We start from the raw sequence: 72,089 nt of genomic DNA, 5'->3' as shown, positions 1-72,089 counted from the left end.
GGGCTGTATTGACATCTTGATTTCTGATCTCAGACTTCTAGCCTGCAGAACTGTGAGAGAATAAATCTCTATTGTTTCAAGCCACCTGTCTGTGGTACCTTGTTAGAGCAGACACAGGAACCGTACAAACCTCTAGGAAAAAGATGTGATGATCTCACGTTTCCCAGATTGATCTGATCATACAACCTTCTGCCCTTTCCATGGCATATCTTGAGAGTGTTTGGCCAGCCCAGTGTGGTAATCCCTGCCTACTGGGACAGCCTTTCCTTCCACTCTTCATGTTATTCTTGCTTACCTTAAAAGCAGTGTGGTAGGCAGAATGATGGCCCCCAAAGATGTCCACATCCTAGTCCTGGAACGTGGGAATATGGGAGCTACATGGCAAAGAGGAATTAAGGGAGCAATGGAGTTATGTTTGCTGATCAGCGGACTTTAAAATACGGAGGCTATCCAGGTGGATCTAGTGTAATCATGAGGGTTCTTAAAAGTAGAAGAGGGTAGTTAAAGAGATTGACAGGGTACTTAAATCAGAAGACAGAATTGGAGATGGAGGAAGGGTCTGCCAACCAAAGATGGTGGGTGACCTCTAGAAGCTGGAAAAGGAAGGCATGGATTCTCCTCTCCAGCAGACAAAGAAACACACCTGCCTACACATTGATCTTAGCTCAGGGAGACCCATGTTTGATTTCTGACCCACGGTACAGCAAGATGATAGCTTTATGCTGTTTCCAGTCTGTAAGTTTGTGGTAATTTTTTATAGTGGCAATAGAAAGCCAACATAAGCAGTAAGTGAAATAATTATTTCTTCATTTTTTTAGAAAATTTGACTTTAGATGTCAAAAACTAGAATTTTAAATTTTTTAGAATCTTGTTCCAGTATATTGTCCATATTGCATCAAGTTGTGTCATTTCCTACTCAAACAAAGACTGTCTACATGAATGCTTGCAAACATGACAAGAATAATAACATGTAAAACCATATTTCCCCTGGTGGCTTCTTTTCTTTTCCTGGAAAATATTTCATATATCTGTGGTATGCTTGTAATCTTCCTGTTTTAGATCAACACTTGTGTTTGTGCTGCTATTTTCAGAAGTTTGAGATCATCTAAATCATTTAATGTGATTGGAAGTGTGGTGATGAAGACATGGTGTTGGCTTCCTCTAACTCATCCTGAATTTGCAGCATGATCGTGTTAGAGCTCTTGCTCCAGTAGTCTCCCGTTTCCACCCTCCCCTCCCTCTGCTCCAGGTTCCTTGTGATTTGAGCTCCTGGGTTTCCTGGTCTATACAAAATTCAGCATCTCTGTCTACCAATCATAGGACATAATGGCCCCTGTCTTAGTCCATTTGGGCTGCTATAACAAAAGGCCATAGACTGTGTGGCTTATAACCTACAGAAATTAATTTCTCACAATTCTGGAGGCTGGGTACAATGCCTGGTGATGCCCTGCTTCCTCACTGTGTCTTCACATGGCAAAAGGGGCGAGGGGGCTCTCTGGTGTCTTTTTATAAGGACAGGAATTCCAATTATGAGGGCTTCACCTTCATGACCTAATCACCTCGCAAACGTCCCACCTCCTAATAAGATCACATTAGGGTTAGGATTTCAACACATGAATTTTGGGGGGACACATTCAGGCCTTTATAGGAATTTGATAGTCCTCATGGTTAGTATCTTACCTAATCAATACCCATAGATGCAAGATACCAAGGCATTTAAATATATTTCACAGAGTTGGGTTTGATAGTCAAATAAAACCATTAGATTCGTAAGGTAAGTGTTAGAAAATTGTAACAACTATTCCCCACCTTCCTTCATGAAGGTAGTGGAAAACAGAAGGAAGTCACCTTGTCCTAAATGCAAATGAATTTCTCAGAAAATTGAAGAGGGTGAGAATAATGCTATGAACTGACATGCTTCTCAACCTTCCCTCCCTCCCTCCCTCCTTTCTTCCCACCTTCCTCATGGCAAAGGAGAGAGTAACTTCCCAGCATATGCAAGCAAAGTCCATGGCAGCCCGGAAAATGAAGATTTTTTTTTTGTTTTTTTGGCAGAAAATTCATAGCGATTTGACATCAGGATTCCAACGTGTCTAGCTGTATGTTAACAAAAAAATAAAGATTCAAGTAACATTAGCTAACTGGCCTGCCCTCCTAGCCTTTCATCATATTATCTGTATGGCTTGGTTTTCCAGCCTGCAGGTGAGGCTCACCACGTGGCAGCTCCTCTCAGATAAACTATCAACCAGGCACCCAATAAGCATGCAATTGAGGTCATTGAGAAAGTGTAGAGAACATGGACACATGCACACATATGCAACCATCCACACATGCACACATATGCAACAATCCACACATGCACACATATGCAACAACCTATACATGCACACGATACACAGGCAATGCATACGTGGCCTATGCATGCACACATAGATGCCCTTGGCTCCACTGGATGGAGGAGTAGCTACATTGTGAAAGGCAGAAGAAAAACATTTAGTTGCCCTCAGGTGGGGGAGCAGAGTTAACTTGGATGGAGCTCCCCTCTACCTGAGACTCTGGGGAAGAAGGTCAGATACACACACCCATGTTTACTGTGCAGATCCATCGTCACTTTTCCCATTGAGGGTGATGCCAGTGGGTCCGTGTTGTTGTTCTTCATTGTTTTTCCACACTTCGTTGGTAGATGGGGTGGAGCCGCCCCTCTTGGGAAGCCCAGTGTGCTTAGACATGGCGGGAGTCATCTCTTCCTGGGCAAGAGGGTGCAGTGACTGTGGGATTAGCCTGTCTATTATTTTTGGGTGTGCACAGGGTGACAAGTTAGGAAGGGTGTGCTCAAAGGTTATTCAAATATTTCAAATAAAGCATATTTGAGCATGGAAAGGCCAGGGAACATTAATCAAATGTCAGCACCAAGACACTTTGTAGGCTATTTCTGGTATGTGTTTGCTGAGCGGCAGTCTGGCTTAGGCTCCCTGGGACATGTGATCACCCCAGTGTGAAGAAACGTGGAGCATTATGCATGGGAGGCTCTGGAAGTGCTGGGAATTTGCAGATGGAGTGCAGTGGACAGGATGTGTTCCAAAACAGCCCAGAGTCATTCCTCTGCAGGGGATACAAAGGGATGCACAATTGTGTTGACTGACAAGGCCGGAGTCTATTTCCATTCCTGCCCCTCTTGGGAAGTTAGATTAAAGGGGGAAATATTTTGCATAAAAGTGATTTTCACAGAATAATGACTGAAATGATAATAAGCTGGTGATGGGCATCCATCACAGTAATGAAATAGCCTCCTACAGGAGTCCTGCAACTGGCTGTTTCCCCCCAGAAGCAGTGTTCCCTCTCAACATCACCCTCTTGGATCCTTTCTGATCTGCCTCACTGAGGCTTCCTTCAGAAAGCCAAGCGAGCAAGCGATATTGCCTTTCTCTCCTTCAGCTCCTATCAAAACAGTGCAGCAGCCCCAGTCACAAACTCAAGAGTCTTTTGACAGCAGCAATTAAGCAACTTAATTAATGAGTGAATAAAAACGATAATATTTACTGAATGGGAGCATCCTGTTTTGCATTTTTATTCAAACTCTGCACCTGAAGAACACCACTAAGGAAAGCTCCCCATCCCGCTGTTGTGGAGACACCTCTCTCTCTCTCTTGCTTCTCTCTCACTTCTCTCTCTCTCTCTCTCTCTGTCTTCTCTCTGTTCCCTTGCCCTGTCTCTTTCTCTTTCTCTTGCTTCCTTTGGTTCTGGCCTCATGAACACCCCAAGGATAACATACGCAGTGTAAGATAGACACAAGGCTAATCCCTGCCCTCCTTCCAGGGGGAATACACTTCTTCTATCTTTGTCATGGTCTTTGTTCACCCCTAAAAATCCTCATTCATACATGAAGGACAATTTCATGATACTTTTCTGAGGCTGAACTTTACATCAAAGTGGGTGATTAATTACTGATAAGGGTATAATAAAACATTAATGCATTTTGTAATTAACCAGCTTAGGAATGACATCTCCCATCTCTTCATGAGTGACATGTTCACACGCACACACACACGTACACACAGAACTTTTTTTAAAAAAATTCTTTATTTGGCTATTAATCTCAGCAGTGCCCTCAATACATTACATTCTTTTTAAAAGCCACATATATTTTCCTCAATGAAATATCTAATCCATCTTGAGTGTAAGGAAAGCCCATACATAATTATTCCGTCGTGACAGACAGTGAGCTTTCTCGCTATTATTTTTGACGGTGCTGTCATGGATGCCAAATATATGTTGTGGTGGGAGCCAGCCAGAGTCGGGAACCCACCTGGAGAGCGGCTCCTTTCTTCTCTCGGGAAAGGTTCCCCACGCCTGACAGCCCCACCATTCTGGTTAAGCTTAATTAGTCAAGAGAGAAAAAGAACTGACTTCAGAGTGTTGTGTTACGTTTGGGGCTCCCCCCTTTTTTCCCCTTTCCACTCAAAATTTGACATTCTTTGGAGAAGATGAAGTTCCAAGTGGGATCTGTGTTGGCACTTCCCACCCTCTTGTCATCCTCACGTGGGACCCACTTCTCACCGCCCATCTTTTGTCTCCCAGGGGACTTGCAGGACTCTGCCCAGCCCACACAAAGGACTCTGCACTGGCAGAACTGGATGTATTGTTGCCTTGAGAGACGTTCATTTATTTCAGTGTGAAACCCGTTAAAATGGAAGTGTGTAGGATTTGGGTTGGCTGGATGCAAGCTTCCTCTGCAGTGGGATGAGGTACACTGGGCCCCCGACATTCAGAGTCCCCCACTTTCATGCCCCTTGGCCTCTCAGGCCTGTGCCTTTCCATATGAATACTGGCCTTGGACTTGTCCTGGCCAAGGGGACAGGAGTCACATCCATACTTGCCGGCTTTAAAAATGTGCTTTTGTGTTTCCACTTGCTGTCCTGGAGGCTGCCACTACCAGGAGCATGCTGGCCTGCCTGTGGGAGGAACAGATACCAGAGGAGACCTGAGTGTGTCCTCAAGGCCATGCCCCATCAGCCATCCCAGCAGAGCCCACAGCCGCCTGCAGAGGAATGAGGCCCCCCACCCAGGATCGCCAGAACCGCACAACTCGCAACTGTGTGAGGAGTAATGGACAAAATTTTGAACTGTGAGCCTTTGGGCCTGGGGAGGTTTGTGATGCAGCAGTAGCTCCCAGACCCTTGAAGCTCTTCCGCACGAAGGTGCTGAGCCGTGCACCTAGGCAATGCCAGACTCTGCACTAGGCCCGCCGGGGTGTGCAGAGAGAGAGAGCTGAACAAACTGCGGTTCCACCCAGAAGACCCAGAAGAACATTCACTGAGCAGCCAGTGCAAGAGGTGAGAGCGCATGCGTGGAGACGCTCACGCTTGTGGTGTAGAAAAGGAGGCCAGAGGCTCCCAGACCATGATTCCTTTCCTTTAGGTGTTTCTTGCGCATTTTCAATCCTAAATCTCTTCACATATTATGGAGATTTCTGATTGAATGTCCCCGTTTCCCCTTAGACAGCAGGCCCTGTGTGAGTCACCACCTCCATCTTCCTATGTCCTGGGTGTGGGCTCAGTGAAGGACAGTTGTGGAAATTTAGAGAGAAGAGGTCGCCGGGGTGGTGGGGACGGCGAAGCTTCAGAGGAGAAAAGAAGCGTGGTGGAGAGGGTAGACTCTGGAAGCCACTGCAGAGCTCTCCCCCAGGCTATGAGCAGGGCATGATGGTCCCAATAGCCTGCATCTGTGTTCATTTCAACTGGCTGTCTTGTGACAAGGAAGACGGGCCAGGTTCCCAGTGGGAAATCTACGGTGATCATTAAGAGTGCAGGGCCTGAGATGAACCCTGGCAGGTGAAAGACACCTGGTTTTGTGCAAGCTGGTTTTGCAGAAGCCTGTGGGAGGGGCCCCAGGGGGAAGGGAGCAGAGGGCAGTGTTGGCTCTGGTTCCCCGACCAGGCAGGTGGGCTAGCACCTGGGTGAGGAGCTTTGCATCTGGAGCCCGACATGCCTCAGTCCGGATCCTGCCTTTATCAGCTTATGATCTGTTACCTGCCAGTGGATATGACGAGGACTAAATTAAGGAAAGTGATCAAGTCATCTTCGTTCATTGCCCACCACAGAGCAGGCACTCAGTGGAGAGCACTCACCACCATCTATGCTACTAATGCTGTGTCTGCGGCCCTTGGTTTTCTGGAAAGACTTGAGAGTACAGGGGCAGGTTAGGGACCACAACCAGGAAGCAAGACATATCTGAGAGAATGCATGGGAGCTTATGGAAGGATGTACAAGGCCAGTTGTGGGGATCCTGGCATTTCGGGAGGCTAAGATGAAAGGATCACTTGCATCCAGGAGTTCAAGCCTAGCCTGGCAACATAGTGAGACCCCCGGCTCTATGAAAAATCAAAAATCAACTGGGCATGGTGGCATGTGCCTGTAATCCAAGCTACCCAGGAAGCAGAGATGGGAGGATCGCTTGAGCCCGGGAGGTTGAGGCTGCAGTGAGCTGAGATCATATCACTGCACTCTTTCTGTGCAACAGAGTGAAACCCTGTCTCAAAAAAACCAAACCAAAACAAAACAAAAACCAAGAATTTACAAGAGGACAGTTTTAGTGGTTGAAAAATCATTCACTCATTCCAGGAGCAAGAGCCTTGTGAGTTTTCTTCCTGTTCTTGCCTGGGTTATCTCTACTGAATCAAAGACTCCTTGTTAGGAATGCTCTGGTGGCATCAATCAATGTGTTTATAAATCATTTGATTTTACAATGGAAAAAGATACCACAAAACAACACAGCTGTAGTGCACGTACAGATGACCATGGAACGGCAGCCTGGCGTTTTCAGTAGAGCATTGGGCAGTAGAGTCCCTGGGCGTTGGAACCCCGGCCCATTACCACCCAACACCATCCCTGGGCAAAACGCCCAACTTCCATCAGATCCATGAATGGAAAATGGGCATAATTATAACTGTGCCGTACTCTCTATCTCTCAGCTAAGGTGAGAAACAAATATGAGGATGCTCAGTGAAAATGCTTTGAAGTCTGTGAAATGTGAAGCAAAGGTGAAGCGCGAGGAATAATAAGGCTCTAAGGACTCACACTTGGGCGTTTGCTCTGAGCTGGCCCCTGTCCTCCACACTGAACCTACAGCCTCTCTTCTCACCTAATCTGCACAAAAATGTTATGAAGCAGACACACTTACCATGCTGGCCTTTCCGGGAAATTTCAGGTCTTAGTGTCGCCCATTACCAGTGGCATTTCATGCCACAAGTTAGGCCATCTGCACCTCCAAGCACAGGGTCACAGAAGACTTAATCCAGTCCCTTGGGCTGACTCAGTGGCTGGTTTGGGTGAACCCCTGTTGTCCCCTTGAGCAACTCGGGGGCAATGGTTATGGGTAAGGCTGAAAAATCCGTCTGGCTGCAAACCTGGTACTGATACAAACAAGGCCTAGACAGGCACTAAGTGTTCTGTGTTCCCCAAAGAGATCTTAATGAAATCCCAGCATACCTCTCACTCCTACACTTAAAATACCTTGGGCAAGAGCATGCTTTTGACCCCACCCCAGCCATTTGGATTGAGAAATTCCATTGAAGATGCACAGCTTTCCTCCAGTGCAGGAGCTGGGTATCCAAATGCAGAGCCTTCTCCAGACTCTTTGGGCTTAGCCTGGCTTGGTAGGCTCAGGAGGGATTCAAGATTATTTCATCCTTTATGTCTGTTCAATGGCAGTTTATCATCATTGCCACCTCATCCTCTATTGTAGCCAAACCTCACAACCAGTACCATGTGAACTTCGTCACTGATGCCACGTTCTTTTTCTCGGCTGTCACTAAGCTCAGGTCAGGATGGCCCTCCCGGCTGACTTCCCTGATACTTTCTGTATCTCCTTTTCAGTGTGCCCTAAAATGACAGCTGGACTTCCAACAGTGGTTTCTTCTGTGGGACACATGGCTCTTATACTCAGGGCGGCACTGATTCCTTTATTACCAGTGGCTTGATTTTCCCGGATCTATCTCCATGCAGACAGTGTGAGGTTGGACTTCATGCCTCACGTTCCTGGTTGGGGCTCGGAGGTCTACCCCAGCTTGCTGCTGTGCCGCCCCCAGTTTACTCAATGCCCAGCCTGCAGCTCCTAAGTTGAACCGGCACACTGCACGCTCACCTGGTCTGTGCTTCCAGCTGCATTGGAAATGGAAGCATTAAACACAATTCTCCACTGCCAGCCACCTGCTAGCTAATGAGTGACATCATTTAACGCTGTTTTGAAAAGAGAGATTTAAAGTTGTTTTGAAAACTGAAGGAAAAATACAAATGTTTGAGTGTTAAACATTTTGCCCAAATACTAAAATGTGAATGTCTTTTTATTGTGACAGTTCTACAGGAAAGCGGGCTACAGCATGCCTGTGCTTGTCAATGAAAATCTTAGCACTGAGTTTGGTAAACATTATGGCAGTCAGGAAGCCACTTAAAAATAAAGTTTAAAGAAAAGAAAGAGAATTATTCACTTTCCTTCTAATTTCCCCAGATACACTCAATATTCTGCTTTATTTTTTAGTATTTTAACTAAAATAAGAAAACTCGGATTCGACTTCTATGTGTTCTATGATTGTTGTTGTTTTCTCTGATTATATAAAATACATGTTTGCAGCAGAAAACTTGGCAAAACAGAGATATGAAGAATAAAACAAAAATCACCTATAGTTCTAAGCCATGGGAATAATCCTATATATATTTCCGAGGTATTCTGAAGCATGTGTATTATAGTCCAAATATTTAAAAACAAAATTTGGATAATACTTTAGATAGAGAGTTGTATTCTGATTTCTTCTATTAATATTATAACTTTCAAACGAGGGACTTACATGGCTTTTATTTTTCTTTACTATGTAAGTACTTATGTTCTTTATGAGAAAAATAAAAAATATAGAAAAGAAAGATAAGAAAATAAAATCAGTAATAATCCCCTCACTTAGAAATGACTGCTGTTAACATTTTAGTTTTTTGGTTTCTATCTATTTATATTCAATTTGAATGAAAACAGTATAATTTCACTGTGTCTATATTGCTTGGTAACATAATGATTTAACTGTATAATAAATAGTATATTACATGAATGTTTTGAGTAATAGTCTGTGTGATAATTTTTATTAGGTGTATGGTGTTCCACTACATAAATGTATCATAGTTTACTTCACAAATAAACTCGTATCAAATACTTATGTTGTTGTTAATCTGTGATTTATAATGAAGCTGTAAACATAACTTTTAGCTAAATATTTATGGATACCCTTCATTATTTATTTCCTACATAGTAGAAGTAGAATTTTATGGTCAAAGGATGAAGACATGATTTTCTTACATTCAGGAGATATTCAATTATATGGCTCTACCATAATTTATTTATTATTTTTATTTATTTTAATTGAGACAGAGTCTTGCTCTGTCGCCCAGGCTGGAGTGCAGTAGTGTGATCTCAGCTCACTGCAACCTCCACCCACCAGGTTCAAGCAATTCTCCTGCCTCAGCCTCCCGAGTAGCTGGGACCACAGGCTCACACCACCACACCCAGCTAATTTTTGTATTTTTAGTAGAGATGGGGTTTCTCCATGTTGACCAGGCTGGTCTTGAATTCCTGACCTCAAGTGATCCACCTGCCTCAGCCTCCCAAAGTGAGCGGCATGAACCGCCATGCTTGGCCTTACCATAATTTATTTAACCATCTTTCCTCTTCTGACATTTAATATATTGCAGTGAACATCCTTGTGCCAAATTTTGGTACTGATTATAGATTGTAAGTGTAATTTTCTTAAGGGAATTATAGGGCAAAGAAGAATAAATGAAAAGTTAAAGTGGAAATTCCCAGGTTGCCTCCCTGTAGAATGGGAGTAATCATACAACTTATGGTAGCGTTGCTGTCCAGACATGGGCCTGGCACACAGTGTGTTCCTGTAAACGCTGCACTCAGGTTCTCATCCTCACAGCTGCACCTGGAGCCCCGGTTCATGCAATGCTAAGTTGCTGTTTTACTGTGACTTTGAAGTACCAAGAGAATAAATGAAAGAAAATAGCTGGTATCTCAAAACAAAGTCAGACTATGCACAGAAGTCGCACTTGCAACAAGGAACCACCGGAGTTCTGAATCACGGCCCTGGAGCTGCCACTCCTCAGCTCACTGAGCCATTTTCCCCTTCTATAAAATAAAGGGCTTGTGCTAAAGAATTTGAGGTGCCCTTTGGCTCAGGAATTCTATCTTCCCATGAGTTGTGAATGCTTTTTAAAGACCTCCTGAGTGTCCAGGCATCTCAGTAAACACAGTGATCATCTGGGTCTGCTGAAATAAAAATAAGTTATTTCAGTATTTTTACCTTTGTTTCTGTTTCAGTGAGAAGTACGAGCTATCAAAGACTCCATCCTACTGATTGTATGAAACAGAATGAATGGCTTGGAGGGTACCTGATTAAACAATAGGTGTGTGGGCTGGTGATGAAGATCAACAGAAGGGAGAAGAGAAATAAAAAAGGGTGTTCCATGGAGAAAGGTGAGGTGATAAAAGAAGCTGCTTGACACAAAGAGACTTCTGTTGGTTGCCATGGTCATCGGTCTTCATTTGAGCTCCAGCGTTAGTGAGTTTTACTCATAGCACTTTTAGGTCACACGCTCATCAGAACCATACACAAGTTGACTTGTGGAATTTAAAGTAAACATTTAGGTGCAAAAGAAGCAGAAGCAAAGTGCAAGTTTCTGCACTGACATAGAGTGTCCACACCATCGATGCTGCGGCTTGGGCATCTGATGACCTCCTTCACCCAGGCCATCCGATTCTGTGGCCTACTGGGACTGGGAACTTGGGAACTTAAAGGAATGCTCTGGGGACTTTGCAGGACAGTGATGCTATCAATGATGAGAGTTTGGCATCTTCACAAAAGAAAAGGTCTCACAAGAAGTCATCAGGTACTGAAAAACCATGCCAATAACACTACGGTGTGGCATATTCTGGCTCTTTGGCATTCCTCTTCCTCAGATGTAGCTTCCTCTGCACAGCTTAACCAAGTGCAAGAACGGGTTGTGTGGCAGGCTCTGCTGTCAGATGCCGCCCAGGTTTTAGAGACAGAGAGAATTGTGACCTCAAGAAGCTCCATGCTTAGTAGGGAGGTAGACACATCAACTGATAATTGCACAATCACATTTCATCTAGTGGATGCACATAGATAGGATTATAGATACTCTTTTGACTTGATCCTCTCATGGTAACTTCGATGCTTGAAAACATGATCTGCAAGGTCAAACAATGACAGCTCTCTGGAGAATTTGGGATTTGCCGAAGTCCCTTCTGTGGGTTTTCTCTGAAGGGTGACATCATCTCCCTGGATCTCTGTGGTGGGCCTCTAACATGCCTTTCAGGAGAAGGTCTTCAGGCCATGTGAAGACACAGGAGCCTGGCAGACAGTTTTAAAACTCTGGGAAGAAAAGAGCAGACACTGTTCCACCTTTCTTCACAGTGTAGGCTGGGTGGGGCTGGGTGGGGCTGGGTCGGGCTGGGGTCTGGGGACAAAGGCAAAGGAATTCCGTCCTTTGTGCAGGTCGCTTCACTCTGGCAGAAACATCACATCCTGCCCTTGTCACCACACGTCTCTGTCCACAATTACTCATCATCTGTGGATAGACAGCCCTGGAGGAGATCATCAATTGCCAATGCAATTCAGCAGATACACTTCATAAATTTTAATTACATTCCCACTGAAAATGAATGGTCAGAAAATATAAAACATCTGCCATCCAGATCATTTACATTTTTCATACAATAAATCATCAACAACATCCCAAACCATGGCTTAAATCATGTGAGTGTGGTAGGTCATGAAGAAGGAATGCCATCCATCGTGCGACAACTATTTGGATCTCAGCCCTTCCTCGGATGCGGGAAGTGGGGCAAGGAGGGGGAGACCCAACAACTTATTGATGAGGGGGAGAGCATTTTGGCCTAGTTCTCATAAATATAAGTTCCCAGGTCATATCTCAAACCTGCTAATTGATCTATTTACTATTATTTTGGCCATAGTAAAACAGGGACCAAAATGAGTAAAAGAATATTTGGCCAATTATAACTGTGAAGAGCAGGCATTTATCACCATGTGGCTTATTTATCTAACCTGCAAGTAGTATAAGAAGGATGTTGCATTTTCAAAAATCAATTTTTATTAACATTAGATTCATAGAACTCCCATTTGCCTGTAAGCATCTTCCGTGTCGTAAAGCACGGTGTGGGCATTCATGTGCTGCTGGCCTCCCTCGTGTTCCTTGGGAAGACAGGCGTCTACGCTAAGGACAGAGGGGCCTCTGAGAGACCTAGAGCCCAGCCAAGGGGGCCTGAATCGCACGGGCTGCAGACAGGACACACCTGCGGTGGAACCCTGTACAAGCGCCCTCAGCATCCTGAGTGGGGGCCTGCACAGCTGCCTGAGGAGTCCTTCAAGGCTTTTCTCCATGCATTGTGAGTTTTCCTTTTTCTGTCTCTTTTCTAAACACTTCCACCTCTATAGACTGAGAAGCGTGATTGGGAGCCCTCACTCTCCTCCCGAAGGCTCTATTGCTGGAGTCTGGAGAAAGGCTTCTCACATGCAGTCAGGGACATGCTGTGCAACTCGAGAGTTGGTGGGCAGGGATTCAGCAACTGAATCTGAGGAGTAAGTGCAGATGGAAGCCGCTGGCTTTCTGGGATTCTTGATATTAAATTCCACAAGAATAATGAAGACGATGACTTGTTAAGGTCAAAGAGATATTAATTCAATGTTTTTATTTTACTGTTGAAGACACCGAGACCCATAGAGGAGAAGTGACCTGCCCACAGTCTGTTGCAGTCACCAGCACTCTGCGGTCAGAAGCTGTCCCTGGTGGCTGGGGGACGCACCAGCTTTACTCTCCTTCTGCACTGGTCCAGCTGCCATCGGCTCTTCTGACTAAACTGTGTCTTTACCACAAAGCGTTCATGTCTGTGTGGTGCAGAGTTGAACTGAGAAATACAGGAAAGTGATGTAAGATAAGGTCCACCTGTCAGTAAAACAACCAGAACTGTCTGTGGAATGGTGCACCATGGAAACCAGAGAACGCAAAACAGAATCCTACCGTGAGTGCTATTTAGAGGTGCGAGGCGCTGGACTGGCAGCATGAGGGGCTGCACGCCCACCCTGTGGGCTCCTTCTCACCCTGACGCAGTGCCCTCTCGTCTTCTACACAAGGATGCCACAGACATGCATCTCCTCACTGTCCCTTTGACTGTTTGGGACCGTGCTGTCCAAAATTTAACACACAATTGAGCTATTTTCCTGTCTCCTCGACTCTGCATCCTGGATCTGGCCAGCATTTCTCTCTCCTGCAGGGTACAGCTCCTTTGGGTGTGGTCTCAGGATCCCCACACAGGAGGACTGACCTTGCCGAAGGCCTGGCAAGGTGTTCCTGGGCCTCTGCCCACAGGCATGTTATACCTGGTGCCTTCCTCTAGGTCCACTCAGAGGTCAGGTTGTAGAGCTAGACATGCCTTTCACAAGCTACTTTTGCCTCTCCCTCTAAATACAAGCTGAGATGCCTGCTGGTTTCAAACAATAGAGATGATTTCGTGTACATGAAAACCTGATAAAATCATTAGAAGATGTCATTCAAAGTTAATGGGCAATTTTTCTCTCTAGGGTAGGTAATTATTTTGGTGGGCATATTTTTGAAAAATAAAATCTTAAAGTTTACTGACCAGTTTTTTTGTTGTTGTTATATTCTATTTCCAGTAAAGATGTTCTGGCTGACTAATGTTCTCTTTTCGGATTCAATTGGACATGGTTCTCCAGTGTTTCTTGGCTCTAATTACCGTGGAATGTGCCTGTGAGTTGTCCAACAGCTGCCACATCCTTGTTAAGGTTAGCTGCTTTTGAAAGTTAGCCCAAAGTTAGATATCTTCAGAAAAAGTGAGCTGGAAGTTGCCATATTTGTCTAGATCATTAAGAATGAGATCTGGTAAAAGTGGGTCTGAATTTCAGATAGAGATTTCCTTTCCTGCTTGAATGGAATTGAAAAGAATGCAATTGATTTGGTATTAGCCTATTTTTGCTTCCTGAAAAAAAAAGTTTTCCACTGTAACCATTTCTGACAGTTCTAGAATTCTCTAGAAGACCAAGGGTCCTATATGCCTAACAGACAAATATATTCAACACACATGTAGAATGTAATATTGAGGGTGAATATTTTCACTCCTATTCAATTTGATAGATGTTTCTGGCACGATGGAATTGTGAAACTTTATTTCTCTCTTAATGTTTTCTAAAAAAAAAAAGAAAAAGGAAAAGAAAAAGAAATGAAAGTAAATAAATTCTTAGGAAAAATATTTCCATATTTTCCATCTTCTCCCAAAACTTCATTTTTTGGAAAATTCTAAAACAAATCTATTTAATTGTATTACACTTCAAAGACTAAATTTTAAAAACTCTACAAGTAATTAAGATACATTTTGGTTAAGTGAAAAAATTAAGAGTCAAAACTTTTCCTGGTTTAGACATTAATGAGAAAAGATCTTGTGAGAAATTGAAGGAAAATAGAAAAAAAAAAATTGCAGTTGCAGGAGAAGAATGATGCCTGCTCCGTGGGAATAGTCAAGCCCTGAAAAACCAGCCACCTTATTTCTTCCTCAGAAGACCATAAGCACATAACATCTCACTTTGAGGGGCAAATTCTGAGTTTGGCACTTTATTTATATTTTATTAATGTAAGCAACAACGAAACACGTTCAATCACGAGCACTCTACTCAGCCAGCTTTATGTCTACCTCTGAATCAAGGTGCTTCTGAGATGCTCCTCAGTAGTAGGGAAAGCTGGCCTGGAAGGCTAAGGAGCCAACTGGCAAGCCCATTAGAGGACCAAGAATTGCATCAGAAAACAGTGGGACCAAACATGTGGGCAGTTATTTTAAAACACGATAAAAACTCACTGTGTATTTTTCTGTGAATTGTTGACACATGTGCTTAGTAATAGGATAAGTGAAGAAACTTGAATGAATTAGGTGAGATTTACTTACATTTTAGCATTAATCATAAAATAATTTACATGATGTTAGATTAATAAAATAATCAATATAGACACCCTTATATAGTCATCCTTATCCCAGAACTCTTTGTAAAGGACACGTAATGATCATAACCGTAACAGCAGCAGCAACTCAACAACAAGAGTGGCCCCACGGGTTCATGGAGAACGTGAGCCACACAGACACCATGCTCAACCCGTGAATGCGATTGCATTCAACCGCTCCTTAGGAGAGACTTGGCTACCAGATCACGCAACAATTGCTAAAGATGTAGAGGCCCCGTGGATGGGGTCAACTGGATGTGTCATTTTTCTGTTTAATTTCTAGGATGGAGTCCTAATGCCTTTGAAATAAGACGTAACTATGTGAACATCATGTAAGAAATTTATACCTATGATGACGTCTTCCTCTATGTGTCTAAGACAAAAAAATTATGTCTGCTCTTATTCTTCCTACCACATAGCTCTGTGTTTATTGCTTCCTGAAAATTAATGTTTTTATTGATCACTCTTAAAAAAAAAAGCAGGGTGAGAGGAAACTACTAAGCTGATTAAACTGGTAACCAGTTCTGCGATCACGTCACCAGCCTGCTTTGTCATGATGATAAGACTTTGGTCTTATTTTCCCAATATCTGCAATGCCTCAAAATGAACCAATGATGTTTTGACCCAATAACTCAGCTTTTTTTTTTTTTTTTCTTAAAGAATCTTGTTGAGTCACTTTCCTAATACTATTCTCCAGTCATGGAAGTCAGCCAGCTTTGTAATACCATCTTACAGATGCTCTTCAACTTTTATTGGTCACGATTTGTTTCCTTAAGATTTGTATGCCTTTCAAATCTTCAAAGTTAGTGAAGCTTTCTTCAGCCAGGATTCATCTGTTTATAGAGCAGAGTGGGTGGCTTTTGGAAAAGACTTGACATGTTATAATATTGGGCTGAGGAGTCACACGCCACTATCCAAGTTGTCATTGAATGTGCATTTCCTCTTGGGAATGGAGTCCTTAAAACTTTGAGTCCTTTACCAATAGCAAAAATTAGCATCCCTTAAAATTTTCACCTGCCTTAACATTGTGGCCTCTGTTCTGCAGGCTTCCAGCTATTAAGTTGGTTTATTTTCCCCCAACATCATAAGCCAAACGCTTCCTACTCACTTCCGTCCTGGCCAGCAAACACACTAGTCTTTTGGGTTACTACTTTAAATCACAATGAAAACTATGGTTGTGTTTTCACATGCAACTATGGCACGTGAGTTGATCCCATCCTCTGAATCCAATCTGTGTGAAGGAAAATGTTTCTCATTAGGAAACCACTTCGTTGTAATCCCTTGGAACCATTTCTAGCTTGTACAAAATATTCAAAATAGACATCTTTTCTTTCTCTAGACTCCACCCCTACCTTGTCTAGCTTTCTGGTGCTTCCAGAAGTTAAACAAGCAGATGTTATAAACAAAAACAAAAACAAACAAAAAAAATAAAAGAATAAAAAACGTGAAAGACAAAAACAAACAAACGAAAAGAAAACCACTACCATGAATAAATTTCATCTTCTGTACATTTCTGTTAAAATTTATAAATGTTATATTCTCCATTAAATCTGTGAAGATAATACCCAACTATGTAAACACATTGATATTCATGGATTTTAGAGAAAATTCTAACAGTACTGAGTACTTAAAGTACAGACTTAAAACTGTAAAATTATCCTGACACTTGCGGCTAAAGAACATCTTAGTAAGTGATTTGCTGTGTCTGTTAACATTTTGTCAAGATTTGTAGATGTGTACATTATGTTTGGGTTTGAAGCACTTTCTCACCTCTAACTTTTTTCCCTCTCCACCCCCTTAATCACAAACACAGGAATGCAGCTGCCCTGTGTGTCTCCTTCATCCTGCTGGGGACAGGCACCAAAAAGGAGAGCTGGGAGTGGGGGTTGGGGGGTGGCGGACGGGGATAAGACACTGGCATATTTGGGGTCTGATGAAATAGGCTAATCATGGATCCACTAGGCAAATATTAATTTTCATTGGAAGCCCTGCCATTTTGTAAACTTATAAGAAACAAACAGATGTACTGTTAGCCTCAGGATGTATCTCTTTTCTTTTAAAATAAAAGAAACCCATTGATAAATGTCTCTGAGAGGCTGACTCTCACCACTTCACGCTCTTCTAATGCTTCTGCACTGTCCTATGTGAGGCATCAGTGATGGGGCGGGGGGGTGCCACTGAAAGGCCATGGGTAGGAGTGATGTGTTTTCTGAACACCTGTCACACCTTTATTACCAGTTATATGAAAACATTTAGAACATAGAAGCAGAACATTCATGCTAAAGATCACTTCTGCTGATCCTTGCTGCTAAGATCTCCCTTCCAGTCCTCAGCGTCTCTTCCCTTGACCAGGCTCTTCCTATCTTCTTGGGCTGTTTTCTCTATGTTATTTTTCTCTTCTTCTTCCAGCTTATGGAAACCATTCCTACCACCATTTTCTCTTCTAAATTTGATTCAACAAAACCAAATACTTTTCATCGTTTCACCTGCAGTGATCTTTTTCTTAGACTTTTGCATTTTGTATTCTTTTAGTTTTAGTATCTATACTGGCATTTCTTATATAGAAGCCCAGGTCACACCATGCTCACATTCTACAGTGGATTATACACTTTCAATGTCAAGCTCCAGCTATGTGAGGTAGTTTGGGATTGTTGAAAAGACACCAAGAGGCAGAGTGGCCATGTAAGCTGTTGTTGAAGTCAGGGCACTTTTGAGAGTAAAAAAAGGGACGTTAACAATGTCACACCACGGATGTAACTGGGACAATTCCAGCCAAGAACTGAGATGGTCCTTTCTATCCTCCTCTCTCACCCCATTCTCCTCCTTGTTCTCCTTCTTCTTCCTCCTCTTCCCCATCCTCCTTCTTATTCTGTTCTTGCTACTGCCTATTCATAGGGGAAGTATATGTCTGTCTGTCTGTCTGTCTATCTATCTATCTACCTACCTACCTATCTATTATCTGTCTCCCAAATGAAAACACTGAATTGCCAGTCAATAAGTCTCATTATAAATTTTTGATGCTAGCCCAATGCTGAGCTCACTTTCTAAACTCCTAGATAATTCCACAACAGAAAGAAATAAGGTTTAGGTATTATTTTAGGTTTCCTATAATGTTATTAGTATAGGATACTGGTTAAACTGTGGAGACAGAAAGACAAATGGAGACTAGTCTGAACAACCTGGAGACTTAGTCCTCTCTCACAGCCAAGTCAAATCTGGTTTGGTGGTTTCGCTTTGCAAAGTTATGACGGGCTCAAGCTCTTCCTACTTTTTTGCCTCACTCTCCTGACCTGTTGTCCTCTCCACATGGCCCCAGATGACTCACCATCATATCCACATTCTAGCCAGTGGGAAGGGGAAATGGAGTTGGTAAGAGCATGTTCCTCTTTCTCTTGTGCACTGCAACTCTGCACAGTCCATCTGTTCTTACCCCATCGGCCAGAATGCAGTCACCTCACTTCTACTGGCTGCAAGGAAGGCTGGGAATTGTAGTTTTTCCCGTGAGAAGCCATATGCCCAGATTAAAATTGGTAACTGTATTATCGAGAGAGTGGGAGCAACTTGGGGACATCGGCAGTTTCTGCCATACTTAGCAATGTGATGTACTCATAGAGGGATACATAATTCTTGCTGTTGTTGCCTATTGATAACTTCACTCTGTATTTTCTGATCTTCAGTTTACCATATTGTGACCATATTGTGATATATACTGTGTATATGTGTAAGGACTTCATTACTTTCACTCAAAAGCTCCAATAAAGAATCATGCAGGCTGGGTACAGTGGCTCACACTTGTAATCCCAACACTTTGGGAGGTCAAGGCAGAAGGAACCCTTGAGGCCAGGAGTTTTGAGACCAGTCTGGGCAACATAGGGAGACCTAATCTTTACAAAAAATAATAATAAAAAGAATCGTGTAAATCTCTAATTGTGGAAGTATTATTTTAGCTAATTACATGAAAAGCTTATGGGTTATACCATTCATTTCCTTACCATGATATTTTATTTAACTTAACTACAAAATCTCAAAGAGTCTAATACTTTCTGAAGCTCTTTTCATTTTGTGCCTTTCACATAATTTATAGCTTAAGCCACCTTTCTCAAAGTCTAAAAATCTGTTAGTCTATTTTTTCCTTTTTATAACCTTTCCAAACATTCTGTCATATTAAAGAGATGATGAAGCCCATTATGGCCATTAGAATTCTGATGCAATTAAGTTTTATTCCACTATAAGTGACAGGTACTTGATTCCTTCTTGGAATGGGATAATTTTCTACAGGCCTGCAACTTTTACACCCTCGTTAATTTGCAAGGCTGTTTTAGAAAATATGTTCTCAGTGCTGAATGAGGTACATCTCTAACTTTGAACAAATCATTGTCTTAATGTTCTTCAGGTTGTAACATCCATTTTAAAAAACCTCACCATTGTCCCCAGGAGAGTCAATAAAAAATGCTTCTGTGCTTTGTTTGTGGACACTTAAATAATAGGAGAGCTCCCCCTACTGATTGACATTAGGGAATTATGTAGGAGGGGCTAATCTCAGGCCCTTCGCTCTTGTTAATTTCTCTAATGCTCATGCACAGACCAAGATGAAAATCAAAAGCAAGCCTGTTTGACATTGGCTTTTGAAATGCTTAAAAACATCAGCATTTGTCAAGTGGAAAGATTTTCATTTCAAAGTTCTAACAGGTTATTATTATTCCAAGCAATGGAGAGTTAAAAAGGTTGAACAACTATAATAATGGTGGTGTCTAAGTGTGGGGAGTGATTAGGTTTTATTGTTTGTTTGCATAAAATGATATCACCTAGGTTTGTGTTGGGTTTGTTTAAGAAATGTAGGCTAATTAGACCATACAAGTAACTTTGTTTTCTGAAAATTAATTAAGCTTTTGTGGCCTTACCAGGTTACAGGGCCAGGCTCACCTCCCACACAGTTGCTCTGGAGCTATGTAGGAGGCGAACCTGTCTCACGCTGAACTGCCAGGTGATGCCGTCATGGGAAGAATGGAGTTTAGTAATGCCGCATTTGAAGGCTTGTTCAAGTTGTAAAATGTTGGATTCTATTTTTATTAAATCGCTTAAACTTTCAGCATAGTGAAAAAGATTTATTTAACATACATTTCGCAAGTCTTTTTGAATGCATATTTTTTTTGGAAAAAATACAGCAGAGGACATTTCCATAACTAAAGCTATTGTCCTGAAGGGACAAAACAAGCACATTAACTATTGAGGTCCTATTGTTTCATCAGGTCGTCAGCAGAAACATTGAAAATGTTCTATTTGTAGGGTTATGAGGAAGCTCTACCCATCTCCTTCAAATAAGACAGACATCACTCCTCTTTATGATTCGAGAATATCGTATAGAATCTACATAAAGTCTTAGAGGCTATAGAGAAATAGGTTTTATTGTAAGAACCCCCAAGTAGAGAAACCAAACCAAGCATCTGGAGAAGCATATGATGTAGTGAGCTTGATAAAAAAAAAAATGCCTGATCTATAGGAAGAAGGACTGTTTTTAGCAACCTCCTTTTTGTATCTGAACACTTTTTTTAAACGGCTTTATTGAGATGTAATTTACATACCATAAAATTCTCCCATTTAAAGTATACAGTTCAATGCTTTTAATATATTTACAGAGTTGTGTAACAATCATGATCTGATTTTAGAACATTTTTCATCACCTCCAAAAGAAATCCCGTATTTATGAGGTGTCACTTCCTATCACCCCCCTCAATCTTCAACCTCATACCCATTGAAAGTCACTCCCTATCACCCCCGTCAGTCTTCAGCCCCAGCCTCTGAAAGTCACTTATCTACTTTTGCCTCCACGAATTTACCTTTTCTGGACATGTAATATAAATGGAATAGTAATATTTGATCTTTTGTGATTGGCTTTGTTTCATGGCATAATATTTGAGGTTTTTCCTTGTTTTAGCATGTATAAGTAATTCATCTTTTTTTTGCCAAATAGTATTCCATTGTATGGGCATACCACATTTTGTTTATCCATTTATCAGCTGAAGGACATTTGGGTTGTTTACACTTTTTGACTGTTACGAGAAGTAGCTGCCCTCGGTCTTCATCCAGGAGTCTTTGCAGGGACATATGTTCTCAGTTTCCTTGGGTAGTTACTTAGGAGTGGAATTTCTGGGACATATGGTAACTCTATATTTAACATATTGAGGAACTGCCCAAATATTCTCCAGTGTTTCTGCACCTTTTTACATTCCCATCAGCAAGGTGGGTTCCAATTTCATCACATTCTTACCAACCTTTATTATTGGCTTTTTTATTATGGTTGTTCTACTGGATGTGCAGTGGTAGCTTATTGTAGTTTTGATTCGCATTTCCCTAATGAGTAAGGACATTGAATATCATGTGCTTTTTCACCATTTGTATATCTTCTTTGCAGAAATGTCTGTTCAAATCATTTGCCTGTTTTATGACTGGGTTATTCTTATTATTGTGTTGTATGAATTTGCTTTCATATACTTTGGATACAAGTCTTTTATCAGATATATAATATTTTCTCTAATTTTATGGGCTGATATTCCAATTACTTGATGATATTGTTTGACTCATAAAAGTTTTTAATTTTGATGAAGTCTAATTCATCAATTTTGCCTTTTATTGCTTCTGCTATTGGTGTCATATTTAAGCAATCACTGCCTAACCTAAAGTTCCAACAGGTCACAGAGATTTACTTCTATGTCTTTTTACAAGAGTTTTATTGGTTTAGTTTTTAGTTAGGTCTGTGATCCATTTTGAGTTTAGTTCATGTATGGCATAAGGGAAGGGGCCAAATAAAGCCTTGTGCATGTGGATATTTAGTAATCTCAGCACATTTGTTGAAGAAACTGTTTCACCCCACTGGAATCCTGGTATCTTTATGGAAAATTAATTGATTATAAGTGTAAAGTTTTCTTTCTGAACTTTTAACTTTATTCCATTCATCTATGTGTCTGTCTTCATGCCAGTACCACACTGCTTTAATTATTATGGCTTTGTAATAGGTTTTAAAATGGGAGAATGTGAGTCCTCTTTGTCTTTTTTTTTTTTTTTTTTTTTTTTTTTTTTTTTTAGCATTGGTTTAGCTATTCTTGGTCCTTTGCATTTCTATAGGAATTTTAAGGTCAACTTATCAATTTCTGCAAAAAAAAGCCTATTTTTATTGATATTCCCTCTGTAGGGGTTTGGTATACCTCTCAGAGTGATATGCAATTTTCTCACTTCTGTCTCCTGCTAACTCAGCCCACTGTACTTATGCTGTAAGAACCCTCTGGTACATGGGGACACCAGGGTTAGAATACTTTTTACCACCTTGTGTGCCCTTGTGAAGTCATCTGACCTTTTCAACCTCAGTTTCCTCATTCATAATATGAGGATGATAATGCTTAATTCATGGGATGATTATGAGAATAGAAAGTGATTCTGAATCTTCTGGATTCTGGCCTGGTATGTGAGGAGCTTGAAAGTCTTCACTCCATTCTAACAATAAGTAAAAAGCTGAACAAATGGCACAATCAATGATTCATTAGATCTTTTAGAAAAGTGAGGTAACTGAGCAAACAGACTGCCTCCAAAGTAGAGAGGCAGACAGGTCAATACAGAGAATCATGTGACTGGAGCAGAAACTCATGAGCAGAAACCTCCATGGGAACCAGAGCCCGGGGAGGGAAACCTAACCTGCAATTGAAGAAGTGCTGGAGGCTCAATGTGGACAAGGCTGAGAGTTAAAAACTCCAGGGGAACCCAGTTATAGAGAATGCCCCTTCTCCTGATATTTGTGAGGTTTACCTCCAGGAGCTTGATCGGGCTTTCACAGAAAAATCCTCTTGCACTTCTAGCAGGTGGGAGAAGAAAAGTAACCATTTTGAAATATGTCAGAACATTCTGGTCTTAATAAGGCCTGCCCTCAGGAGAGACAATTTTACAAGAGCCTAAACTACTGTGGTTTTTCTTTTTTTTTTGTCTTTTTTGTTTTTGATGTTTTTAGACCCTAGCCGCCTTTGGGGAAAAAAAATGCCCAACTCTATCTCCCTTTAGCCTTCCATGTGGGAGAAGAAAAATTACCCAACTAACTCACTCCAGCCATCCTGTCTCACATGGCCAGGAGGTGGGGGGCTACTAGGAAACACTTGTGAAGTTCATAGTCTAGAGGCCTAAGCTGGCTGAAAGACAGAGACTTAATTATAGGGCTATAGAATATTTCACCTCCCCGCACACTTTACCACCACATTACTAAAGGGTTTTTTTTTTTTATTAACAATAGTTCCTTTTAATTAGAATATCATGTCTGGCTATCAAGAAAAAAAATTACAAGGCATACTAAAAGGCAGAAAAATACAGTTTGAAGAGACAAAGCAAGCATCAGAGCCCAATTCAGATAAGGCAGGGATGTTGGAATTATTAGAGCAGGCATTTAAAACAACTATGATTAATATGATAAGGGATCTGATAGATAAAGCAGACAGCATGCAAGAGGAGGTGGGAAATGTAAACAGAGAGACAGAAATTCTAAAAAGGAAATACCAGAGGTCAAAAACCATCATACCAGAAATGAAGAATGCCTTTGATGGGCTCATTAGTAGACTGAACATGGCTGAAGGAAATAATGTTTGAGCTTGAAAATGTCAACAGAAACTTCCAAAATGAGAGAGTGAGAAAGGAGGCAGTTAGAAGCCAGCTAGGTGGATAGAGAGGGAGGGTCTCCCGAGAGGAAAAACACTCACAGGACCACACCTGCAGCTAGAAGAAAGAAATGTGGTAAAGTGCTTCCCCCAATGCCAACCCAGGTGCAGGTGCAATAAATCAACTTAAATATCCTTAACTTAACCTAACTCATTATAATACCATTCACAAGAAATTAGCATTATGGTTTTAGCCCTGCTGTGGGTTTCACTTAGGCACTCATGGGTAGTAACCAAGATGGAGTAGCTATGACCAACCCCAGGTATGCACAGATGCAACTTTACACCTCCCCTTAGGGTAAAACCCACAGGAACCTTCCTTGTCTTTGCCACATAAAAGATCCAGAACTTTCTTCATTTCTGGCAACCCTCTTCAGGTCTCCTGTCATTGCTAAGAGCTTTTCTTTGCTTGATAAAACTCCGCTCTGCCTTAGCCACTCTCCAGTGTCAGTGTGCCTTATTCTTCTTGGTCATGGGACAAGAACTCAGACCTAGCTGAACTAAGGAGCAAGAAAACTGCAACAGTAGCAAAGAGAAAAAAGGACTAGAAAAGAATTGGAGCACAATGTCCAGGAACTGTGGGGGCAACTACAGAAGAAGTAGCATGTGTGTAATGGAAACACCAGAAGCAGAAGAAAGAGAGAAAGAAACAGAATAAATACTTGAAGAAATTCAACACAGAATCTCCCTAAATTAAAGTCAGAGAGCAAACCACAGATTCAGAAAGCTCAGAGAAGACAAAGCAGGATAAATTCCCCAAAAAACTACACCTAAATATGCATATTCAAACTGCAGAAAATAAAAAGTGAATAAAAAATCTTGTAAGAAGCCCAAAGAAAAAGGCACGTTAGTAAAGATAAGAAATACTTTCAGCACTACCCTAATACCAAAAGCAGACAAAGACATTATAAGAAAATAAAACAGACATTATAAGAAAATAAAACAGAACAATATATATTCTGAACACAGATACAAAAATCCTCAGCAAAATTTTTGCAAAGCAAATCCAACAATATATAGAAAGAATTATACACCACAACCAAGTGGGGTTTATCCAGTAGCAAGGTTGGTTCAGCATTTGAAAATCAATCAATTAAATCCATCACATCAAAAAGCTATAAAAGTAAAATCACATGATCATATTTGTAGATGCCAAAAAGGTATTTGACAAAATCCAACACTCATGATAAAAAAAAAAAAAAAAAGAAACCTCTCAGAAAACTAGAAATAGAAGAAGGGAAGTTTCTCACCTTGATAAAGAACATCTACAAAAAACCTACAGAGAACTTACTTAATGGTGAAAAACTAGAAAATTTCACACTAAGATCACGAACAAGGCAAGGATGTTCCCTCTCACTATACTTTTTTTTTTTTTTTAGATGGGGAGTCTTGTTCTTGTTGCTGGAGTGCAATGGCATAATTTCAGCTCACTGTAACCTCCACCTCCTGGGTTCAAGTGATTCTCCTGCCTCAGCCTCCCAAGTTGCTGGGATTACAGGTGCCTGCCATCATGCCCAACTAATTTTTGTATTTTTAATAAAGACAGGGTTTCACTATCTTGGCCAGGCTGGTCTCGAACTCCTGACCTCAGGTGATCCACCTGCTTTGGCCTCCAAAAGTGCTGGGATTACATGCATGAGCCACCATGCCCAGCCATCTTTTTAACTATCATGCCGAGATTTGTAGCTAATGCAAAAAGACAAAAATAGAAAAGGAAATAAAAGTTATACTGATTGGAAAGAAAGAAAGAAGAACTATCTTGTTTGCAAACAACATGATTGTCTATGTAGAAAATCCAAAGGAATCAACAAAAACAAAAAACTCTTGGAACTAATAAGTAATTATACAGCGAGTTTGTAGGACACCAGGTTAACAAGAAAGTTGATCACTCTCCTATATATCAGCAACGAACAACTGGAATTTGAAATAAAAAACATAGTACCGTTGACATCACCATCCCTCAAAATAAAATGCTTAGGTATAAACCTAATGAACTATGTGCTAGATCTTTATGAAGAAAACTACAAAACTCTGATGAAAGAAATCAAGGAAGAACTAATACATGGAGAGATATTTCATGTTCTTGGATAAGAATACTTAATAATGTCAAAATGTCAGTTCATCCTATTTTGATCTTTAGATTCAATGTAATCTCAAAGTTCTGCAAGTTATTTTGTGAATGTCAGCAAACTGATTCTGAAATTTTTATGGTTACTGTAGAGTCGTAGCATTGTTTGAAGTCAGGTAACGTGATGCCTCCAGCTTTGTCCTTCATGCTTAGTATTGCATTGGCTATTTGAGCTTTGAGCTCTTTTTTGGTCCTATATGTGTTTTAAAATAGTTTTTTTTCTAATTTTGTGAAGAATGCCATTGTTAGTTTGATAGGAATAGCACTGAATATTTAAATTGCTTCAGACAAGATGGCTGTGATAACAATATTGATTCTTCCTGTTCATGAGCATGGATATCCATTTGTTTGTGTCATCTCCAATTTCTTTGAGCAGTGTTTGTAATTTTTTTTTTTTTTTTTTTTTTTTTTGTGGAGAGATCTTTCACCTCCCTGGTTAGCTGTATTCCTAGGTATTTTATTCTTTTTGTGGCTATTGTGAATGGGATTGCATTCTTGATTTGGCTCTCAGCTTGGAGGTTGTTCGTGTGTAGAAATGCTATTGATTTTTGTACATTAATTTTGTATCCTGAAAATTCGTTGAAGTTGTTATCACACCGAGGAGCTTCTGGACAGAGGCTATGGGTTTTCTAGGTATGGAATCATATTGCCTGCAAAAAGAGATAATTTGACTTCCTCTCTTCCTATTTGGATGTCTTTTATTTCTTTCTCTTGCCTGATAGCTCTGGCTAGGACTTCTAGTACTATCGTGAATAGGAGTGGTGAGAGGGGGCATCCTTGTCTTGTTCTGGTTTTCAAGGATAATACTTCTGGCTTCTGTCCATTTAGCATGATGCTGGCTGTGGGTCTGTCATAGATGGCTTTTATTATTTTGAGGTATGTTCCTTCAATGCCTAGTTTGTTGAGGATTTTTAACATGAAGAGATGTTGAATTTTATTGAAAGCCTTTCCCGTATCTATTGGATGATCATTTGGTTTTTGTTTTTTACTTCTGTTTATATAATGAATCATATTTATTGATTTGTGTATGTTGAACCAACTTTGCATCCCAGAGATAAAGCCTACTTGATCATGGTGTATTAGCTTTTTGATGTGCTATTGGATTCAGTTTGCTGTATTTTGTTGAGGATTTCTGCATCTATGTTCATCAAATACATTGACCTCAAGTCTTCTTTTATTTCTATGTGGTACCAGGTTTTGGTATCAAGATGATGCTGACCTCATAGAATGAGTTAGGAAGGAGTCCCTCCTCCTCAATTTTGGAAGAATATTCCATACTTATGGATAGGAGGAACCAATGTTGTTTAAATGGCCATACTGCTTAAAAGCAATGTACACATTCAATGCTAGCCCTTTCAAACTAACAATGACATCCTTCACAAAATTAGAAAAAAAGCTAGTTTAAAATACATATGGAATCAAAAAAAAAGAACTTGAATAGCCAAGGCAGCCCTAAGAATAAAAAATAAAGCTGGAGGCATCATGTTACCCAACTTCAAACTATAGTACAAGACTACAGTAACCATAAAAAACTTGTATTTGTCCAACCCCATAAAACGTGTAAGAGTGAACTCTAATGTAAACCATGGACTTTGCGTGACAATGATGTGTCAATGTACGTTCATTGACAGTGACAAATTCACCGCTCTAGTTTGGGACGTTGACTACGGACAGTCTATGTATATGCAGGAGGAGCGGGCATACCCCAAATCTCTCTACATTCTGTTCAATGTTCAGTGTTGCTGTGGCAGCAGGCGGTGATGTCCCAATAAATGCTGGCAATGGTTAATATGTGAATCTCCCTTCAGAATCCTGATGAAGTTGGAAGTTGATTCCACTCCTGCTGGGAGTCCATTTCCCCTATAACCTGAACAAAGAGAACCTGAACAAGGAGTTAAGATGAAAAGCCTGGGCTTGTAGCAATGAACCTATTCTTCCTTTATTTCTCCTATGCATCCTTTCTCGTAATACATCCACTTACATGTATTTTTTTTTTCAGTTGTCTCTCCTATTTAGTCAGCCATTTCCCTGACTTCGGTCCACCAGAAATCATTCCTATACAATTAATGACGATGTATTTTAGCCATAGAAATGAACTCACATTTTTGTTTTGTTTTTCTTTTTGCCTGGGGATATTAAAAACCTTATTACCTATTCAATAGTTGACTAAAGTATCCGAAATCAATTTGCATTAGTCAGGATACTGTGAGGGTGTTTGGGTATAGCTGTTGACAAAATTTATGTCAAATAGCAAGATAGGAATTATGATACCTGCATTTATTTCTGTTCTTGCCATTATTGAATAGTGATATGACAAACATGCTGCCGAACTTTTCCTACAACTGATAATAACCTGAGCAGCTAATGATAGCAAAAGTGTCCGCTAGCATTCATAGCTTATAGACGTGGGGTCCCAGGCTCATTCTCTTCTGATAATGGGATAGGTAAAGAATAGATCAAGAGGCCAATTAGATCATTTTAAGGAGCATTTGGTTTACGTGTAGCTGAAGTACAGAACCAGGTTAAAATACTGACAACAACAGCAATAATAACAACCAGAACAATAATGGATGTAACAAAAAAATTTATGGGCTGAGCCAGACATTCCTTTCCCTGTGGTACGTCATGTAATTCTCACACTCTCAAAGGTCTGTGTCTAGGCAGGAACCAATGTGGCTGGGCTCCATTCATTCCCAGTAATGCAGACACCCCTGTAGGGAGTGGGACCTCGCACAGTGATAGACCCTGGAGTGCTGGACAATGGATCTATTACTTTGGTACAATCTAAGTGATTGATTTTGAGTTAGATTGATTCCCACGGTCTTCCCTCTGCCCCCCCAAGCTTTTTTTTTTTTTTTCCTTGTCACTGTTCGGTTTCATTATTACTATTTGATATTTTAATATTTGAGGTCATCATGGAACCTACAGTCTTGTGGGGCAAGAGTGACCAGTATGTAAACAAATTCATAAGACAAGGTTAATGACAAGAGTGATACTGAAGCCCGACACGTTTCTCCACAGCCTACTCTTGCTCTCCCAACAGCTATCTCTGTGTTTGGATCAAGGCAAACAAGAGAAGTATCTTTTCTGAAGACATTTTTTCAATGTAGTATGGGCTGTAACTCTCTTTGCCTCTGCCTTTTCTTTCTGTTTTTTTTGGTTAGTTTTGTGACAACATTTATTTTGTGTGACTTTGATGCTGTCTCCAGAAAATGTGTCAAAATTTATGACTTGCTAGTCATGTCTCTGTTCTCTATCTTGTTTTGAATTTTGTGGGATATTGGATGAAAAGGGTCAAAAATGAGTGCACTTACTCTGCTATTTTCATCCAGACGGGGTACATTCATCTTTGCATTCTTATCATTTTTTCCTCCTTAGGATCAATTACTAAAAATGGAATTTCCAGTCAAAAGGATGAGCACTCTAAAGGTGTTTGATACGTATTGCTAAAATGTTCTCCATAAAGGTTATATCAATTTGTTTTCTTGAGGTATGATGGGGTATGAACTATGATTTCTTACACTTCTGCAACAACACTGTGTGTTCTTTTAAAAAGGGTTTTCACAAACTCTTACTTAAATATCTTGTTATTATCTGCATTTATTTCATTCTTTGTGAAATTGATCACATTTAACATATTTTAAAATAATTTATAAATTTCTTTTTCATATTATTTGCACATTAAAAATTATGGCTTAGAGGACTGAAATCAAAGTTGTATTGTTACAAAATGTTTTTCTGGGTTACAAGTTCACTCTTAAAGTTTATTTTGATGGACTATTTTGTCATTCATTTATTTAAAAGTACTTATTGGTCTCCTTCTGGGTGGAAGCAGAATGCTAAGATGCCCCCAGCATCCTCTCCCCCAAGACATGTTCTGGATAATCCTCTCCCCTGGAGTGTGGGTGGAGCTTGTCACTGTCACATAATTTTGCTCCCATAAATATTTTATGGCAAAATGAAGGGCTTTTGCAGATGTATTTAAGGTTCCTAATTAGTTGACTCACTCTGGGTTGGCTTGACGTAATCAGGTAAATCCTTTAAAAGAGAGCTCAGGCCTTCCCTGAAGAGAGATTCTAAGTAACAGATTCTCCTGCTGGCCTTGAAGAAGCAAACAGCCATGTTTGAGTTGTCTGCAGAGAGGGACATGTAGTGAGGACCTGAGAAAGACTCCTGGGAAGCGAGGGGTTCCTAGATGACAGATGGTAAGAAAATGGGGGCCTCGGCCACACCACAAGGATGTGAATTCTGCCGACCATCTGTGGGAACTTAGAAGTGGATCTTTTTCTAGTCTAGCTTCAAGATGAGGATCAGTCAGGCAACACCAAGATTTCAGCCTGGGGCGATGCTGAGCAGAGGCCCCAAGTGGAATGTATCAAATTTATGACTCACAAAAATTGTGAGATAGTAAATTTTTGTTCTTTTAAGGCATTAAGTCTGTGGTCATGTGTTACTTCCTGTATGAAAAGCACTAGTGGTACTTGCCGACTTGAAAGAGATGCGTCTCATCTGAGTCATTGCCTTTACGGCTTTGGCTTTGATGTCATATTTAAAGACACTTTGTCCTCACTCCAAACTTTTGTAATTATTTACTCCATAATTTCTTATTATTTTTATGGTTTCACTTTTACATGGATATCTTAAAATTCAACTGGAACTTATTTTCCTTGAAGGTACAAGACATCTAACGTTTCTTTCCCTTTGTGATTAGTCTGTTGTCTGAAGAACATGTTTTGAATAAACCACCAACTCCTCATTGATTTGGCAAGTATCTAGGTTTAGAAGTACAGTCACTTATTTCTAGTAAGATATTATTTATGAAATACCAACTTGGGCCATGGGTAAAGAATGTTTTAGTGCCGATTACTTCATTATTATAATTATGACCCAAGAGACAACTCAAGGAGCATAAAGATACAGTCATATTATCCCTTGCATTTGACATCTTGCTTTTTTTTTTCCAGGTAAACATATATTTGAAATGGTTTTGTATGAACCAACTAACTAAAATAAAACACTTTAACAATTGGCTAAAGTAATTTCAATTGTATAGGTTGCTTACATTTTCTAAAAAAGATGTTTTCCTTCAAATCAACATCAAATGTGATTAAAACCTGGTGGATATTTTTAATAATGTGTGACTAGACTATAAATTCTTTGAGGACAAGGACTATGTCTGAATCATGCATTTGTTTCTAGTATCTAGTATAACACATGTTTAATAGTATTTGCTTAATAACTTCCAAATGACTGAATTATTTTAGCTATACTAATGCTGCTATGCATTTTATAGTGCTGGTGTATGCATTATTTTCTGTTAATCAGTGATAGTAAGAATGCAAACAAGTAAAACAGTCAATTTGGACTTTAATCATTAAAAATAAATACATTCACCTAAAATTAAATGTAAGCATTCTTGTACAAAATAATTCTTAGAGCTCTTTAAGATAGATAGTCTTTTATACTTTTTGTTTCGTCGATGAGTAGATCTCACTGTTGTCTAGCATATCAAACTCACCTTCCTTACCTTACATGGCTCTAATTCTTTCCTACATTGCTTGTCATTATCTCTATCCCCTTGCTCTGTCTCTGTCTTTAACCAATCTATGTCTTCAGTATTACCTTGGTGGGAAAAGTCTCCGAAATATTATCCTGAAAACTTTTAGAATCAAGAGATTTTAAAATGTACACTCTGTAAACAAAAACCATATGATGAATTATATATTCTGAATACCAATGGGCTGACATTTCCAAAACAAATATTAAAATATTAATGGAGTTGTGTTTTGTGTCTGCCTCTATGTCAAATGCAATTGTGTTTTTGTGGGACACTACTCTTTATTTTCCTGCGCAAGTCAGCTTTTATCTTCGCAGGGCTGAATATGAGTCTAAAGGTGTTCACCTGCTTATTAATGAGGAAAATGCACTGAGAAAGAGGAAGAGGCATTCCTAATTTTGGGAATGTTTTGTGGTTTGTGGTGGGGGATGATGCCGGTGAGGAGGAACGACCAGTGGAATGAACACTGGTTGAAGATGCCTTCAGAAGGCTTATTATTTTACTTTCTTTTTTATCTGTGCCAAATACATAAGTGTATTATTTATGGGGGAAAATGGGAAAATGGGGACAGGTTCAAATACATGTTCGATTACTTACTTTACTTTTTTTTTGTAAGCACAAAAGTCATTAAGTAGACTGGCATTGGTTGTTGTGGAATATCGGCCCTACAAGTAAGTGGGATGGTTTAGAATGCACATTAGTAATAAACCTAGGTTTGTTAAAGTCAGCATTTCTCAAGCCTGTTTGACCACAGACCATATATTTTTCAACACATCTGTTAGTATCCTCTGGGTCCAGTATTCCAGGATATATAACTTCCTGGAATGCAGGTATACAGCAGAGCTGCACCAGACTCAGAGTCCATTCCTGATAATGCAGTTTCCCTTGTGTGTGCACAGCATATACAGACGTGTACACACCTCTCACAAGGAGAGTTTGGAGTCCTGTTTTAAATACTTCTTAGTAAATAGTTTTCTCTGGCTTTTATTTTTGAAATACTTCCATAAATGTCCTTATATTTGCAAAATTGTCCTCGACAGACACTCCCACTCTATTTGATCACCCCGTTGTGGGAGAAAGGATTCCCCACTCTAAACAGTAGGAGATGGCGGGACCCATGACACCCAAGACATGACAGGGAAAATTAAACAGAGGTTTATTAATTAAACATACTCAGGGCCTCAGGAGAAGACATCGCACGCCACACAGGGCCACACGGGGCCACACGGGGCTACACGGGGCCACACGGGGACACACGGGGCCACACGGGGACACACGGGGACTGCACTGAACGGCAGAGACTCCAGCAGAACCAGCAGGGGCTTGGTAGGAACAAGAGGTGGGGTGCCCCCGGTTCCCATGGGGAGGTGGGATTGTGTGCAGAACTCTGTGCACTGGCAGGGAAGTGAAACCTGTTAGTTCAATGGGGGGCCCAGTGGGGTGGGGCTGTTCCGGCTCATAGGGGAATTAGTTGGATGGGGTCTTTCTTGCTGTGTGACGGCCATTCTGGCCAGAGCAAGGATGCTCATGGTTAAGCTTCTGGGGCCCCAGAAGGCTCAGAGATGCCAGGGCAGCACATGAATTCCAGGCCTTCCAAGTCCACCTCCTGCAAGTGCCTCAAAGCGTGTGTTTGGTGTGCTCTGGGTGCAGCCGGGCAGCTCACTTGTCCTTATCCATGGCAGATGCTTCTCACCCATGGTGTCAACCTCTCTCTGTATCAGATCTCAGTGTCGATTCACTTGGTATTCAAAGTCAGCTCGAGTTTTATCCAACATAGCATTCTGGTACTCCCCTGGTATGGCTCCTTGCTGTCGCAATTGATGGTGGCTATTCTACTTGATTCATTACATGCCATTGATCTTCAAAATTTTGATTAATGACAGGGAAACCTGAAAAGTTCAAAGTTTGACTTTGGTTCAAATGAGCACCCGGAAGTTCAAATGCTTAATTCAAACTGTCTAAGACTCTTGGATAAGCAAATGTGGTTATGCAAAAGTAGTCTGAAAAATCTCCTGGAAACAGTCCCTCTCTTGGAAATTTCTGGTATTTCCTTCTACTTAGGCCATGGACCATAAATACTACAAAGACTTTTTCTTTCTTTTGTTCTGCTTACTTACTACTGGCCACAGCCCAGGTTCTTAGGTTTTTGGGAACAGGTAGGGAATCATGGTGGGAGGGCTCAGGGTGGCATTGTTGGCCATCACTCTTCACCAGCAGTACATGCATTTCCCATGCACCTGGGCATACAGAGACACAAGCCCATCAGGTCCCAGGGTTCAGGGTAAAGTTACCTGTTTCTCCCTGGAAAACCAACTTCTTTTTCAGATCCATGAGAACGTGTTAATACCATGTGAATAAACAAGTGTCACCTAGACAAAGAAACTAGTTGACAAATGACAGTGGGAGAAATACCCTCCAAAATGTACAGTTAACTCTTCTCAGCTCTCCCTTGCTTAATTCAGCCAGGCAGCCCTGAGTAACAGAGGGTCTGAGGGCTGCACTAAAGGCCGGCGGAGATGCTGGCTCTCAGGTCCACAGGGAAAGACTCTCCAAAAAAAGGGCTCTTGAATGAGGACATTCAAGGACCTTACCTACTCCCACCTTACCTCCCAACACACTCCCTCTACATTCAGACCAGCGTTCACCAGACAGCATGTCCTAGTCACCCAGGTTGCCGGGTTTGGCATGCTGAAAGTTTTGGAAGGTACCAGGCTAGATATGGCAGAACACAGTTCCACGGGGCTCATCTGGAACCGATGCCAACCTTTGGTTTGTTTCTAGTCAGTGACTCATTTCTATTTATTTGAGAACAAAGTATAGAAAACGATGTGTTCATTATAATGAGAAATTTTATTTGGATTTGGATTATCCTGAGAATATTTAGAAAAACCAAATTAAAATTTCTGACATTGGATTTGTGCATGTGTTTTCGGTATGTCGCAGATCTCAGGAAGCATCAAAATAAGCACTGAGCATCAACTCTGCAACTCGGAATTCTGGGAGCGATTTCGCTTAGGTCTTCACACTGGACAGACAGCTCATTCAGATGTTAATGATGGCTTGTTCACACCTGGACATAGCATAGGAGAACTGCTAATTACTCATACTGTCTCAAATTACAACAGTATTTTGAGTAAAACAAAACCCAAAGCCTCCAGCGTCTGATGAGTGAAAAAGGAGATCCCATTTGAACAGCACACATTATTATGGCATTTATAATATTGTTGCATTATAACCATGTTAGGGTTCAACTTTTTAATTAAGCAATAAAACATACAGTAACTTTGGATTTTAGTTACATGTTCTCTTAGAAGAAAAGACACAAATGTATTATTCCACCATCAATTAGTAAATTCTGATTGACTAGAGAGTTATTACGAAAGACCAATAGAGAATTTTGTTACACTGACTTTATTTAATAACTTAGTTTTAATTGTTTTGAAATTAAAAGTTAATGTTTAAAAGCCATATATTTCTAGTTTATTTTTATAAACGTAACACTTTAGAATTTTCTTTTTCCATATGTATTATATGTTTATTTTGTATTAAAGTATAATAATTTTTAAATATAAGGACTTCAGAAGTTAACACACTGGCAAGCATCTAAATAGACACTTCTGTGCTACTTATTCAGTGGGTTCTGTTCAATTATGTTGATATCATTTTGATTAATTTATTAGGCTTTTGTTTTTTCTTAGGTCTTTCCATGGTAGAATTTATTTCAGTAAATGGATACTTACTAGATTGACATGTAGCCATTTTTTACACAAAATTCTGCCCTACAGGTGCTAATATGGAATGTAGATGGTAAATATTAATGTTTTCTAAAACTCTTATCTCTGTCTCTCTACATCTGAACCTTTAAGATCCATTAGTGTCAGTAGAGGAATGGTGTGACCTTAATTCCTTTCCTTTAGAACGCTTGTCTCCTTACCTAACATGACTTGCGGTGGCCTTATGATTAGCACTTGTACGTCCATCTGCGGTGAGTTCAGGCAGGTCCCCTGGTGCTCAGGAAGGCTTGCTTTGCCTTGCACCCATGCAGGGATCTCATTTCAGCCAGTTGCCCTTTGGCATTGCCTTTCATGCTGACTTTTCCGGGTACTGACCTGGCAAGCAGTGGACGGACGTCCAGGCAGGAAACAAGTTGCAGGAAAAACACACAGGAAAGGACCCTCTGGGTGGAGGCAATCTCACCAAATATGAGTAGCCCCTTTAAAATGGAAAATGTGGTTTCTCCAGTGTAAGTTTCAGAGTAAAATGTAAAAGTCCGGAAATAGACGGCTTAGATAGCAACTACATCCTTGTTTCCAAGCTATTTCCTGGAAGTACCAATGGCTTTTTAAAAAGTATATTTTTATTTTTACCTCTAAAAAGCCACTTCTTATTCCAGCAATACATAAAAGTCACAGATTACATTTAGAAAAGAAAAATGAAATTTGAAAGTTTTTTTTACACTGTCACAGCCAAATAGAGGCCATATGCATTTACACAAGGGAGTGAATCATTTTATTTTCACAAACACAATTACTATTTTTGTTTTTTGAGATGGAGTCTTACTCTGTCACACAGGCTGGAGTGCAGTGGCACAATCTTGACTCACTGCAAACTCTGCCTCCCAGGTTCAAGCGATTCTCCTGACGCAGCCTCCAGAGTAACTGGGATTACAGGCGCGCACCACCATGCCCAGCTAATTTTTGTATTTTGAGTAGAAACGGGATTTCACCATGTTGGTCAGGCTGGCCTTGAACTCCTGACTTCAGATGATCTGCCTGCCTTGGCCTCCCAAAGTGCTGGGATTACAGGCATAAGCCACCACACCCGGCCCACAATTACTATTTTTTAAAACAGCATCGTGTAGCCCACCATTGCACTAAATCAAGTGACACTCCTGAAACACATGATGAGTGAGTCTGTAGCAGCTTCGTTTGTGCAATGCCACATTAAAAGAGCTGTAGCTCACACAGTGAGCTTTTTATATTCTCCTGGAGGGTCTCTAAAGAGAGGAAAAATAGAATTGATCAAGAATTTGGTGTCTAAATATTTTAACTCTTTGTAGAAGCCAAGGTAGTATGAACATTCTTAACTTTGGTAATTCGGTAAACACATTTGGTAATAGTTTCCCGGAAACTTAAAGTGTTTTCAGAAAATGTAGATGCCACTAATGGGGAATTGATTAGATAGCTGAGGGTCACGTTCAAGAAGTGGTTCTACGTACCGCGAAAGCCATCATTTTCCAGATGATTTATAGTCTACGAAGCAGGAAGATGGTACACCAGATGCCTCCAGCTCCTTTCAACCACGATTGCAGGAGGGAATTCAGCAGAAAAGGCTTCTGGGGACAGAAATCAGGCATGGAAAGGCTGAACTTCCCCCTCCTCCCTGCTCTCCTTTCCTCTCCACCCCTTCGACACCCCACCTCCCACCTGATGTGCCGTGGAAATGTACGTCTGTTTTGACACTTCTGGAATCATTGCTACAACTTTAACCCTGGCTGTCATTCCAAAGCTCAAAAAATGTGTTTATCCACCAATTCTGGGTTGAGACTGTGAGTTTGGATTAATAGCAGTAGGAGATGAATGAGCGACATCTCTAAACCTCACAGCAACCAAAGGCGCTCCATGTATTGATATCTCTAATGACCAGTGTATATGTGGTTTTGTCTAATAAAATACTTACCTATATCTTGCCATAAACAGCTGTTTTGCTTCTAAAAAGGTACGGTAGACGTGAAAAACCCAACTCCCCTTGACGGGATGGCTGGCCTAGTGTAAAGCAGTCCCTGGCTAGCTTAGTCTCTGGGCGATGGGCCTCCATTAGTGTTTTCTGTGATTCTCAGGATTTGGTTCATGCTGTGTGTTTCTTAGCCGACATTAGTCACATCTACCATTACGCAGTGAGTCTATTTTATGTAATTTTGCATTAAAAATTTAGGGTGCTAGAAGGAATTATCTTGATTTGGTTTCCTGATCATCATGTATTCTCCCAGAATTTCTCCTCTCCCTTTCAACCACTGTATAAAAGTTTCTTTTTCCAGCATCAGTGTGGCAGTGAACTCTGCCACAGAATGATTTGCATAGGAATTATTACACTCAAACCTTGAAACAAAGCTGAGGGAGCTTAAAATATCACTTCCAGTACCTACTGACTATCACATGTATATAATTAAAAACCAAACAGTTCTTTTTTTCATATCACTGATAGAACAAAACAGCGTAGTGTAGATGCAGTTTGTTAGAAACCCCAGAAGATGGTCGCACACCATTGCATTAAGCTTTTGTCTTGCTAAGAAAACTTTAAATATAATAAATATAAATAATAAAAGACAACCTGGGTTAAAGAAATAGATCCAGGAGCTGTTTTCCAAAGTCATCTGGGCCATATTCCTGCATCCAGGAGGGTCTCCCTCCCAAGCTGGTGTTTCTCTGTCTCCAAGGAAGAAATGCCTCTCTACGTATTTGAGCATCATTTAGGTACAATAACGTTGACTAGATAACCCTTGGATGAAGGACAATGGAATTGTTTTGTAGGATCTGAATTTAGAAAAAGGACCACATACTTAATCTTTAATAAGAAGAAAAACAATGATAGGTTTAGTTTTGTACTACAACTGTAATGGAAAGGTCTTCTAACAGTGTCCTGCAGTTTTCCGGTTTTTCCAAGTAGGAAGTGCTCTCTGGGAACGAGAGCCACTCTAGACATTGCATTCGACTCATTTAGGCTGCTGCCCACTTAAAGCATCTTTCTAATCAAAACAGAGTCTGGGGATTAAAGGGACTAAAAAAGCCATCAGTCCACCCGACTCAGTGTCTGAATCCACAGAAAAATTTGCCAACTTTAGATAATAGGGCAGAGATTGTTTATACGATACAAGCTGTCTGAATTGATAAGTTATAAAGGAATTAGTAAGATGTAAATAACTTCACTCAGGTTCCCCCTCCCACCTCACTGAATACATAGTGAAGCTGGAATCGTTGTAAATTGTCTCAAAAATAAATGTCATTACAATGTGAATTTGAATGGTGTGACTGATTTATGGTGCTGCTGATTTAGTGCTTTTCTATATTGCTTGGGTGGTCACTCTGGCTAGTTTTCAAATTCAAAGTTTTATCTTTACTTCAGTTTGTGTGAGCTACTTTATTCCTGGAACATCAAATGTAACATTTTAATCAAAAATAAAGGAAAACAATATCATGTGATTCTATACAAATAAAAAAGAAAAGATAGAAAGGCATATTCATCAACATAAACGTCAATACTAAGGTAAAACTGGAACTTCCTAGCATTCATGCATTTTAAGATAAAAAGAGAAGACTTTCAGAAAAAAAGCTTTATGAAATAAATGTACTTGAGAATATTAAAGAAACAAAGCTTTACCAATGAGCTAGGAAAAACCTAAGATTATAAATAAAATATATTTTGTTAAACTGAGATTAAGAAAGTAGAGTGTGACTTTATTCACTTTTCTAGGTCTTTCAAATATTAAGCAAATTTTATTTCTATATTCATTCATATACAGTCAATATTAAATTATATTCTATTTTCAATTCATTTATGAGTGTGTGAGTGTATTTTGTGGGTAAAATGTGGTATTGCCAATATTAAACTAATGCAATTCCTTTGGTGGTTTTGGAAGTTTGGGACTGATAACGTAATCGCTACTTTAAAATTGAATTCAAAATTAAAATTTGCTTAAATTTAAAATTGCTTAGTGCAATGTCTTCCTTTAGAAATGGCTTTCTAACTAGAGTTGTTGTCGTCCAAAAAAGAAGGTGCACAATACCATATTCGAGTGTTTGCAGCTGCAGAAATTCACAAAATATTGGCCTGAGGTTTGAATTAGTAAGACCAATGAACACATTTTTAATCACATTATTTGCCTGACCTTGGGTAACAGATTCCTAAAAACATAGCCTTAATGTTAAGTTGGTTTCTACTTGGGGGAATAGAAAAAAAAGTTAGCATTTACACTTTTTATGAAAAACCCAATGCAAATCATTTTGAAACAAAATGTAGAATAAAGACTTACAGTTAAATGAGGCGATGCTTGCATAACATTTCATAAATGTCACATGTCTTTATTCTCATGAATGACCTTCTAATCGACAGATTTACAGTTCTGACCAGTTTATAGATTCCATATTTTTCTGCTGGGGAGCTTCATGAATTGATGATGGTGTGACCCAGTTTTTATAAGAGGATCCAGGGGGCTCCCTTTGTGCTCCCATCCAGGCGCTGTGAGCCTTGAGCCACTCAAGTACTCATACAAGTACGGTCAACTGTAAATTATAATTTGTAATTTACACACTGATATCTCCAGAAAAAGTACTGACAAGAGGTTTTAAATCCAAAATATTAATATTTCCTTGCTGATAAAAGCAGTAAGAGGAAGAGGAGAAGGAGATGATGAAGAAACAAGAGGAGGAGGAGGAGGAGGAGGTGGAGGAAGAGGAGAGGATGAAGGAGAAGAAAGAGGAGGAGGAAGAGAAGGGAAGATGAAGGAGGAGGAGAAGGAGAAGGGAGACAGATGTAAACCTTTCTGAATGTCGTGTAAGATTCTACTTGGCTTTCAGTGACAAATATTGTATGTTAATTTTGCTAGGTGAATAAACATAGCTTTGCTTACATGTGTCTTTTCATCTGGTTATACAGTGTCACTTCTCGAGGGAGGCAAAGAGATGAATAAGGAACTTCACACAATTGAAGTCCCAGAACCAAATAATGCCATTAAACTGTGCAATTGCAAAAGCTGCCTATAATGCTTTATATAAGTTATGCTCCTAAAAATATATTTTGCAGATGTCTCCAGGTATCATATTCTTTATGATAGCAGTTATAACTCTTTTCTTCTGTATCTAAATCATTACATCAAAGACGTAGTTACTGTTGAGCTTTTAGGAGCACTGAGGAGTCCAACGCTTTGCTACTCAAAGAGTGGGCCTTGGACCAGCAGCAGCAGCAGCAGCAGCATCCAGGAGTTTGTTAAAAACAGAGACTGTTAGGCCCTTCCTTTCTCTGCAGAAACAGAATATGTGTTTTAACAGGGTTCTTTTTGGTTGGTTCATGAACACATCAATGTTTCAGAAGCACTGATTTTACTTTCTTCTGTATCTTCCCAAGCAGGAATATATTCATGCATAGATGGGCATTAATAAGGAGAGTTTAAATGAAGAAACTAAGCCATCTTATTGGAGTGTTTAAGATGCACATGCTCTGTTTCCAAGTCATGAGGTTGTTTTGTTATTTATGTAGAGCCATAAAACACAATAGGATTTTAAAGTCTATTTATATGCATAAAGCTGGCATACATAGTCTCAAATCAATGCATTTATTTTCATTATCCTTGCATAATAGCCAATAACCCATAAATTATCAATCCTGTCATCACAACTTTTACAAATCCTAAACTTGGGCATAATAAACTTTTTGGATGTTTAAAACATTACCCTAATTATTTAAAACAATGAATTTTATCTCCAGCCCTTGGATGCTGTTTGATCTGCTTTTACACATAGTTGTTCAGAAAATCTTGACAGTATGTTTGCCCACAAACATCTGAATCAGAACCTATCCAAATCCACTGGATTATTTCAACTCTGGAAAATAAATCCCAGTTTCTGTGTGTGTTACATAGCAATTCCTATGACTCAGAAAGGCGATTTGACTAGATCTGCTGTTATAGCAGAGACCTAGCAAGAAGATGAGAAAGCTCAGTGGTGGAAATGTAAACACATTGTTGATGAGGTTACATTAGGCAATTTAAAGTATTACTTAAGTACAGAGAAGAGGTGTCTGCTGTATTGCAAGACAACCCAAAATTCTTATTGATGGATGACTTGAAAGAAAGCATGGACTGAAACCAGGGATCAGAAAGTCAAAGCTATAAGGATCCACTTAAGTTAAAACGGCTGCATATTTACAACAGTCCTTCTCTCTCCTCATATACGCAAGAGCACTAATGGGATCTGAGACTTTTTTTTTTCATGGCCAATTGTCTTTCAGAATTGCCAGATTTTTAATTTTCTGGGACAGTTTAGACATAAACCTACATTAAATAAAAAATGGCAATCCAATTAAAATATGTAAACTATTTGTATATTTTTATTTCTTTTTGCTAAATTTAATCAATGTACCACCAAAATAACTGGTCAATGATGTATTGCAAAGTAGAGAAAGAATAAGGCATTGGGTCTGTATCTATTTTTGCTGTTGTTCACAAGGTGGCTCTTTAAGAAGCTAAGATTGTAAGAGCAGGTAGAAAAAAGACGAACAATGTTTAATTGTCTTCTTGTTTTCTTTTTAGATTTGAGCAAATAGCTAGCATTCAATAATTAGTTATTAATTGGACTACACCTCTTAGCCTAATTCCTCCTGTTGCTAGACAGCCACAGAAGTCCACCAGACAGGGAAGGCAATGCCGCTTAGTGCTTAGTATGCAGATCATTTTTGTGCTTAGGTCCAAATGCTAGCTTCTGTGCTGCGGGAATAGGAAACAGTTACTTGCATTCTGTAAGCCACATTTTTGTCTCTCATCCGTGAGATGGGCTTACACCTGTGTCAAAGGGTTATTTTATTTTAAGAATTAAAAATTACGTGTAAGAGTACTGATTATGATGCCTGAGATGCAGAAGGCCTCAATATATAGCAATGCTTTTATTATTGCCGAGGTTGCAATGGAAAAGTACCAGTACTATCTTTCCCTTCTCAGTGCTCAAGGTGCTGGGAGTAGAAAAGACAGATGGTGGAGAGGGGAAGATGCATGGACAAAGGTACCATAATTGTTGCTCTGGAAGTGAACGCTTGCCTTTATTATTTGTTCACATGCTCCCAGCATGTATGGGTCAGCAAGGGAAACTGCATGTAAACAAGTGGCTGTCTCTTTGTAACCCCAGGAGTCACATCATATGCCACCTTCCAATAAGGTTTACTTTCAATAGCTAAATCCTGGCATCCTCTAGATACATTAAGAGTAAATAGTGTCCGTGAGGTTGGTCCATATTGTTGCAAATGTCAGGATTTCCTTTCTTTGATAAGGCTGTGTAGTATTCCATTGTGTGTATACACCATGTCTTCTTTATCCATTCATCTGTTGAGCATTTAGGTGGATTCCATACTCTGGCTGTTGCAAATAGTGCTGCAGTAACATGGGAGTGCAGATATCCTTCAACATACTGATTTCATTTACTTTGGCTATATACACAGCAGTGGGATTGCTGGATCATATGGTAGTTCTATTTTTCATTTTTCCAGGAGCCTCCATACTGTTTTCCATAGTGGCTGCCCTAATTTATGTTTCAGCTAACACTGTAAAAGTTCTCTTTATTTCTACAGCTTCACCAATGCTTGTTTTCTTTTGTCTTTTTGATAACAGCCATCATAACCGGAGTGAGATGATATCTCATTGTGGTTTTGATTTGCATTTCTCTGGTGACTGATGATGTTGAGCATTTTTAATATACTTGTTGGCCCTTTGTATGTCTTCTTTTGAGAAATGTCTATTTAGCTCTTCTGCCCATTTTTTTAATCATGTTAAGTGAAATAAACCAGACAAGGAAAGATAAATACCACATGATCTCACCCATATGTGGAACCTAAAAAAAAGCTGATATAATAGAAACAGAGTAGCACAGTGGTTTTCAGAGTTTGGGGAAGGAGGGGAGGAAGGAAGGATGGGGAAAGATTGGCCAGTGGCTACAAAGTTACAGTTCGATAGGGGGAACAAGTTCTGATGCTCTGTTGCACAGTAGGGTGACAGTGGTGAACAGTAAGGTATTGTAGGTTACAAAACAGCTAGAAGAGAGGCTTGGGAATGCTCTAACCAGAAAGGAATGATAAACACATGAGGCGATGGATATATTAATTACCCTGACTGGGTCATTATACAACATATATGTATCAAAATCCTAAACTGCACCCTCATTCATATGTATGATTACAATGTGTCAATTTGAATGGATGCATGAAAAAAGTGAACAGTGTCATCACAAGGTAGGTAAATACTAAACAAATCCCAAGGATGCGCCCAGGCCCTGCTCCAAGTCCAGTTCCATTTTCTGGAATGTTCAAGAAAACCACTCTGACTAATGTTCAAGTCCTTTGGTTTCCTCAGTTGGGTAAAATAAAGAATAATTTCACAGAAAACACTTGGATGAATGTTTTAAAAAGCTGAAGGTTTGAGTGAACAGAGGGAAAGGAGGGAAAGTGCGTTTATTGCTGTTGGAAGAGCACATGACCTTTGCTTTATCACCCTGAAAAGTGGAACCCATCTATCAACTATTGAAAATGTCATTCCGTGACACAGTTCTGCTTCCTTCTTTATTTCAGGTGATGGCCCTGTGAGGTGCAATTATCTGTAGTTTGAACCTCAGGGAACTACATTTAAGACTCTCAAAATGGTACGTTTGGCAAATCAGGAAACTTTTACATTGTATTACCGTATCATCGACCTGTTTTGAATTGTGAAGATAATTTTAACTCGTTTTTCTTAGCCATATTTAAGACACTGTGCATCTACTTGTGTGAAGCTTGTAGAATGAAAAGAAAGCTGCTTGGGATGATCATGTTGACATATGCATGTTAGTGTGTGGCTCTGTTCTCCTGTACTCTTACATCGTCATCTGGTAGCATTCCAGCAAAATCATTCCAATTCATCATGTATTGTCTCTTTCCTCTTACTATTTCAAGATGAAAGTTTTCAATACTAATGCTGCAAAGTGAGTATTATGTTGATTTATGCTAATCAGTTTCATGGATGCTGTCATATTAGATCGTTAAGCAATGGCACTGGTGAAATATTCTTGCATCTACTGTTACCGTGCAGACAGGCCAGTAGTGCCAAAGTGAAACATTCAGGCATCTGCCACCTTTGCTTTTTGATGGTTTCTGTCCGGCATGGATTTGCTAAGAATAGTGAGAAGGGAGGCAGAGCGGGTTTTGTCTGTGCTGTTTTATGTCATCCTAAAGAAAGAAACAGTGTCGAAAAAGGGGTTTTTTTTTGGTACACATACGATGTATTGTGTGTGCATGTGAGTGCCTGTGAATTTATAGTGACTTCATTGCCACGTATTATTTTCATGGCAGTACTTCTGTAAATGGTGTGTTAGTATCTCCTAGAGGAGCTGCTGGCTTTAGGATTTTACCACTAGCTCATAAAACAGTGAAGCTCTACTGTTAAAACTAAAGCTTCAGGAGGCAGTTTTCAGAGATAAGTTTATTTTAAAAGAAAAGTCTACACGGGGAGATTGATTTGGCGGTTTTAAATGCTGCTTCTGCAAACCTTTTGGAGCTGTGTTTTCGCCTGTGAACATCTGAAGCCACTTTATAAGGAACTAGAGAATCGTATGGACAGAGGTATCCTTCCCGGTAATAAAGATATACTGCCAATAGAGTCAGCTCACGGGAAGCTGGTGGGTCGCCAAGGTTTGCCTTTATTGTCCCAGGCCTGGGGGCAGAGCCCGCCCCACTTCCGGAGTCTTGGGAAGTCCCTGGGGTCCTGGGCCTGCAGTTCCGGAACTCCTCACACAGGGCACTCTCCCTACCCATTGTACCTGTACCATCCACTCAGGATGCCCTTGAGCGTTGGTTATTGGATCTAGTAAGGTCATTCGAAAGAATGATTTTGATTGGCAACACCTTTATATGCTGCCACTCAAAGATGTCATGTGCCTTTCGACTGCATTCCAACATCCTTAGAGGTGTGGTAAGATCCGGGAGAGCAAAACGATTGTAGTGCCTTCTTAAGTTTCCCAACACGGCTCATGTGTTCTGTAGGTGACCTGCTGCCTCATCTGTGCCTAAAAGGCCTCCCTTCCTGTCCAGGTGACCATTATCATGCCAGGACAGTGGTTGACTGCCCACAACGTGCAAAGCATCTTTCCAGGAACTGTGAATTCAAGGAGAAACGAGAAACAGTCCTGGTCTCTGAGGCACTGACACCCAGAAGGTTATTGAATGTTATTGTCATTGTTGAATAGCGTGTGTGTGCATGTGTGTGTATGTGTGTGTGTATGTCTGTGTGTGAATGCCTCTGTGTGTGTGTATGTGTGTGTGTGTATGTGTGTGTATGTCTGTGTGTAAATGCCTCTGTGTGTGTGTATTTGTGTGTGTGTATGTGTGTGTATGTCTGTGTGTAAATGCCTCTGTGTGTGTGTGTATGTGTGTGTGTATGTGTGTGTGTGTGTATGTGTGTGTATGTCTGTGTGTGAATGCCTCTGTGTGTATGTGTATATGTGTGTGTATGTGTGTGTGTGTATGTGTGTGTATGTCTGTGTGTGAATGCCTCTGTGTGTGTATGTGTGTGTGTATGTGTGTGTATGTCTGTGTGTGAATGCCTCTGTGTGTGTGTGTCTATGTGTGTGTGTATGCCTGCAGGACTGAATTGTGTTTTATTTTTCTCCACATCACAGGAGCCTCTATCCAAAGCTTTTGGCAAAGTAGGTACTTTATATGAGTTAATTAAGAATCGATAATGGTGTAAAGAAACCTGTAATTACTGGAAACATAAGTAGTGGCGAGCTTCTTGCAGATCCACAAAACATGTGTAAATACCTAAAGGAGGGACTTGTGTTCTTTGATAACAATGGCTGAACAGATGCCAAAGGGCAACACATAATGTGATTTCACGGGAAAGTCTGGTCCATGATCTTTAAAAACTAATCACCAAGAAGGAGCTCTTCTTGTAGTCTTGTCTTCCACTTCAATATTTAACAATCATTTTCACACAGATCAGTTAAAGCAGAAGGGTCCTGCTTTGGTCTTCCCACCTGTTGCGAAGTGTCACCTCAAAGCCTAGATTTTAGCTCAGTTATTTCTCAACGAAAGCAACTGGAGATTAATTATCTACATGAAGCTTGCTCCCAGGCTCTCTTTTTGATCACTATATTAATTTAACAGGAGAGCTTCTATCTAAAGCAAAAGGAACACTAGTCTCCTGGAAGTGGAGGATGCAATAAAGGCTGTGAAATGCTACCTCTGGGGAGGAAGTGTGGCCTGAAGAAGAAGGCAGACACCCAGGTCCCTCCACACCTGCCCTGCTACAGAGGAAAAAGGCAGCACTAGGCCACTCCACTTCTGACACCGTTTATTTAAAAAGTGAGCCAGGTTTAACCAAAGAAATTCATTGATTATTTAATAGCAAGGACTTAGCCTTGGAAAAATAAATGTCACGCCACTGACAGTAATCCACGAGGAAAAAAATAAATGACAAACAGTGTGAGGGCACCCTTTCCACTCAGATTCCTTCCTTCTCCTGTGCTGCTTGCCCCTAGCTGGTGTTTAGACTCTGAGCTAGAATAATCACGATGCCAAGTACCAACTAGAAATCATCACACTACTTTTCTTTTGATATTCATGATTTATTTTCCTAAAGAGTGTCTATATGTGTGGTTTGTAGGGCTTGGGGAGGGGGAGATGGAGAAGGAGGTCTGGTGTTTACCTCACAAGGAGCGTTATTCAAAGACCAGGAAAGAAATCCAATGTTTGCTGCAGCTAAATGACAGTATTTATTATGTACTCACAAAAGGGTAAAAAACGCTCCTGTCGATTATTTTGACATTAAATTGCTTGCAATACATGAGGGATTAATTATGACATGGCACACTTCATTCTGCAACCTGAATTAGCTGGAGTTTTAAAGAAGGGTCCATGTTCACAGTCTCATTTGTCACACGGTAAGAATGTGGGTTTCTCTGTGCTCTATTCTTTACCAGGAGATTTGATCATAAACTCAGTGGCCTCATTGAATGGAAGCATTTCTTACTCAGATCAAACAAAGATATACAGCCAGTCTTTATGCATCGTCCTCTTTCGTGCAACCAGGCTTTTATTGACTTGACTTGTAACTGAGGTGTATGTCGAGAAGGTTCCATCTTGTCATCTGCCTGGAAGGTGGTTACAAACCCTTGCAACCAGCCAGTCTCCCCAGATACGTATGTTGGCATATAGAATATGATCTGCTGCTTGTCCTCAAATAAATGACTGCTGAGTTCTGTCGGTAGAAGGGATGAGGTCCAGGCAGGCATGTGTACCTATGGGAAGGGAGGTTGAGAGGAAAGTGTACCAGATGACTGCAGATGACCATGTGGGAAGACCCTTTATGCCCTATGTTGTTGTATGACCAAGACAACTCTTGCCTCATCTTGTTGATTGAACAGGGAAGGAGATTTTCTAGTCCAAAGCCACTGGAACAGAATGCAGCTCTTCAACACAAGTGCGGATTGCTCTGGCATGCTTATTACTCCTAGTTCCCAGACTAGAAGTAGAAAACCCCAGGCCTGGCCAGCAGACCGCAATCATCACTGAGAGAGGAAAGAACTGCCGCGTGGAACGGAGTGAGCAGTGGTGGTGCTTCCTTTTCTGTGCCAGAATCTGCATCACCTGCAGGCATGGGACTGAAAACGCCCAGGCAGCTGTAGGGAGAAGTGTGGTTGAAGGAGTGGGGAGGAGGGCGGCCCAGGAGCTTCCTTTGCTATCATGAGTGCCTGATGGTTTCTGAACACTAGTTTTATGGGTTATTTTATATGGAATCCCAGTGAATACATCCCTAAGTAATTGAGAGAGCCCAGTTATTGAAACAAGCACAAAACCGTCCTAAACTGCTGAACTGTAAGGAATAAATGTGATGAGGGGCTTGGCTGGTAGTGGTGGCTTGAAATTTTCATCCATGGCTTTTAGAGCACTTTTACATTTGAAAAATGTTTTCCAATCATTCTGAGTAGTTTTTGTTTGTGATGATTCAGCAAGGTCACCCGAGATTGCCTCTGAGTGACAGATGACGACACCTGGGTGAAGTGGTTTGCAAGGCCACAGAACAGGTGCCTAGACAGATGCAGGACCAGGCCCACAGACTGCAGGACCCCAAATGTGCCACGCCCCACGGAACCCAAGGTCCCTTCTAAGGAGGCCCAGGATGAGGAGCTGGGAAAAGCAGGCCCCGGCTCTTTCCACCAACCACACGCTCCTGTTTGTAGCCGACTGAGATACATCTCTGTGTGTCAGCAGTTTGTGTATTTTCTGATCTCAGAAGCCAACGAGTGAGACACACGGGGAGATTCCAGCTCAGAGAAGGGACGTGGAGCTCCAGGATCAGAGAAGTCACAGGATTCTGCCCAGGGCAAAATTCCTTCACAAGAAAGAACTTGAGCCTATAGGACATGCTGGGGGATCTCTGTGGTTTGTTCACTCCACCCACAGGAACTTCAGGTCTTGTGAAAAATGTACGCTTCTTAACTGTGCAATATAATTTATTTAGCCAGAAAAATGATCTTTTATTTACAAACTCGTACTGCTTTGAGAGAAATGCCAGAGTCTCTTACCTTGGGATCCACAACAACTGTGATTCTTGAAGGAATTTTCTCGTCCCACTCTGTTCGTCTGTCCTATTTCTATATCCAACATAAAAGAAAAATCCAATAGCATTGAAGTTAAATAATACATTTTTTCCCTCTTAGAACCAATAAATCTGTTTAAAGATGCATTACTACTTTCCTTGAGGGATAATTTAGACTATGTATCAAAAAGGAAAATCAATAGTTTTTTTTCTATTGCAAATAATTGCCTGTTTGACTCTTTTCCACTTTTTCTTTTTTATTTATTTTGGCTTCAGAATATTTCCACTGAGAACACCTCATGCTTTAAGCCTAAACTAGTGCGGGTTCTTACAAGACAATGTCTTCCGTCAGAGGAGCCCCTCTTCTCCTGAATTTGCAGAGTTTCCCATATTCCATGAGAGAGGAAATCAGGGCAGGCCAGGCGCTCACGGGAACAGTCTGAGCTGTAACTGTAAACTAACAGACCTTGCCCACAGCCGGCAAAGCTGCAGTGAGTGAGCACAGCTCCCAAGAGCAGGCAGAAAAGAGTGCCCACGGTCTGACCGATGCCAGGGTACCGGGCTCAGGGCAGAGCTGCTGGCCCAGGAGCATGAGTGAGAGTTATCTTTCCTGCCTAGGTTTAAGCCAGTTGATTACAAAACTTCTTCTTGTATAAACTGTGGCCTGGAAGCCTCCGTCCAAGGCCCCTCTTTAAGCAGTTAGACTGTGATCGGACAGCTATCTGAGATTTCTCTGCCCAAAGAATATCTGGTGGGAAATACCTAATGGGGATGATGAGAAGATGGCAGATAGGAGAGAAGACTAACTCCAGCTCCCATGTGGATGGACAGAACAGTGTTTGGAGATTCACACCACGTCTTGACCCAAGAACCACGGCAGGAAAACCAAGAGAATTCACAGATCCTTTGAAAGAAGTGGCATACCGCTTCACATCCCTTGAGACAGGTGGAAAACTGTCACCCAAACTATGAGAGGTGAAAACTTGCCTCCGAAAACACATCCCCACTGGGGAATCTGAAAATCCAGATCAAGGGAGAAGGATTTAACTTTACCTGGAGCTGAAATGGATTTAGGGAGCCACGCAAAATATAAAAGTAGAAGCAGCAGCAGCGGGCAGAGCCTTATAGGCACTCCCAGTCTCAGCTTGAGCCCATCCCTGACTATATCTCACAGGGGCCTTCAGAGAAGGCACCAAGCAGAATGCGGGAAGGGTCACCGGCTGTAAGAAGCTTGCAACTGAATTGTGCAATAATTTTGACTGGACATTACGTTTCTGGAGCAGAATCTGGGGGTGAATGGAATCTGCTGCAGATAGGAGGTAGGAGGGCAGGAGCCTCAGCCGACATAGTAGGCAGATGGGGAGGGGCTGAAAACTGAGCTTACTTGCTCAGTAGAGTATGGCCTGGGGCCAGGTCTGAGTGTCCCCGCCCACCCGCCCAACACAGGCTGTCTGGAGATAAACTCGGTGCTGTTAGTGGAGCACGGTGGGAGCTAGACTGGCCGTGCCACCTGTGTGGGAGGTGGGAGAGACTTTTCGATGCTGACTTTCCCCACTTCCCTGGTGAACAATACTGCTAAGCAGAGGTAGCTATGCACCCCTCTGGAATATAACCCCACTGGCCTGAGAACCACCCCCACATCCCCAACAGTACTTGCGACAATTCCCACCCAAGGAGATTCTGAGCCCAGACCCATCTAACCCTGCCCCCAGTCCCCATCTGATGGTTTTTCTCTACCTGCCCTGGCAGCTGAACACAAAAGACAAACACTCTTGGGAGCTTTATGACCCCAACCATTGCCTGAGTAACCAGAATACTCACCCTGGCCAACTTAGGGCAAGCTTCTATCCCCCTTCTATTACTGCAGTTGGTGCTCTCCTGTAAGTCCCACCTCCTGGCTAGAGGTCAACCAACTCAGGCCATCACAGCAACTCATGACAGAGTAACCCTGCTCCAAAGAAGGAGAAAACAGCAGTTAATCCCATAGCCTGCAACATATTGGCTAACCAGAGGCCCTGAGTCAGATCACATGACAACTTCACCAATCGTATAACCAGCATTTAAGAAAGCCAGCACACAAAACATATCTACAACCAGGGCCTCTCACAGAGCCTATTTCACTCTTCTGCCACCTCCATCAGAGCAGGTGCTGGTATCCATGGCTGGGAGACCAGAACATGGACCACATCACGGGACTCTTTGCAGACACTCCCCAGCACCAGCCTGGAGCCTGGTAGCCCCTTCTGGGTGGCTAGATCCAGAAGGGCAATAACAACCACTGCAGCCTGGCTCTCAGGAAGCCTGATCCCTAGGGGAAGGGGGAGAGCACCTCATCAAGCACCACATCTGCAGGACAAAAAAAATCTGAACAGCGGACCTTGAGTTCCAGATCTTTCTGAGTGGACAGTTTCTCACAGCAGAGACACAACTGCAGTGCTTGGTGCTATAGGGAAAGTCTGCACCTATACCCCAACAGACAGGCAGCCTCTGTGATCATGAAGGGCCTTGGAGAAGGGGTCCTTGTTCCCCTCCGGTACTCCTCTGAAGACATAGCTGGGGCTTCTCCCACAGGAATGCAGCACGGAGGCACCTACAGACAGCCATTCTGGAACAGTCCAAATTGAGTGCAGCCCCACAGGAGGACCATACTCCAGATTCAGGCCTGTACGAGAGGAAGAGTCATAATTCCTCCCTACTTGGAGAATCAACATTCCTATAGATGAAAGGAGGTGCCTGATCGAATAGCTAAAACACCAGGACAGGAGTGAGGCTGTTGGGTGAATAGCTTTGCTGCTGACCTGGCAGGGGAGCTGAGGTAGCTCTCACTCTTCACCCTGATAAAACCTGGGGCCTTGGCCCACCGTTGGCTGTTACATCTACCCACCTGCCTTGGTGACAATGGGTGCCTACCCAGGGTTACCTCCCTGATTGGCCTGAAGACTGAATCATCAATGCAGTAAATAAAACAGCAGGAAAAAAATTTATAAATAGATAAAGTATACACCATCAGAGAATAAGATAAGCTTTAAGAGATTCCTGCCATTCCAACTCCATAGGAGACAGTGAACTCATCCACACACCAAGAATGTAACTGCTACAACGAGCATCAGGGAAAACCAGTGCACAAAAACTCTGTAACTAAGGATCTCATACAGAGTCTTTACCCCTACAGTCACCAAGAATCAAATTAGGATAAAATAAACATTAAAGTCTGATCCTTGAGAGGGAAAAAAGAAAGAAAACAAGAACAAAAACCAAAACACAGTCCAATGAGAAATAAATTCAAGAACAATTTTAAGAAATAGTCTACCTAAATGACAAGGAACCAGAAAAGTAATTCTGGTAATATGACAAAACTGGGTTCTATAACACCATCAAAATATCACACTAGCTTCCCAGCAATGGATCAAAGCCAAGAAGAAATCTCTAAATTGCCAGATAAAGAATTCAGAGGGTTGATTATTAAGCTACTCAAGGAGATACCAAAGAAAGGTGAAAACCAACTTAAAGAAATTTAAAAAAAGAATATGGATGAAAAACCCTCCAGAGAAATAGATATCATAAAGAAAAAACAATAACAACTTCTGGAAATGAAACACACACCTAAATAAATACAAAATGTAGTGGAAAGTTTCAACAATAGACTAGAACAAGTAGAAGAAAGAACTTCAGAGCTCAAAGACAAAGCTTGTGAATTAACCCAATCAGACAAAGACAAAGAAAAAAGCATAAAAAAATGAACGAAGGCTCCAAGAAATTTGGGATTATGTTAAATGGCCAAATGTAAGAATAATTGGTGTTCCCGAGGAAGAAGGGAAATATTAAAGTATGGAAAATTTATTTGAGGGAATAATTGAGGAAAACTTCTCTGGCTTTGCTGCAAGAAGCTCAAAGAACTCCTGGAAAATTCATCACAAAAAGATCATCACCTAGGTACATAGTTATCAGGTTATCTAAAGTCCAAAGGAAGGAATCTTAAAAGCTGTGAGACAAAAGCATCAGGTGACCTGTAAAGCAAAACCTATCAGATTAATAGCTGATTTCTCAGCAGAAACCTTACAAGCCAGAACAGATTGGGGTCCTATCTTGAGCCTCCTTAAACAAAATAATCATCAGTTAAGAATATTGTATCCAGCAAAACTAAGCTTCATAAATGATGGAGAGATAAGGTCTTTTTCGACAAACAAATGCTGAGACAATTCACCATTACCAAGTCTATACCACAAGAACTGGTAAAAGGAGTTTTAAATCTTGAAACAAAATCTAAAAATATACCACAACAGAACCTCCTTAAAGCACAAATCTTACAGGGCCTATAAACCAATAACAATGAAAAAAAAATGAGGTATTTAGGCAAAAGCTAGCATGATGAATAGAGCAGTACCTCACTTCTCAATAGCAATGTTGAATGTAAATGGCCTAAATGCTCCCCTTAAAAGCTACAGAAAGGCAGAATGGATAAAAATGGAAAAAAAATCCACCAACCAAGTAACTGCTGTCTTCAAGAGCCTCACCTAACACATAGAGACTCACATAAACTTAAGGTAAAGGGGTAGCAAAAAATATTCCATGCAGATGGGAACCAAAAGTGAGCAGAAGTAGCTGTTCTTATAATAGACAAAACAGACTTGAAAGCAACAACAGTTAAAAAAAAAGACAAAAAGATGTTATAGAATGATAAAAGGATAAGTCCAACAAGAAAATATCAGAATCCTAAATATATATGCACCTAACTCCCAAGCTCCCAAATTCATAAAGCAATGACCACTAGACCAAAGAAATGAGCTAGATGGTACCCAATAATAGTGGGGACTTCAATACTCCACGGACAGCACTACAGAAGTCATCAAAACAGAAAGTCAACACAGAAACAGTGGACTTAAATTATACCCTAGGACAAATAGACGTAACAGATATTTACATAACATTCTACCCCCAAACTGCACAATAGGCATTCTTTCCATCAGCACATGGAACATTCTCCAAGACAGACCATATGATAGGCCAGAAAACAAGAAACGATGTCCAGGTCCCTGACTTTACGATGAGAAGAGGTGAGATGGAGCTGGAGCTGATGACAAGGGTGGAGGGAGGGATTTTTAAAAAGAGTGTCCAGCCTGGGCAACAGAGTGAGACTCTGTCTCAAAAAAAAAAAAAAAAAAGAGTGAAATGTCCTCAGGCTCAAAGGCTTTAAGAAAGCAGACCATAGAGAGGAATAAAACCAGATATAGCAACTACCTCATGGAGCAGCATCCAATATGGAAACGAAGGGTGGGGGTCACAGGCGCAGTGGAGGATTGGCTTTGAATAGGAGAAGGGGTGGTTCTTCATACGTAACTCCTCACATATAAGTTCACTGTGAGAACGTCTGGCCCGTATCTCAGATTTTATGAAGATTATTACAAGTACTGTGTGCCCAGGAACATCCCAGAACATTACTGGGGAAATGTGGAGCCTCCTCTGGGAGGTAGAAAACTGTTGCAAACACAGGCATTTGGAGGAATGGCAGGCGGGCTGGGGGCAGAATTCAGGGCGGATTTGCACATTTTCTTAGAGATGTGACAGCCTGGTCATTTTCTGGGGGTCCAGAATTGACAGCCTAATGAGGACATTGCTGGAAGCATGCTGCAGCTGCCGCACCGGGTGCATTCCCATCACCAGCCCCAGGAGCCTGGCAGGGAAAGAAGACGACGCACTTAATGCAAGCCTGAGATTTAGCGGGCATTGGGGGTGATGGCGAGCTTGGCCCTCCAGTGAGCAAGGGGCCCAGGTCTCAGAGTTAGAGCAGGTAGAAGTTGTGGTCAGACCCTGATGTATTGGAGGTGCCCATTCCAGAGATTTGCAAAACAGAGAAGTAACCCCAGCACTAAGCAGCTCCAGAGGACAAAGGCTCCTGATTTCTCCAGTAACGTTCTGGGATGTTCCTAGGACACAGTACTTGTAATAATCCTCATAAAGTCTGAGATATGGACCAGATAGTCCTTACATGTGAGGAGTTACGTATGCACATTGAAATATTAAGAAGGTGCACTAAACAGAGATTCTAGGACTTCCTGGCCTGTCAGTGTAATTTCTGTCACCAGCACCTGTTGATGCTTTGCTCCAAGGATGACGAACTCAGATCCCTTTTAGGGCCTGAGAGGTCACAGAAAGGAGGAATGGGTTGGGGTAAGCAATAGCGAAGAGTGGGGCCTGAGGGAAGTTGGGAAGTGATGGATGCCCTGCTGGAAGGCATCAGAGCCAAAGCCATTGCCTCACTGCAGCCACATGTCCAGCCAGGGGGTGCTCCTTTCCTGGTTGGTGTGCGAGCCTCTTGCTCCCAGCTCTCCCTGGACTCATGGTACCATTAGGTGGCTTCCACTCCCCGTGAGACCACCCTGAGTGTATCTTCATCAGAAAAATCGCCTCCCTGCAGTCGCCAGAAGTATCCTTGTTCACAAAGAGCATGCACCACGTGTTTGAAGCATCCAGGAAAATCTTCAATTGAAGGGAGTGATTTTACCCTCAGGGAACATCTGGCAATAGCTGGAGGCATTTCCGGTTGTCAAAAGTCTTTGAGGACAGGTGTGCTGCTGGCATCTGTTGGGTAGAGGCCAGGGATGCTGCCATACGTTTTACAGTGTGTGAGATAGCATCGCCAACATAAGAAAGTATCCAACCCCAAATTTCAATTGTGCCGATGATGAAAACCTGGTGCCAGTGGGCAGCCATTTCTCTACTGTCCACCGTTCAAAAGCCATGAGCCCTGCGGTGGCTGCTGACCTGCTTGGTCCCCTAGTTCCACTTCCCAAGATCTACCAAGGATAACAACTAAATCTGTTGTACCAATGGTCACCATATTTTCACTTCTGTTTTCCTCCTCCTAGGGTTTCCTCTCCTCTTTTTCTGTTCCTCCAGTCTTTTCCAGGCCACACTTCCCAGAAGGCTCCCTTCCTAGAAGGCACCACTATAACCTTGGTTCGCAAAAATCACCCTGGGAATAAAGCAGGCAGAGTTGTTTTCACTGGAGGCTGGTGGACCAGATAGAAGCTTCAATGTGGTGCAAAGCAAAACCAGCCAGACCACAGAGAAGCTGGGCAACTTGAAAACTTCTCCTTTAGTCCTTCCTCCTACCAACCATGCCGTGGAGATTACAAAAGTAGACAACTTGGATAGTGATTGCAGATCAATTATCCAAAGCAAAATTCTGTGGTCCTTCAAAATGGAACCCATTCTTTTGTGAAAATAAGCACGGCCAGGTGCGATGCCTGGTCCTGAGAGTGCCAAGTCGAATAAGACGAGATCCCTGCCCTTCAAAGCTCTCATCTGGAGGAGAACATAGATCCACAAACAACCCAGGATTCAAATGTGTTAAGGACAAGTCAGAGATACTTAAAGTGTCATTGAAGAAAGGGACGAATCCCTGGAAGAGCCTTGGGGTGGGCAAGGAAGAGTGGCATCAGCATGAAATCTTAGACAGAACAAAGGTTTAAGAGAAATTTCTCTAAAATTTTCATAAAGTGGAAGAAAAAAGTTTCATTTCTTTTTTTAAAAAAATTTATATTAAATGCCTACCAAGAGCCACACACTTTCTAGGTGTTTAAAATATGAAACTAAGCAGGAATGAAAGGGTTCCCCTTCCCACTGAGTCCACCTCCCACTGCGAGAAGAAGAGAAAGGCTCAGGCAGCATGGCCTCCACTCAGATCCTGACTGATGCTCTGACATGGAAATCAGACCAGTGGATGGGGACAGGCAAACACTACCTCAGGCAGCCAGGGAAAGGCTCGGTTGGCGATGTGTATTTCAACTGAAATCCACAGGGTGAGAAGGACTGGATGCTAAGGTGTGGGGAGAGAGTGCCCCCAGCAGAGGGAACAGCAAGTGCCAAGGCCTGAGGCAGGAACAGCCCAGGCTTCCTGCAGGAACAGGGCGGAGCCAGCACGGCTGAGTGCAACATGTGAGGTGCTTAGGGGTAGGATAAGAGGTGCCAGGGATGGCGGAGACCATCTCAGGGTGTTTGGATTTTATTCTAAGTACAACGAGGAGCCATCAGAGGGCTTGAAACAGGGCAGTAACGTGATCTGATTGTCCTTGTAAAGATCCCTGTGATTGCTTCGGTAGAAAGAAAGCAGGGAGACAGCCAGGTGTCCAAATGAGACATGATGGCAACCAGGTGATCCTGGATAAAGTCGTGGAACGTATTAGTTAGGATTAGTTTCAGCCACAAGTGACCCCAAACCCTAAGTAAAAGCAGGGTTTAAAGGAGATGGAAGTTCATTTCTCCCACAGAATTCTAGGTATGCAGTCCAGAGCTGATAGGATGCTTGTACAAAAGACCCAGGATTTTCTGTCTTGTCCCATCATGCATGGCCTTCATTCTGAAGCTTACCTTATTGTCCAAGATAGCTGCTTTAGGTCTAGCCATCAGGTTTGCATTCCAATTAGAAGCAAAGTATGAAGAGAAGGAGAAATGCCTGCTCCCTTCACACACGATGTCTAATTACATCCTATTGGTCGTGGCTGGTTACAAGGAAGACTGGGAAATGAAATCTCGCACCCAGCTGAAATTTCCAAGTTCTATTACCAGAGAGGATGAGGGGGATAGATGGTGGGGGACAGTGACTGCATAAAAGGATTTAAAATGTGTTTTAGATGTAAAACCCACGGGACTTGCTGATGGGTTAAATATCAGTTTTTATTGCAAAAAGTGCCTAGGATGAAGGAAATATATGATTTTCAGGGTGTGTGTAAATAAGTAAGACCAGATGATACAGAAAAGAGATTTAAGATATATTTTCCCAGAAGAGGATAAACTTTTCATAGCAAAGCTATGGTGATATACCCATTATTACAGCCTTAAGAGGGTAGGATCACTTAATCTCTAAGGTCACGATTCATTGTTGATCTGTTAGCAAAGAAGGGGGGTTTCCAGTCCAGCACTATGACCAAGGCCATGTCTGCCTGTGTAAGCCTGTGGTGCCCTGTGGACAGCTGAAGCAAGAGTCATCATGACCTCCACGCATTGTTCTAAACATGTCCCCTGAATTGGCCTATGCTCTGAAAACTGAGGGCCACACCAGCTTGTGGACGTGGGCACAGGCGGGGCTTGCATTCTGAGTGTTTATGTCTGACTGCCTTGCTCTTCTCTCTCTTTTTTTTTTTTTTTTTTTTTTTTTACAGAGCCACACTCACTGTGTTGCCCAGGCTGGAGCACAACCTCTCTATCTCGGCTCACTGCAACCTCCGCCTCCTGGGTTCAAGCATTTCTCCTGCCTCAGCGTCCTGAGTAGTTGGGATTACAAAAGTGTGCCACCACACCTGGCTAATTTTTGTATTTTTAGTAGAGATGGGGTTTCGCCATGTTGGCCAGGCTGGTCTTGAACTCTTGACTTCATGATCTGCCCAGCTTGGCCTCCCAAAATGCTGGGACTACAGGCTGCCTTGTTCTTTCCTACTTGAAACTTAAAGAGAAGGGCTACTGGAGAGGTATTGCAGACTGCAGACGCTCTGGCACTAGCTGAAAATGTGGTTCACAGAAATGCACCGTGGATCTGCCACACAGTACTTTCTCAGAATTACCTGGCTGTGGCTGTGGGTTCAGATCTGGCTTTGACAGCCCTAGAGAAAGGGCCGCTCACCAGGCACTGTGGCTGCAGACAGGGCAGTAACCCTCCTGAGGCTGTGCCAAGGCACTCAGGGTGGGACTGTGGGTGGGTCCAGGAGGTGTTCCCTCCCTGCAGCAGTACAAACAGCTGCTCCAATCCCATCTCTTGTCTCTGGTTCTTCCAGGACTCTGGTGACGAGTGACATGAGGAACATTCATTCTGAATGTGCTCAGCCATAAAGCAAAACCTAGAATCTTCTTGGAAATATGAAAACAGTCTAATTTTCACACACACACACACACACACACACACACACAGAGAGAGAGAGAGAGAGAGAGAGAGAGACGACTCATGCACAAATTGACTACTTTGAAACAAATCTGGGATTTTTCTATTTTCCTAAATGTAATAGACTTTTGTTTATAGTACAACAAGTCCCACACTGAAAACAAGATTTAGATATTCCAGCAGGCCACATAGGGGAATTTTTGAAAATTCTTTGTTTTGAGGGATGAAACTGAAAACCTAATTCTGAACTGCAGGATATTCCACCTAGTACCCCAATAGCACGGAATGTGTATTGGTCTCTGTGATGGGGTGGGGAGTTCCAAGCCAGTCCCAGAATTATCACATGAATGGTTCACAAAGACAGGAGAAGGATACGTAGATTTGTTTTCAAGGTCTGCTCAAAAGCCCTGATGGGAAAAGTCTCCTGGAAATAGATGATACTTTATTCTGGTCGAAACGTCTAATACTTTCTAGATAACCCATGGGAATATATGTTTTACAAGAGAGATGAATATTATCTCACAATCTGCCACAATACCTAATATCTATCACATTTCAAAATGAATACAATTACTACATAAATCTCAGCATTGGCAATTTTCTTCTCTCTCTGGAAAAGTTTTTTAATTGAGAGCATTTTAAGGTTTGAGAGAAAATCCACCAGTTACTTCCATTAGATATTTTAAGTGTATCTGGTTACTTGGGAATGAAATAGCTCCTCCTTCAAGAAAAAAACTTCTTTAGACCTCTGTGACAACTGCATTTGGCAGAACAATGAGCTGGAGTTGCCTGTACTGGAGTTTACAGATCGAGTGAACAATAGGACAATCCATGCAAAATGATGCATGCATGCAACTTCTCCAAAGGAATTTCTTTTACTATTTTGAGAGCAAAAGCATTCATGTAGAAAAATATCCACATAGGTTTGCTTTTTTCCTCGTATCATAGCCACACAATGCTAGAAATCTTGAAGAAATACTAATAAAATAAATTTCACTATGTATTAGTCTGTTTTCATGCTGCTAATAAGGACATACCTGAGGCTGGGCAATTTACAAAAGAAAGAGGTTTAATGGACTTACAGTTCCACATAGCTGGGGAGGCCTCACAATCGTGGTGGAAGGCAAGGAGGAGCAAGTCACATCTTACATGAACGGCAGCAGGCAAAAAAAGAGCGACATTTTCGATTATGCGGGGAAACTTCCCCTTCTAGAACCATCAGATCTTGTGAGACTTATTCACTATCATAAGAACAGCACGGGAAAGATCTGCCCTCATGATTTAATTGCCTCCCACTGGGTCCCTCCTACAACATGTGGGAATCCAAGATGAGATTTGAGTGGGGACATGGCCAAACCATATCACACTATTAGCCATTAACTTCCTATGTGAGAGCTCACCTTTCGGATGAAGATTTAACTCCTGTTTTCTTCAATGGATTGGCTGATAATACAGAATTATCCAACTTAGGAGTGAAGAAATTCAATTCTGGCCACTATCCCAACATTCGCTATATTTTCTTTCAACCAGACTGGAAATGTATTTTTCTTTGAAAATTGCAAATTACTCAAATTGGAAAACTATAGAAGCTATTGAGGTACCACTTTTTTTCTACAGGAAGATAACATTCAGGATACACAAAGCACTGCCCTTTAAGTTAGACACCTCAACTGAAATTTCAGGTGACAAAACGAGCTCACAATTTTAGCTGTTACCATGATTTTAGCAGTTACTCTTGAAATCACTGTGAATTCTTTGCTCTTCCATAGTTGATAAACAATCAATCCCCATTGTACTGGGGAAACTATTTTGATTCATAATAACAGCACCTCTGGCCCTGTGGAGACTTTAAACCCCATGTGTAAATGGCAAAGAAGAGAGACCTGAGTAACGTCGGTGGAGGTGATTGTGTTCCTGGAACTGGATGCAGAGACCAGCAAATGCAGCTGAGGAACAGGAAAGTCTAAAACCCCTTCCCTCACCTTTTCTTCCTCATATCACTCACTCTCTTTGATGAAGCATTTCTTCACTGGTTCTTAACACCAAAAAGACTTTCAGAGGAATATTTTGAGGATTTTGGTTCAAATATAATCATCAAAATCCTAGAAGATCTCTGTGAGATTTGGAGGACTTGAGATTTACCATCAGAGGGACATGGTAGAAATGCTGGTCTACCAGTTTCATCTGCTAAAATTTATTAGCAACGTTGGCAGGTTTCTAGGATTTTTTGACTTTAAATTGCTCCAACTATAAAGTGGAAATTATAAAATATACTTTTCAAAGATTTTTGAAGATTAAGTGAACTAGTATGCGATATACTAGGTATTAGCAGAATTATTTTTAGAACTTAATAAAAATAAATCAAAAGTGCAGCTGGAAGAAAAATAATAGATATTCTCATTATCTGAAATACTTCCATAAATCAAAAATTAACATTACAATAGAAATATAATTTTTTGTAAAAGGTAAAAAAGCACTGAAACTTGAGAAGTTTAAATGAAGATCTAAAATGTGATAAAGGATACATTGTAAAAGAAGAGAAAAGGGGTGTTATCCAACAAATAGCACTGGAAAAATAGCTACACAGGGGAAACAAATAGAGATTGCATTCTCTTCTTTCCGTTAACTATGTTCCAAAAACATTCCTGATAAATTTAGGGACAAAAGTGAAAAAAGGAAACCATTAAAAACATAAGAAAAATACGCTCACTATTTAAGTGGGTCCAGGATAGAGCAGGACTTTCTATCATACAATAAAATGATACAATCAAAGAGAATGACTGATCGGTTTGACTGTATGAAGGTTAAAATATTTTATATGCCAAAAATCAAATTAAACAAAAATAAATATAAACAAAACTAAATGGCAAAAGACAAATGAGAAAAAGACCTGCAACAAATGTAAAACCGAAAGGTAAATATCCTTAACACATAGATAGCAATCCATATGAGAAACACTACCATTGCAATGTTTTAAAATGAGGAGACATAGAAAGATAGTTTGCTTAGGAAGAGAATGAAAATTGATCAATATGTGAGAAAGCCATCTTTTTTAAGTATACAAAAATGGAAATTAAAACAACATGCCATTTAAATAGCATCAGATTGGCAAAGATAAAATACCAGAAATAGTGCATTGCCCTGGGAGAGAATGCTGCTGTCCCGCTAAGACACCATCCCCCATCTGAGCTGTGGCTCTAACCCCGAGGGGCACCGTGGCGTCTGTCTCAGAGGCCACTGTGTGCCCCCTGGTATCCTGCCTGGGCTGCTCAAAGATAAAATATTTAAAAATCTTCAAGTTTCTAAACATCCTGGAGGCTAACAGGGACACAGGGGTAGGGGCATGGCGCTTTCACACTTGGATGGTGGGGTGTAAATTGAGGCTGTGCTCCTGGAATTCACATTGGCAGGATGTATTCGAGCCCTGACATGGTTCATACCTGCAGAACCAGTCCTGCAGTCAGTTCCTCAGGTAGCCCGACTCTCCCAGCTAGTTTTCATCAGACACCCAAACAGGAGTAACTCCTGCCCCCATCTGCCCACGCACGACCTCCAGCCCTGCGCGCAGCACCTTCCTCCCGCAATTATTTCTTAAAGACTTAGAAAACCTGCACCGAACCAAGGAAGAGCCACAATTACAGTTACCATGGAAACCAGAATGCCTTCACTTTCTCCTGTGCTGCAAGCCCCTTGAGGAGTCTGGCCTGCGCTGACGCAGTGGCCACCCAGAGGACGTTGCTGTCCCGCTGAGCACACTGTCTCCACCGCCTCCAGCTCTGACCCTGAGGGGCACCATGGACTCTGTCTCAGGAGGGCCACTCTGTGCCGCTGGAATCCTGCCTGGGCTGTTCATATCCTGTGTCTTCTGGAGGCCCTCCTGAAAATAGCATTCTGTTTGGGCAACAGCCTTTTTTCCCACTGGGGCTCGAAGTCCATGAGCCAGGTGGTTAGGATACTTTCCAAACCATCTACCCATTCTCAGAAATGCAGCAGGGAAAACATCGCCCTCGTGTCTGCACTTAGCACCTTATCTCCAGCACTCAGCAGGCTCAGTGTAGGTTCAGGTTGTGACCTCCGCTATGAGGCCTTGATGTACTGGTTACAATGTCAAAAACGCCGGATAAATGACTAACAAGAGAGGAAGGTCTAAGTCAATGGTAATACTCACCTATGTGTGTTTACAATCCCACATTTTCCTCTCTCCATAACCCTCTGCTTCCTTGTTTCCCACTGTTAGCTCTAGGGCTTAGCCAAGGATCTGGCCCCCTGAACATTTATTAAATATTTGCTTACTGCATTAATGAATATATGTATTAGATGGAATACTATACAGCATTACAAAAGCATTTAAAAATAATGTTTAACAATGTTAGGCAATGCTCAAAAGAAAATGTTAACTTTCAAAAGCAGAATAAAAGCGAGATGTATTAATCCAATTTCAGGAAGGAAATTTAAAAAATCAATGCATGCAAAAAAACTGGAAGGCAATGCACACAAATGGTAAAGGTAATTATGTGTGGCAAATGAAGTTGCAGGCAACATTTGTATTTTATTATCATTTTCTGTATTTCTTTTTTAACAATAAGCATGTGTTACTTTTATAGTCAGTAAGAATTACATCTGTGTTTATGTAAAGCATATCGATTTATCCACAAAGCTTATGAGGTGCACCTGAGGTCACAGGTAAGTGGCAGAATCAAGAGCAGGCCGTTCTTCCACTAACACCTTTGCCAAGTTTCTTTTCTTCTCTGGGAAGCTGCCTTGTCATTCTCACCAAATAATCTTCTATGCTATTTACTTACTGGACCACCATTGGCTCATTTTAGTTCCTTTCATCTACCTAAATGCACCTGATTTGTAAAGATAATCATATGTTCCTTCCAGGTCAACTCTATTAAATGGTATTTTAATGTGGAAGTCATTGTGTTTGTGCCTCAATTCAATTCCTATTGTTAACGAATGCCTGGTACAATGCCAGGTGCTGGAAAGTCGGCATGAAGAAATCCTTTCTTGTCTTCCAGAGTTTACAATACAGGAAAAAGCATACATTAGAAAGCAGCTACACATAAAGATCAAGGCATAATTGAGGCATACAATTCTTACCTTTCAGTGGCCCCTTTACGTGGCATTTGCTTATCCATTGTCTTACATTGTTTTGAGGTTTCCTATGAGCTTATCCACACAATGTGCATGCTGCTGTGATTCCTTTTCCACCACCAACTGTTTTATATTAATTTTGCATAAAATATCCCACACATGCTGCGTCATTCTAAGGCCTTTACATTTCCCTGGCTCTCCTCATCTTTCCTTTCTTTGCAATAAATCCCACAATGCTGACATCTGAGATGGAGAGGTTTCCTACTCTTGATCATTCTTCCTATTTTGTACTAGTTTTTATTTCTTACTTTTTGAACTTGAAATTGCTCATCTTTCAAACACCACCGCCAACATTTTTGGCTTCTGAAAAACTGATTTCTGCTGTTCCCATGGTGTCAACAGAAAGGGTGCGCTCTCCTACCTTGAGCATCTCAACCCTTCCTCCAGGCACATAAATCCCCAACTCTGATGGCCTCACCCTCTTTCCCGGTTGGAGTCCCAGCACTTCATAGTGGCACCAATTGCTTCCTTCGGCCTGCAGCTCTAGAGATGGAGAGGAAGGTGTTGTGAGCTCAGAGCCCCAGGGCTGGTGAGCACACTGCTCTTTGCTGCAGAACCACGACTACAGCTGACCAGGAGTGAGAAGCCTCAGGTGCTGGCCTTGTCCATGAAGCCCATTTTATTCAGCCTGGGTTTGTATAGAGACTGCAGTGCATTTTGCATCTCCAAATGCCCCCTTTATTCCTAAGCGAATGATGTACCTACTGCACTCTGTTCATCTACTCGCTTCCACAGTCGCTCCACATGCATATGCTGAACCAGGAATTGCTGAAGGCACAGATATGGTGGGGAAGGCGGGCTGTACACAGAAGCAAGCTTAGCCTGGTGTGGCAAATGCTTTCATCAACTCATCCTTAACTTGCTGTGGGTACACAGAATAGAAGAACTCATTCTGTGGAGGATCTGGGATATGGCTAAGCTGGACGGGGCCTTAGAGGATGGATAGGAGTTCACCAGGCAGCGAGGAGAAGGACGTCATGGTGGAGGAAAATGCATTTGCAAGTTACATAAGAGGGAAGTAACAGAAGCATCAGTGATGCCAACGGGGTAAGCTCTAACTCGTGGGTCTGCCCATTCCTGGGACACCAGATCCCCTTGCTAGGATGTAGGCCCCGTGAAGGCAGAGTCCCGGCTGGTTCTGCGGTGGCACAGCGTACTCCAGTGTCCTCCGTGGTGCCTGGTGCATTGGAGAACCATCCATCGCTGGATCTCCTTGACCCTCACAGCTGGGACACACCAGGTCCTTTGGTCTGGAGGTGCCTGGCGGTCTCTTGTCACTGGAATTGCCCTTCTACTCCCTGTACCTGGATTTCCCAACATTTCCTTCTTCCTTAATCCTCACTTATCCTTCAAAATATAATCAGACAGAATCTATGACCCTCCCAGCCCCTGGCTGCTCAGGAGATCCTTCCGTCTCTGAGATCTTCCTCCATCCCGCCGAGGCTTTGCCTGGTCATTTGTCTCACTGCTCACAAGTGGAGGGCTGACCGGGGTCCTTGATCTCCCATTCCCCCAGGCCTGGCAAAGAGTTGGTCCTCAGAGGTTGCCTGGTAAGTGCTATTGGTCAACTATCAAGTGTGACAGACTGGCCCATGCATGATAGTGGCCACAGGTCAGGACGAGTCCACAGAGAGTCTGACTTTAGCTTGGCCTCCACAGATGTGGAATTCCTCTCCTGCCCTCTCCCTGTCTCTCAGGAGCCATAACGCCCCTCCCCTGTCATGGATGGGTCTCCTACTCTTTGGCATAAAGCTTCCATTTCAGTGGGCAGAGCAACTTCCTCGCAGTCTCACCTGCTGTGTTGGCTTGCTCGGGTTGCATTGATAAAGCAGCATCACAGGCCGGGAGGCCTAAACAGCAGACACTTGCTGTCTCGCAGCTCTGGAGGCCAGAAGCCCAAGATCAAAGCATCCGCAAGGATGGTTTCTCCTGAGGCCTCTCTCCCTGGCTGAGATGCCACCTTCTCTCTGTCGTCACATGACTGTCCATCTGTGTGTGTCTGTGGCCTGATCTCTTTTTAAAAGGACACCAGTCATATAGGATTAAGACCCACTCTAATGACCTCATTTTAACTTAACAACTGCTTTAAATACTCTGCCTCCAAATACAATCACATTCTGAAATACTGAGGGCTGGCGCTTCAACGCATGAATTTTGGGGGATGTGATTCAGCCCTTAACACCTGCCATTAGTTGTTTCCGCTTTTGCTTTTCGAGTCATTCCCATTCCTTGCTTTGTGGACTTAAGTGAAAGTAATTTCTTTTTGAATCAAGCCTCCTTTAATCTGACTCTATTTGACTGCCACATCCCATATTTGGCCACGTGTAGCCATGCTGCTTTTGTTTGATTCTTTTTTTCTTTTTTTGAGTTCACAGTTTCAATTCCACCCCCACTCCCATCTTTCTAAATCCCTGTCTCATTGCTTCCTCTCCTCTCATGGCCCAGGTGAGTTCCCTTCATTTATTTATCATGGCAGGTGTTACCAGCGTCTTCCTTTTATTTCCCCCTTGCCTCTGGCACTTCACACGGGGCCATCTGTGCCAGTCTTACTTATTATTTAATCTGCCACATCTTTCCCAGGCACCTACTATGTGTCAGGCACTGTGCTGGGGAGGTCCTGGCTGCTAAAAGTGAAGAAGACCCATGCTGCCCTCCAGGACCCAGGATTTGGTCACATGGCTTTGCTCTGTAGCCAAGCCCAGGTAAGACTCTCCTACTGCGAGCACTTCGCAGGGTTCTCAGCCTCTGCTGCAGAGGCCACTTGCAGCTGTGTGGCCTGGGATGCTCAGAAAATACACACCTGGTGCGTGAGCAGTCCTGGGGCAGAACCCAGGCATCGGCACTTTTTGCAAGAACCACAGGACTCACTGAGCACGGTAAATGTTGAATGTGGCTTCACTGCCATAACAAATGGGGCAACAATTAATATAATCATTGCACGGCAGTGGTAATGTCTAGAGTAATGCAAAGAGGATGTGATGTGGAAGTGTGGCCTCCCAGGATGAGTGGTGGCTCACCAGAGTGGCAAAGGGTGGGAAAAACTCCATTAAAATAATATTCTAATAGAATGATAAAATTAGCAGAAACACAATGGTATGGAAGTACATGGCAAGCTCGCGGACCACATAGGGACAACCAAGTGGAGTCTGGGCAGGTTGACTGGACAGGGCTGGGAAGAGGACCCGTACAGCAGGTGCTGGGAGGGATGGGCTAAGACGGCTGTCGGGAATCTCGAGTAGGCATGCATACCATGCCTGGATCCGGTTCTGACTTGTCTACCCTACCCACATGGTAGGGCTAATTATAGAGCAAATTTCTAGAAAGAAAAACACCCAGGGTTCCACCTCCAGCAATCCTGACTCAGTGGATCTGCAGTGGACCCAGGTAGCTGCCCTTGAGTATCCTTTACAGAAGATGCTGATAAAGAGCAATAATTGAGCACCACTGAATTACATCAGCTCCCACTAAGCGATCCCCATCGGTCCCTCTTTTATCCCTAGTGACGCTCACAGAAGATTGGTCCCGAGGGATTGCTGGGCTGTCCTCCATCCACCCCAAGGCTGGATCACCCTCTCTCCCTCCTGTCCTTCTGTCCTGGTGCAGCAAAGAGGAAAGAGTTGACACCATGAAGAGCATGCAGACACTTGACTCTGATACGTTTGGGTGCAGAGCCCTGCACCCCCTGAAAAGGAGGACGTGTATCGTCTTCCTAACCCTCTGACATAAGAACAATAACACCTGCCTGAAAGCTCATCTGTGTCCCCTTTCTCTGTTCTTTTTCCCTCCACCCCAAACACTCTGGTTCTTCACTGAGTCTTTTCCCATCGGTATTTCCAGGAAAACTGGGTCCTCAGCCTCGCTCTTCCCCAGCCATAGCCTGGGAGTAATGTTTACTTTGCCTTGATGCGAGTCAGGTACCATCACTCCTGGTCAGTTTGGGGGCCAGTTTACCTGCAATTTCTGCACACCATCATCTCGATATGCCCTGTTCTTCCCACGGTGGGCCTTTCCTTCCTCTTCCCCCGCAACCGCTGTGGGTGTGAAGTTTGTGCAGCTCATTTGGTCATCAACTGCCATAGGAAAGGGGTGAATAACCATGATTTCCCTGTTTTAAAAATGGAAAAACTGAATCAGTCTATCCAATGGATTGACCCAGGACTGCACAGGAAGATATTCCCTGTCTTTCCTAGCTCGGGGCTCCCAGAGAGAGTTCAACATTTTTCTGTTTGATTTATAGCCGTTTTCTAGAGGATATTAGCCACTGGCACTGTTGCCGAAATGGAAATCATGGCAGGGGATGGGGAGGGATGCTGATATTTGTTTTCCTTTCTTGGAGAGTATTCATATTATGAGTGGTGCATGGGAGAACAGGGGAGGCGGCAACAGATGCAGATGCCTTGGGTCGATTTAATCACAACTGAGTTAGGAGACAGCCCTGGCCAGCCTAGAGGGTGCCTGGCATCCTGGTGGTCCTTGCAGAGCCCCAAGAAGAGAGAGCAGGGATCTGATGTGCTGTTAGCCCATGCACCTGACCCAGGCTCGTTGGGTAAACACCCCCTTCCTGGTGAGAGCAGCATTTCATCCTGTTGGAGGTGATGCATCTGGAACCACATATTTCAGCACATCTGGAGAGTAGAGAAAAAATAACCCAGAAGCAAAGAATTGCTAAATGTCAGCTGTTTATTGACTTTCTTCTTTAGAAGCAAAATACTAAGCAAAACAAGGAGTTCAACCCTGGAAGCCCTCCACTGATGGCTGAGGAGGTGGAAAACTGGCCCAGTCTCGGAATGTGTGTCACCTGGGCCAGTGAGCATTTTCTGAGAGCTCTTCTTCCCCGCGCGAGCAGTGCTGCAGAACCCTGCTATAATGAACTCATTGCTATTGTTACACTAAACACCAACAGTACGGGTTATTTTAATGGACATATTGCTTTAAACTGAGCATTCACCATCTGTTCAGTCCCTAATTTTGAATGCAAAAAGAACATATTTCACAATTACATCTGTAAGTAATGATATAAGTAATTTAAATGCATGTATATGTTCACACAATGCAGTAGACAGCTGGGATTTTTTTTTCCTCCACTCGTATGTTTCAGGCACAAATCAAGGGAAAATATTCACTTGCTCCTTATATAGTGCATTTTTCCCATTTCTGTGAAGTTGTTTTTGCAGGAAACAAGGTTTTCTGCCCCAACTGTACTTAGGAGTTTAAGGCGAGCTCAGTAAACTAGATCACAAAGTCATTTTTACAATGCTTGCCTTGTCTTCCTCCAAATCCCCCCTGGCTTGAATGACAGCTTGGCAGATGTGAGGCATTCGATCCATCAGTTTCAATAGATGTTCATGAGGGTCTGGGTCGGCCTGTGTGGGCCAGAAGTTCTTTCAGCCCCTCCCATGAAGACAAGCATGCAAAAAGTGCACCCATATTAGGAGGAAGCTGAGGGTGACCAGCATGCCCACCGGATGGGGCACCCCAGAAAGAGGGGAGACAATGATATGGTGCCAAAGACAGCCACATAGCTGGGTACAATCAAGGGAATGAGCACTCGCTGTGGAAGAGAGGAAGACGGTGCAGGGGAGAAGGACGCCCTATGCTGATGATTAGGAAACTTTGCACACAAAGCCTGGAGAGGTGGAGGTCCCATGGCCCACTGAGTGTCAATTCCTGGGTCCAAGCTCAAAGGCTGAGTCCAGAGAATGATGCCTGATATGTGCATAGGGCAATGTAACTAATACCCTTGCAGGATGCTAGGATGACTTCAACAGGGAATCTGCCAGATGGAAACTCTGCTATCTACGTTTCTCTTTTGAAAACTCAGTCCTTGAATACCAGCATGCTACAGAGAGTGTAAACCATGCCTGCATTTTTGAAAGAGATTTTTTTAACCCAATTTTAATACACACACACACGCGCGCGCGCACACACACACACACAATATTTGCTTTTGTGGTGTCCCATGACCCTATGTGACATAGAATTGTTTAAAGGCTTTGTATCGTCCACATTCTCAGCTAGAAGTGGAGGAACTTATAAATCCTCCAGCGTGACATCATTGCTGTTTTATATCTACAGCCTCCATATTTATGGTGCCTGCTTTTTTTTTTTTGCAGCTGTGCCATAGCTTACAGGAGTGGATTTGCATGGGGACTTAACGTTACCATGCGCCAGGGCTCCCTATAGAGATACTTCCTGAGCTTGCGGTAGTTTTGATTTTTTAACTGCTTGTAGGCAATGCATTTATTATGTTTTTCCTCAGACAAATGTGCTAGCTTGAACTGATGGAAGGTTTATTTTGGAACATTATTAACAGCTTTAAAAAAGTGGAGATGTTGTGCAAAGGGATAAAACCGTATGAAGGATTCTGCATGGTACATTTTTATTGACTGTTGCTTATAATGACCCATGAGAAAGGTTAACTGTGTTAGCCCCAATATAACAGATGTTACTGTGGGCATCAATAAAAGCTATTTACAATAGCTTTTTATTATCAATAAAAGCTATTTACAATTTTTGACTATTAAAAGCCTTCCTAATTTACCCCAATATTAATGTATTCAACTCTGAATTTATTCTTAATTTAGCATTCATTCTAAATTTGATCAAAACTGTCAATGAATTACACCTCCAAAGAAATTGAATTTTCTCTCCAATTACACACCCCACATAAATGGGTTAAAAAACAGTCATAGAAAGTGAAAATGCAACCATTGCTAAGGTATTTCTAAATCAGGTCATAGCTCAGTGTACAGTCAGTTTGCCATGAGTTTTCCACTCACAGGTCTCTCAGGAGGGTTTGCGAAATGCTACAACGAGACTCTGCCAAATTCTCAGCTTGTGGCAAGGAGCTAGATGGGTGGATATGTGTCTGACACTAGCCCTGCTGGGTTTTTGATCAGCTGGTGAGGCTGTGAAAGTGTGGGCTTTTGCACCAGATTCCTGACAGTGCTTAACCCCTTATGCCTCAGTTTTCTGAGCTGCAGAATGGGACCAAATAAGAATACCAGCCTGAGACATAAAAGGTGCTTAGAGAAATATCTGCACAAGAATGGGCATGCTACAGCCATGTGAGCCATAGGCAAGACTGCGATTGCTTGCAGAGAGGAACCATTTGCCTCTTCATCCCTATTTCAAGACAAACATTTTAAGGACTTCCTATCGAATCCAAAGTTTGTCCTTTCTCTCTGACACAAAGAGGAAAAATCGCTGTGGCTTGTATCTGTCCCGCCATGGGTGTCTCTCTGGCTACAGGCACTTCCTGACACGGAACATGGGAATTCCATCTGCTTGAATGAGCTGTTGAAATGCAGGGCCCATATGCCCAGGACCCAGGGGAAGACATCATGAGTTTGCACAGGATGATTCTAAGGGCTGAGAAATGTGGACACCGTGGCCAGCAGGCTGTAGTTGTCACTCAACATTTGCCAGTCTGAAAAAAAGGGCAAAAGCATTGTAATCAAATTAAGAGAATGAGTGAAGCAACAGATGTAAAGGGAAGTGGAGGAAAGACACAGAACACATTTCCTCTATATATTTTAGGTGAACAAAGTTTCAAAGTCCTCTTGAAACATGTCAGATTGTCAACACTCAAGTCAGGCCCAGAGAAACATAACACTGACCATCTAAGAGGCTTTGTGGAATGGGAGAATGTTCTTTCAGATGAAACTGGGAGCAAACATCAAGTTAGGCCTTGGGGGTGTCATGTTTTCTAGTTTGAACATGGTACTCATGTATTTTTAGCAAACACATTAAGTAGGAATATATGTTACTTTGATTGTGACGAGTTTGCCAGTTTGTGAAAATCGTAAGCCATCAGCATCAACATGACTCCTTCGAAGCAAATGCTTGCCTTGTAGTTTAATCATTAATTTGGAAATGATGTCATATCTGGAGTATTTAGAGTTCTGAGTATGAGTTACATTCTCTCTCTTGTAATGTCGAATTGGAATGTTTTGTTTGTTTGTTTGTTTTCAATTCTAAAACATAAGAGGAAGGTGAAAGAATTTTCGAAGGTATTGGAAGAGCCAAATCCTAGAAACCCTTACCCACCCCCCCAACACCCGCCATGAAAACACACAGGATTCATGGCTGGCTTGAGGCCATGACGACAGCAAGCAGATAGAGTTGACCCAGACATTCTAGCTCTCTGGCCTTTTAAGCCAGTGACAACAGAGGGCTTCGAGCAGGGGACGTGTGAGTCCCTACAGAGCGCAGAGCAGCTGTGCCTCTAACCCAGCTCCCTGCCTGGTGAGGGGGTTGTGTCAGAGA

At 41.8% G+C, this 72,089-nt stretch overlaps 2 long non-coding RNA genes across 2 annotated transcripts in view; one reads left to right on the top strand and one right to left on the bottom strand.

Moving 5' to 3' along the window:
• The window catches only part of LOC126941271 (uncharacterized), a 12,522-nt gene extending 3,799 nt beyond the window's left edge, over nt 1–8,723 (top strand). The window contains exon 3 of the long non-coding RNA XR_007721218.1: nt 4,923–8,723. This is a non-coding gene — a long non-coding RNA (uncharacterized LOC126941271). The remainder of the gene's footprint in view (nt 1–4,922) is intronic.
• Nucleotides 8,724–50,621: 41,898 nt separating this feature from the next.
• On the bottom strand, nt 50,622–63,882 carry LOC126941269 (uncharacterized). The gene is made up of 3 exons (XR_007721216.1): nt 63,768–63,882; nt 59,747–59,808; nt 50,622–50,738 (listed from the first exon to the last, which is right to left on the bottom strand). It is a non-coding gene; the product is annotated as an uncharacterized LOC126941269 (long non-coding RNA).
• Between the last annotated feature and the right edge of the window lie 8,207 nt (nt 63,883–72,089).

Source organism: Macaca thibetana, chromosome 18 (assembly GCF_024542745.1).
Source record: "Macaca thibetana thibetana isolate TM-01 chromosome 18, ASM2454274v1, whole genome shotgun sequence".
In the NCBI taxonomy this organism is placed as follows: domain Eukaryota; kingdom Metazoa; phylum Chordata; class Mammalia; order Primates; family Cercopithecidae; genus Macaca; species Macaca thibetana.
The sequence above is the reverse complement of the archived record's forward strand: the minus strand, read 5'-3'. Positions and strand labels throughout refer to the sequence as shown.